Source organism: Lathyrus oleraceus, chromosome 4, assembly GCF_024323335.1.
Source record: "Lathyrus oleraceus cultivar Zhongwan6 chromosome 4, CAAS_Psat_ZW6_1.0, whole genome shotgun sequence".
NCBI lineage: Eukaryota > Viridiplantae > Streptophyta > Magnoliopsida > Fabales > Fabaceae > Lathyrus > Lathyrus oleraceus.
Window position 1 is genome coordinate 67,626,131 of NC_066582.1, and position 72,089 is coordinate 67,698,219.

The following is a 72,089-nucleotide window of genomic DNA, read 5'->3' on the forward strand; positions in this document are numbered from 1 at the left end:
ATTAAATAAATTAATCGAATTTGGGGTATTACTACTCTCCTCCAATTATATAATTTTCTCCCTAAAAAATTACCTGAAGGAAACAGAGTCGGATATAACTCTCACATATGGCTTTCCAGCTCCCAAGTTATGCTTCCATCAGCTTGCCCTCCCCACACTACCTTCACCAAGGCAATATCCTTACCATACAACATCTAGGTTCTCTCTCACTTGTATATCATCCACTTGGATCACATGAGATGGATCCGGAAAGTATCTCCTCAACCGAGACACATGAAACACATCATGAAGATTAGCAAGTGGCGGTAGTAAGGAAACCTGATAGGTCACCCCTCTTAGAACTCGAGTTCTTTCCTCCTCTTATCATGGTAACTCTTCTCGCGACTCTGTGAAGCTTTCATCTTCTCTTGAATCATCTTGATATTCTCATAAGTTTGCTGCATAATCTCCGGTCTAATCACCATACTCTCACCTGATTCATACCAACAAAAAGGTGTCCTACACCTTTTATTATACAACACCTTAAACATTTTCATTCAAATACTCGAATAGAAACTATTATTGTAAGTAAACTCAATCAATGGCAAGTAGCTATCCTAAGCACCTCCTTTTTCTAGCACATAAGCCCTCAACAGATCCTCCAAGGATTGCATGGTTCTCTCCGTCTGACCATTTGTCTGCGGATGATAAGCAGAACTAAACTTTAGCTTACTACCCAACTCCTCTTGCAAACTCTTCCAGAACCTCAACATAAATCTTGGATCTCTATCTGACATAATGCTCGACGGAATACCATGCAGGCTAACAACCTTCTCAATATATAACTCGGCTAACTTCTATAATAAATAACTTATCTTGATTGGTATGAAATTAGCCGATTTAGTCAGTTTATCAACAATAACCCAAATGGAATCACATCCTTTTTTCGTCTCTGGCAAACTCGTCACAAAAATCATGGAAATACTATACCATTTCCACTCCAGAATACTCAACGGTTGCATCAGACCCAACGACTTCTGATGTTCAATCTTCGACTTTTGACAAGTCAAACAGGCATAAACAAACTCAACTACTTCATTCTTCATTCTTGGCCACCAAAACAATTTCTTCAAGTCTTGATACATTTTAGTTGCATCGGGATGAATACTCAAACCACTCATGCGACCTTAATCAAGAATAATCTTCTTAAGTTCTGGCGTATCGGGTACACAAACTCTACCTCTAAATCTCATCACACCATACTCATCGATTCTGAAGTCACCTCCCTTACCTTGATTAGTTAACACAACGATTAACCAATTCCACATTGATATTCTAACCTTTTTTTATCTCTTCAAGAACACCAATGGTTAGCTTCAACATACCCAACTTCACGTTATTAGGTGTCTCTACATAATACCAATATCATGTCTCTGAATTGATCAATCAATTCCAATTATCAAACCATAAACATTGGCATATGCAATGACTTCCTTCTCAATGCATTAACTACGACATTAGCTTTACTAGGATGGTAACTCAAGACAAAATCACAATCCTTCATAAACTAAAGCCATCTCATTTGCCTCATATTCAACTCCTTCTAATCAAATAGATACTTCAAACTCTTGTGATCACTGAGCACTTCAAATCTGGATCCGAATAGATAATGCCTCCAAATCTTCAACAGGAATACCACTACTGCCAACTCTAGATCATACGTAGGATAGTTCCTTTCATGAACCCTTAATTGTCTAGAAGTGTAAGCCACCACTTAACTATTCTGCATCAACACACCTCATAGACCCATCTTCGAAGCATCATAATACACAACAAAGGATTTTATTGGATTCAAAAAATTCAAAATTGGAGCAGATGTCAACTTCTCCTTGAGTTCTTGAAAAACTCTCTTCAAAATTCACATCCCAATATATAGGTCTGACCCTTTCGAGTTAACTAGTCAAAGGCAATGCTAACTTCGAAAATCCTTCAATAAACTTCCCGTAGTAACAGCCAGCCCAAGAAAACTTATAATCTCTATAATAGAATTCAGGGTCTCCCATTGCAACGCCACATATATCTCCGATGGATCAATAACAATACCACCACCTGAAATCATGTGACCAAGGAAACTCACTTCTTGCAACCAAAACTCGCACTTGGACAACTTTTCATACAACTTCTTCTTTTCCAAAGTCTGCAAGACAACCCTAAGATGTTCCACATGCTCCTCATCAGACTTCAAATATATCAAGATGTCGTCAATGAATACAACCACAAAATGGTATAAGTACGAATGGAATATTCTATTCATGTAATCCATGAACACTCCAGGTGCATTAAACACTCCAAAATACTCATAATGAACATACCTTGTCCTGAACGCAGTCTTCAGAATATCTTCTGACTTCACACGAATCTGATGATAACCTGAACATAGATCAATCTTACTAAACACACAAGCACCTACCAACTGATCGATCAAATCATCAATGCTCGAAAGTGGATACTTGTTCTTGATTGTAATCTTATTCAGTTGCCGATAATCAACATACAGTCTCATGCTACCATCCTTCTTCTTCACCAACAATACAGAGGCTCCCCATGGTGAAACACTCGGTCGAATAAAATTCTTCTCAATCAACTCTTCTAATTTCTTCTTTAAGTCGCTCAACTCTGAAGCAGACATCCTATAAGGAGCCATCGATATTGGGCTAGTACCAAGTACTAAGTCTATAGCAAACTCAACCTCACATTCTAGCGACAAATCACTGATATCATCTGGAAACACTTCTGGAAAGTCACACTCCACGGGTAATTCACCAATCCCATATTTTCTTTTAGCCTTCATAGAAGCTAATATCATAAACACTAAAGCATCTTCCTTCATAAACTCATTCACTTGCTTAGCAAACACGAACAACTCATCACTTGCATCAAACTCTTGAAATGAACATGGTTGAACTCCAACCAATTAATTCTAAGGATAACATCAAGATTTCTCAAAAGTAAACCTATTAAATCCATCCCAAAACTCTTACCAAAAATAGTAAGTGGACAATTCAAACAAACCTACGAAGTGGTTACTGGACCTAGAGCCGGCGTATTAACAATCATATCCCAATCATAGAACACAATTTAAAACCCAACCTCTCAGCACAATCAAGCAAAACAAACGAATGTGTTACACCCGTGTTAATAATAGCAATCATCATAATACTATTAATAAAACACGTACCTCAAATAAACCTCTATGAGCTAGTAGTCTTTGTCTCAGTCAAAGCAAAAACTTTCCCTTCAAAATGAACTTTCTTCAACTTCTGACAATTAGTACTGATGTGACCCTATTTGTTGTTGTTATAACAAGTATGCCTAACACTCTTGTATTCTGAAATATGGTGACCCATCTTTCCATATTTGAAGCACCTCAGGACATTATTCTTGCACTCAATAGCACGATGACCCAACTAACTACACTTTAAGTACTTGACAAAAGCGGGAGTCTCTTCCCCACTAGGCTTTTTCTCATTTGAAGCTCTCTAATTCCCTTTGTTAGCTAGAGCACTATACAACTTCCCCCGATACTGATTATTTCCCTTCCTCTCACTAATGCTCTTATAGTGAGCGGAATGAGCCTTACAGTCCTCATCATAAATCATACACTTATTCACCATCATAGGAAGCCTACAAATCTCCTGATAGCCGACGCCCTACTAAATATCAAGAAGAAATCCATTTTCAAACTTAATTCACTTCGACCCTTCTACATCCCGACCATTATAATGAGGACAAAACTTCACAAGTTCCTCAAACTTGACAGCATACTCCACAACTATCATGTTTCCTTTCTTAAGCTCAAGGAATTCAATTTCCTTCTTGCTAAGCACATCCTCAGGAAATTATTTCTCTAGGAATTGCACCCTAAACACAACCCAAGTGATCTGAGCACTAACAACCTCTAGTCTCTAGTGCGCATTATCCCATTAGTCTTCATCTTCCTCGTATAACATGTGAGTACCAAACAATACTTTAAGTTCCTTAGTACAGGCTATCACTAAAAAAAGATCATGATCTCTCTGAGCCATACTTGAGCACCCTCCGGATCATACTTTCCCTTGAACATCAGCAGATTATTCCTCTAAAATTTCCCCAAACCATGAAACTCATCACCAGCCTGATTCTGCTGGCCCTGAAACACTTGGGGCCTTAATTCTAAAGCTTCAATAATAACACGATCGTTTCTTCTAGCCATTATGCACACCAACAAACAAACATTAGAAGAAACAGTACATCCTTAGTGTACACACATGTCACATACTAGGGAATAGACAACATTATAAAACTTGGCCGGTTGGACCAATTTGCTTTGATACCACTATGAAACACCATAAACCTGGAATCCTATAAATAATGCATTACTCAACAATTTAAGGTTCCACCAACAACAACCCCTTGAAAACACATAAAATCATTTAAAACTACACAGTGGAAAAAGATTTCATAACAACTTCATAGATAAATTTATAAACTTCAAACAAACGAAAACATCAACAACTTAAAAAACATAATAACTCCCATCCCCAATGTTACACGAGCAGAGCACTAAAAACATATAATGTATTATAAAGATGATAAATAAAAGAGAAGAGTAGCTCCAACAAGCCACCTTCCAACACACATAAAAACGTATCACTCCTGAGTATCTGCAAGATGTCCATGGTGGACAACATAAAGCAAAGGGGGTGAGAAATAACATTCAATATAAACAATGTAAATAATGCTCAGGTAGAGAATATACAATAAGCACACCAAATTTCTACCATCAGTATAGGTAACGCTTAATCGATTCCCATCTGAAACCATCTATTCGCTCCTGAATCCCCATCATAGGACCAGAGCACACCAAAACTAGACCTAAGTTCGTACACCATGATGCATGACTCTCAATAACATGCATTATCACCAAAAGGTTCACCAAAATTATCACCATGCATATCTCAACATCATGCACAACATCATTCACTATAAATAACAATTAATCAATGTTACGACAATTAACAAACAACACCAAACAACATCAACTCAACAAATTTATATTCACAAGAATTCAATCATGTTAATTCATTATAACATCAACACATCATTAGGTAAACACAATGATTCTCTAATCGATCATACATGTCATCACATACATCCCTTCAATATACACATGACTACGAATCAAATATTTCACCAAACACTACCATGAGATAGTCATGCGCTTTAGCTTTTTAGCGCTTCAAACGACACCTTATTTAGACCTATTGAACAAAAGTTACAGCCAAAATTGTCGGACAATGCAACACAAAGCAAAACATTTTTTTTTACAATTTGGCCTAAGACAATAAATTGTCATAGGGTTACAATCGAATTTCATCAAAGATGATTAGCTACTGACTCTAAAAAAACACGTTTTCTAGGCAATTAATCGATTGAGTCCCTCGTGTGATCGATTGTCATATCAATTTTTTCCAAAAATACACCTAAGCAATCGATTGTTCCACAATGACAATCGATTCTCATAGGAATTTTTTTCCATAAATAGAGCATGCAATCGATTACCTTAAGATATCAATTGATTGCCATTATGAATTTTTCCAGAATCCCCAATTTTCACACACGTTCTTCATCTCCTTCATCCCTACACCTCCATATATGACTCCACCCAATTTTCCCAAAAATCAAGTGACCAAAAATACGAATTTAATAGTGGATCGTTTTATCACAAGCATAAACATATTACAACACTTATATTTATCATGATTCATAGCAATTCCTCAACAGTTTCATACACAAGGTGATCAACAAGTTCATTAACATTCATGAACCCAACTCAAGCACTCAAACATTCATCAATGGCCGAATTTTGTACATGCATATTCATGATAATTCAAACATAATTTTGGTCATAAAAACATATGAATAAACACAATCAATCATCAAATTCCAGATTTCTAACACAACAATAATTCATCAAAGCAAATCACGGAATCCTAATGAGAGCAAGGACCTCCCTTCTGTACCCCATCATGCAATACTCTTAAATTGAGATCCATTTCTCCACCTTTACCTTAGATTTTCCAACAACAATAGCAATTCAAGTAGCTCATATGGATTCTCCCTTTAAAATCTAAGTCTCCTTCCAATTGCTCTTGTTTTCTCCATACCTCCCTGTTTTCACGTACAAACAAATGGTTCACTAGAAACCTAATTTTCTCAAACTTTTAGAATATATAATATTCTAATTACTTTTTCCTAATTATTATTATTGCCCAATTAATTTTGAGATTGTCTCCTCTTACCACACACTTCCCTAAATTCCGCAATTGATCCAATTCTTTCTAGTTACCAATTTTCTCAATTTATTTCTAATATTAACAAAAAAAATCTAATTGGGCAATTACACCCATTAGATCTAAATTATTCTTCCAAGCTACCACATTCTCACCATACCCTTCCATAACCATTACACCCCAACAACACATATAATCACATAATTTTATTTAAAGGAACATCAAACACCAAATAATTAAATAAAATTATAAATAATTCAATTAAATAAATTAATCAAATTTGGGGTGTTACAACATCTCCTGAGGTAGGGACCCTTATGTCATCCTTATTTAGGACTTTCACAAATATAACACTATGCACCAAAACCAAAGAAAATTTGGATACCAAAGGTGAAATTCTAGAATGTTTTACAGGATGCTTTATAGCTTTAATAATGCCTTAAATCCTACAAAATGAAGTTAGGAAAATAAAAGTGTATATCTTAAAATATACATCAGTGCTTGTCTGATATAATGATCCAAGGAAGTTCGTTGATGGTGGATAACAATGTTTGTAATCAAACCAAATGCTCGTTTAAGACGGTCTTGGCATATATGGTCTATGATGATAAGCTAACCTCTTAGTAGGTTGAGATGATTAGTTTGTAGTGGACATATTTATCTTGTGTTTAACCAAATCTCGTATACAGAGATCTAGCATAAATATAAGTGTTTTTATTATTTGCTCATAAATATAAAATTATTTGCTCAAACAAAATTTATGAGCTTCTAGCATTTTGCAGAAAAAAATGGTGCATACATAATGAGCAAGGGTGTAAAAAGTATGAGTGCCAAGGAAAATTCAACCAAAAGCCCAAAAAGTCCAAAAATCCTAAAAATGCACTGAATAATCAATTAGGCTCAGGATCTAACCTATTAGATGAGTTTAAATTTCAAATTTCAAATTTTGGCGCACCAAATAATCGATTAAGGGCATGAGCTAATCTATTAGAGCTTTGAAAATCAACGCAACAATGTCGTACCCCAATTTCGTCAGGGCATTTTAAACTTTCATGCATCCTACTTCATTTTATTTTGCTTAGAATAAAATTTCAGTGTTACAGACAAACTAGTTGAATCGATTCTCAATCACGCCTAGAATTAGTGTCGAAAAATTTCAAGTTCGGGCCTATAGTTGACTGTTTTATTGTTCTATGATCCGTGTAGTTTAACCCGACATGCTCATTTAATTTTTTTGATTCCGTTTGCGGACACATTTTGATCAGTCTGCACCTTTTCCATAGGGAACTCCTTACTGAAAAAATTTGATCTTTATCTGTCTGTTTTACAAAAGTATATTTCACATAGATTATTTAAATGCATTCATTTTACTTTTTCGGGTATTTTCGCACCCGATTTTTATTCATTTTAATTCCTTTTATTTTTGTTTTTTGGTCAAAATATTGAAAATAAATAAATAGAGATAAACGAAACAATTAATTAATTTTATTTGTTTTTATTGAAAAAATATTTGAATTTTATTTTATTAAGCCAAAACTCATTTTTACCATCCAAAACTATTTAAAGGAAACTTTATACTTAATTGATAAAAAATGAAAATCCTAGAAAGAAGCCCTAGTATATAAACTAACACATGACATTAGAAGAAGTCAACAGTCAAATTCACAAAACGACGCCCCACTTGATGATGAGCTCTCTCTCTCTCTCTCTCTCTCTCTCTCTCTCTCTCTCTCTCTCACACACACACACACACACACACACACAACAATGTAAAAAATGATAGAAAAAACAGGTGAAAAAATGGTTTTTCTCTGAAGTGTCATAGCCAAACAAACCCTCATACACCTACATATGATCTTCTGAATTTTTCATTTTTGAAGACTCTCAACTAACCTCCTCACTTTTGGCTTCCTTCTTTTTCCTCTCACCTTGCATCCATCCACCCCCGTTCTACCACCCAAGCCCTCACTGTTCATCTTCATCAACCTTCACCTCCACTAACTTGCATCCATCCACCCCCGTTCTACCACCCAAACCCTCATTGTTCATCTTCATCAACCTTCACCTCCACTAACACACGCATACACACATTTCCACTCTCCATTGCTTCGACTTCATAACATAACCTTACCACTTTTCTTATAAAACCTTAACATGTCTTCTCCCTCCACATTCAACATAACTCCAAACCACCTCTCCTTCACACCACAAATATGAGAACCACCGTGAACCTCCTCAAACCACATGTAGACCATCAACATAACACTCCCTCTTCTCTCAACTCCATCTTCCTTCACACATTATTCACCGCCTCCATTTTCTTCACCAGTTACGATCTCTATAAGTCAACCATACCTTTGTCCGACCACCATCCAACTTTATTCAACACCCCAATAAACCATTTCAAACTCACCATCAATGCAGAAAAAAATAGCTCATAAAACCACCAATTAACACCACATTTTTCGACGAGCGAACGCAACGACACCACCTGTTAAACCAACAAACAACTTCACACCATCCCACATTCAACCTTCAAAATATACACTGCAGATCCACGATTCCTTCATATTGCTCACGTTCACCACCTGCAAATAGAGGACAACATCCCTCAATACCTCCGATCTTCATCTGGTAACATGTCACTTTCGAGTCCGTTGTTGTATTGTATTATATTCTGTTTGCATTTCATTTTATGTTGAGTATGTGTTGCTGCTGCGATTTTAATTTCAAATTTGGCATATATTCTGTTGTGATATCGTTTGATTAAATTTCGATTGGATTATGTGTCTTTTTTGCTGGTTTTTTATTTCTCTAGATGCATCAAATATTCTGTACGCATTGTAACGATGTAAATATTCTTATTTGCTACATTATTGTTATGATTAAATTTGATTTGAATAATTCGTACGTTAGACGCGATTCGGTTATGGAATTTGCGTTGTATTTTATTTCTTAAGTTTTTAATCATTGTAAATAAGTTGTAATATTATAAATACTATTCATAATGTGATTTTGGATTTGTATTGTAGCATGTGTTTTATGTATTTTTTTTTCAATTCGATTGCGATGATCGCGCTGTGTGTTAGCAACATTGTTGTATTTTCTTCTAATTACGTGTGACATGTGTAATTTATTGTCCTTACATTGCTTATACCAATTGGATGCGTCTCACACAATCCATTATGTTATGATATTCCTTTGCGTATGTTAAAATTTAATTGTGTTACGATCTCGTTTCTTTGCGTAGTGATCTTTTGCATTTCGATTTATTTACGATGATCGTGCTTATGCATTAGCAACTTGTGATTCGATTTGTGTTGACATACAACAATTCAATTTTGTTACATTTAAATAAAATTTAAATTCTACTTTGGTAGCTTTGGATCGCACATTTTTTAGTTACGCAACATCGATTCACGTCCTCGTGTTGTGATATTTTGATATGTGCACTTCAATTTTCTTTTTCGTTTCGATTTGATTGGATGATTGCATGTTGTACTTTTTTTTGTATGTGCTTCTATACTCTTATTCTGTTGTGTTAGTTTATATTCAATTTGCAATTTGTTTTTATTTGTGGTGTTAGGTTACGCCTCGCGCTAGATTTTGCGACCTCACGCTTGAATTCGCGCCCCTTGCGATGCAATTTGCAACCATTTTACGATTTTCACCTTTAATTTATTCTTCAAACACATTCAAAATAGAATCATACCATTTTCATAATTCATTTAGCAACTTAAGTCAAACCTCGATCTTTATCGAGTGAATTTTCTTAATCAAATTAAATACCTATTATCTTATATTCAAAATAATATATGAAAATAGGCTAATTGGGTGTATACCTCTTTTTTTCTTGAGTGTTTGGACACTGCTGTAGAGCTTATTGTTTGAATACTCGTATTCCATGTTAAAACATAATAATTAACCAAATTTAGTTGGTTCTCCTATAGAAGAAAACAAATTGATTGGGTGTACACCTTATCCTTCCCTGGTTTTTTGGATAATGGTTGTAGAGCTCGATGTGAGAATAATCGTCTTCCGTTAATGAACCTTGACTTAATTTGCCACACATATTTTTTCAAAATAAATTAGAAGAAAAAGGATCGATTGAGTGTAGACTTTATCCTTCCCAAAATGTTTGGACACTGCAGTAGAGATCACTATTTAAATACTTGTCTTCCATCTAAAATAATTTCAACACATCAAACCTATTTTCTCGCCCCCGCGCGATTAAAAACCTTTTCAAAAATAACATTGTTTATTTTGTTCTACTGCAATACAAACAAACGCTTTAAGCCTCCAATTTCAATCACAAGCAACATTTAACCGCTAGATCGTGATTGAAACATTCGTTCAATAAAATTAACTAACCTCTACGTAGTTTTCTACGAAGAACTATGTACACTTGAATTCCTCATTGTACCTGAGGATACATAGGAGCGAGACCCACAATCTCATCAAGCACCCTATTAAAAACCATATTTGTGACTCTTTTTATTTTTTTCTTTTCCTTTTTCAATCTCTTATCACTTGAAGAAAACCATTAACATACGCTAACATTCTAATCATAAATTTGACTAAATGGTTCCCGTTGAGTACAATGGACATGAGGGGTGTTAAACCTTCCCCTTGCGTAATCGACTCTCGAACCCGAATATGATTGTGACGACCATTTTTTTTCTTTTAAGGGTTTTATCAATATTTTCCATTTCCTTATTTGGAATAAATAAATATCGGAAGAGACTATGTTCAATCATTTGGCAAGCGCGCGAACGCTCGTGAGGTCATATTTTTCGAGGTGTGACAGTTTGCGACTCTGTTTGGAACACACTTCATCTAGAAAGTTAAGCCTAATTTATTTTTATTTGCGAAAAATTTTGGCTTTGTTTGTTTGGCGTTCCTCTATCTTTTGCCTTTGTTATCTCTTATGTGTTATATTATTGTTATTATATATTTCTTATATGGTTTCCATGTGTTATTGGTATGGATACTCTGATTACTTCAAACACATTATGGGAAAGACTTTATACTTGAGTCTAGAGAAGAAACGTAAGATAGGATGATGTTTGTGTAGTGCGGTCCTGCGAGATCTATTTCTCGTGGGATCGGCATGAAAACCTAACTTAGAGTAGATCCTCTTGAGGACTTTGTTGCCCGACAAGTAATATGATGTAAGCTTCAATGTTTTCATAAGGGCCTGTGACTCTAAGAACCTTTTGTAGAACATTTAACCCATTTCGTCTACTAGGAATGATGGTTGCGTGGTATGGGCCCACGAGATTTATTTCTCATGGGGTCGATACAAGAACCTCACCCAGAATAGATTCCCTTGAAGGAATTGACGTCCGAAAAGTAATTTTCCGTAAGCGGCAATATATTCTTGGTGAATTCATGGGAACCATGTCTAGAATCTTGGAGTCGGTGGTTGCATAGTACGGGTCTGCGAGATGTATTTCTCATGGGGTCGATACGAGAACCCCACCTATAAGAGATCCTCGTGAGGAATTGACACATGGTAAGTAATTTGTTGTAAGCGGAAATATTTTCATGTTGGATCCATGACTCTGGGAGCCTTTACAAACCCTAGATTATACCTAGTGATAATCCTATGTGACAAAAGCAATCAGATTTTTTCGCCATCTGTATCCCGGACCTTTGAAACCATATTGATTAAAAACCAAAAAAAATTGCATGAACATTACATTGCATTTTCCTTGCATATCAAAAAAAAAGTTAATGCATTCACATTTCATCAGCATGCATGCATATCATTTCACTAAGGAAATCTCGTTCTAGCCTTTTGTGAATAACCAGTAGGCTAACTTCCTGACACCCATAACGAATTAGTGGTAGCTACTGAAGCATAATGGATCATTTGGAACATAATCAAGTTGAGCTGAGAAAACATATGAACCACGTGAAAGGCAAGATGAACCAGATGTTGAAAGCTCTGCTAGCTCAGTCGAAGAACAATCTACATCATGATGTTACGGAGAATGTCAGTCCTACATCAGGTTTTACCATAATGACCAACCCAATGTACGATCTTCCACCTGACTATGCTCCTCCATAAGTGAACATTCCTACTCATCCTCAGCTTGAGCATATCACAATATCTAATGAGGACCTCTTTAGGCGGGAGAACCCTATTGTGCATATTGACGAAGAAGACCCTTGGTATGCGTTATTCATATTGATGAAGAAAACCCTTGTTAAATCAGCATTGCGTTTGGACTCATGGTCCACTCGTTACACACTACCACATCATTTCAATAATTATTATTTTTTTCAAAACCTTCATGAGCATCATCTTAAAATTACCATTTTTAATGAACAATTTTAATTACAAGTAAGTACTTCGCATCAAGGAAATTCCAAGAAGCAGTCAGAGGGAAACTTGACCGTTCGTCAGTGCTGATTAGGGGGCAAGTCATTCAAGAATCAGTTGATAAAGGGAAAACCACCTCATGACCCTATCAACCACGGGGATATCACATAGAGGTTCTGTTGATTAAGGGAAATCCCTCCAAAGCTTAGTATTTTAGAGTTAAATCATTTAAACACTCAATCAATATATGAAAAATCTCAAAGCTCAGACTGGGTAAGCCACCTCAAGGGCACAATAAAACCCAAATTCCAAATATCAGTTGATCTGAAGTAAGCCATTTCAAGAATCGGTTAATCAGGGGCATAACACTATAAGATTTGGACAGTAGGGCAAATTAGTTCAGGCCATGGTATGGAATAGATGTTCTGAAACTCCCATTCGAGGCGAGTTCCTTTACAGACCCAACAGACTAGGGCAAGATGAGTTACAGAGGGGTATGCCCTCTCCATACCTTCAAGTTGCTCAAGAAAACTCGGTCACACGTTACTAACCATCGAGTTCGAAGTGAGTGTCGGGGAATCATGTTTTTCCTTCTCTAATACAAGAAGCCTGGCTGCAAAAGAACTTTCCCATCCATTACCCACCATAGGGGAACTTTGGAAACCTTCAAGTTATTGCATAAATCATTCTCGTGCATTACTCATGTCTCTTCGCTCTAGCATCAAGCCATGCATCTCATCTCATTCGTCGGGCATATGTCTCATATCATAAATCTGACATCATCAAAGATCCTTATAACACAGGTATGAACGATCAAGCATTAGAAGCCCAATCTTACTTGGCATCTCAGAAAAGCCCAACCTTCAATGGCATAACCCAAAATGAACATTACATACATTGATCGTTCATCATGTCATGTATCATCGCATACTACATGCATAAAAGTAAACCTCATGCATAGCACAACTCGTGAGTGTGCTCACCTTCTTTCCCAAAGAACATTTCCCATCTGGTAGTTCATTTTAAAACCAGTTCCTATCTGGTAACCTAATCTCTTTCACCAGTTCCTGTCTGGTAGCATATTTAAAAACCAGATCTTGTTTGACGGCAAACCAAAAAATAGTTCTCGTCTGGTATACTAATCCCAAATACAGTTCATGTCCGACATGAAATAAAAAATCGGTTCTCATCCGATAGGATGTAGTAAAGTCAATCCCCGTCTAACACTTAAATTTCAAAGTAAGTTCTCGTCTAACAAGCAAACTAAAACCAATTCCCGTATGGTAGTCATTTTTTTAAAAAAGTGTGTTCCTGTTTGACAAACAAAGAAAAATCACAGTTCTTGTTTGAAAGTTAACTTTAAAGTCAGTTCCCATATGAAAAACCAAAAACAACACTAGTTCTCGCATGACAAACAAAAAACAACACTAGTTCTCGTCTGGTAGTCTAAATCAAAACCAGTTGCCGTCTGGTAGTTAGTTTTTCAAATCCAGTTTTTGTCTGGTGGCCTATTTTAAAATCAGTTCATGTTTGACAAACAAAAAACAAAACACCATTTCTTGTGTGGTAACTTATCCTCCCAATCCAGTTCCTGTATGGCAGATTAATTTTTTTCATTAGTTCTCGTCTGGAAATCTATCCTTCAAATCCAGTTCTCATCTAGAGGTTCACCTTAAAAGTCCAATTTTTATTGGCATCTTCAAAATAAAAGTTTAATCTCTCATTGGCAACCAAGAATCAAGCCTCTCAAAAATATCAAATCATTCATTTGCATTCATATGCATTAGTCATTACATTTTATGCATCGTGCATAGCATTTTCACCGAGGTGAAGCATTATGCCATAAAAATCATATACGCATCATGCATAACATTTTCACCGAGGAGGAGCATTATGCCTTTTAAAGGTCAAAACATGTACACATAGCATAAGCCATGATCCGGGATCAATCATGAGAGTTTAGGTCAACCCTCATCTAAGTCAGTGGTATTTCTTTGAGTGAGTTCCTACCTTGCATGCTTTTCTGTCGGGCTATGCCCCAGCGAGTTTTGTTCTTCAACCTTTTGTTGATGAGGATGATATCCTCCACCGAATTAGTGGTATCTCTCTGAGTTAGTTCGTACCCTGCATCTTTTTCTCATCGGGCTATGCCCTAATAAGTTTTTCTTCAACCTTTTATTGATGAGGATGTTATCCTCATCCGAGTCAGTGATATTTCTCTGAGTGAGTTCCTAACCTGCGTGCTTTCTCATTGGGAGTTCCCGAGTGAGTCGTTTCCTTCATCCTTTTGTTGATATGAATTATATCTCTTGGTGAATCTTTCCCTTCGACCTTTTATTGATAAGTATAGTGTTCCTCAATGAATATTTTTCTACAACCTTTTGTTGATGATATCCCCCAAGCAAGTCTTACCTATTGATGTTCCAATATTCCCCAGTAAGTTTGTTGTATTAACCTTTTATTAATAGTCTTATTACCCAACAAGTTTTTTAATATCATCCTTTTAGTGATGGCAATCCTCTAATTATTGATGTTAACCATCATCCTTTTGATGACAGAAATATGTGCATTTATGGTCTTATCATCATCCTTTTAATGATGACAAGCTTTATTGTGATAACCATCATCCTTTAAGTGATGGCAACTTTTAAAAACATGATGTAACCATCATCCTTTTGGTGATGGTGATCTGTGAAATTGTGAATTAACTATCATCCTTTTGGTGATGGAAATCTCTATTGTTGATCTTACCTTCATCCTTTTGATGCCGACGATCTTTTCAGTTATGGTCTCACCATCTTCCTTTTGTCAATGGAGGTCTTTGCAAACTAGTGATCTAACCATCATCATTTTGGTGATGGTAATATTTTGAAATGTAATCTTACCATCATCTTTTGGTGATGACAATCTTTTGCAATTGTGACTTAATCATCATCCTTTTGGTGATGTAAAGCTTTGTTGTTGATGTTACTATCATCCTTTTGATGCCAATAATCATTGAAACCATGATATAACCATCATCCTTTTGGTGATGGTAACCTTTTTTGTGATAGATATCATCCTTTTGGTGAGGGTAACCTATGAAATTATGATATAACCTTCATCCTTTTGGTGATGGTAATCTTTGAAATTATGGTCTAACCATCATCCTTTTGGTGATGGCGATCTTTGTGATTTGATTTAACCATCATCCTTTTGGTGATAGTGATCATTTAAAATCATTGGTTTTACCATATTCTTTTGGTGATAGATGTAAGACCCTAATTTTGACCCTAAGATCCCTCATGATATTTCATCATATGCATTGGTTTTAGGATCACACATTGGCATCCTCCTTACCCCTCATTCATTGGGTTTGCATTGGGAGAGGTCACCAAGCACATTTGATTATATCATACTTGATTTCTCTTTGTTTAATAACCAAAATTCCAAAAATATATCTATATATAGCTTTACTTCTTTTGTAGGTAGTGTGTGCATCTACCAAGGCCTCATCAAGCTCATATCTAGGGTTTGAGACCCTCAATGCAAGGAGATTAATTAAGAGATAGTTCACATTGGCTCTAGACATAACATATGTATCCCCATGCTCTTAATTTATCATTTTTATCAAGAATTCATCAAGAGTTTGAAGCTTGTTTGCCTTAGAAACCCTAATTCATCTCGGTATCTTGTGTGACTTCCTCAGCAAGTTTCCTCAACATTTGATCAAATATTTCAAGGTATACTTCATATTACATCATTTTATGTATATATGATCCTCCATGAGTTCAAGAGATAAAGATAATTTCAAGTTTGTAAGATGGTTCATGGTGGTTGACCAGAGAAAGTCAACTGGTCAAAACTGGGGTTCACTAGACCCTATCTCCTAACCTTTTTGTTATATGAACATTATTCCAAGATAAAAGTTACTCATTATTACACTCCAAACAACTTTAGTGTTGATGTCAAGAGCTATGTTTCCTTGGAAAGTCATTTTTTATGGTGAAATATTATAGGTCATTTTGTTTGAACCCTAGTTAGGAGGTCAACTTCCAAGGACCATAACTTGCTCAATTTTTATGAGATGAAATCCATTCAAGTTTCATGATAAAATTAAATATATCCTCTCCAACTTTTATACTTTGAATAAGTTAAAATTCAACTTGAAAATTCATGTGCCAAGAGGAAACATTATAGGTCACTTTGGGTCATTACCATTGAACAAGAGATTTTCCTCAACTTCTAAAATGCATAACGTCTTCATGCCAAATCCAAATGAGGTCAAATTTGTGACCATGTTGAATAGGTTTGAAATATATACAACTTTTATAAATGAGCTTTTTCCATTTAAAGCCCATAGCAAAAGTTATTCAAGGTGGAAGAAGTGAACATTTGACTTGGTACTTAGAAGAATTTCATTTATGTTTGATTTTCCAAACTTCCAGATCAGAATTCATCATAATCCAAGCTTCAAATGGAAATATTTTCAACATGAAAGTTGTTCCCCTTGATCTTAACTTTCCAAAAAGTCCAAGATAGTCTCATTTGGCCAAGAATTGAGGGACTTGAGCATGTGTTCTTCACAAGGTTCCATTTCGTAAGATTTATGGTTAACATTCATTTCCTTTATGCATGGTAATGTGACATCATTTCAGGTTGAATAACACATAATTGTGGATCATTTGGCATCACTGGATAGGCCTATCACACACCCATGCATCCATGCAAGATGGAATTTCTATTTTTGGCATTTTGAATGAAGTGTGTGAAAAGCAAATGCATAGCCTATAAATACAACCCCTTCTGCTCAGAATGGGGGACACCTTGCCCAAGCTTTGAACCTATAATCCTAACCCTCACCATTAGAGGACAGACTTGAAGGTTTTTAATTGAAAATCGAGTTTCAATTTCACTTCAGTTTTGAAGTTGAAACTCCAAGAATCCAAACCTTTCCTTGATCCAATTCCACTTCTGCAAGCTTTTGAAGTCGAGCCAAGGTCAATTGGAAGCAAGATCAAGCAAGATCCAAGCTCCCTCGAAGGTGAATTTTCAGAAACTTCATCTCTTCGATCCTCTCTCAATTCTTTACCATTCTCTTTGATTTTTTGTTAGCTGAAGTCCTACCAATGTAGGCAATAAGATTGAGTTGCTTTGAGGTCAAGTCGAAGCAACTCAGTTCATGATCCTCAAAATTCAAATCCCTGTATCTTTTTATATACTTGGAATTGGTGAAAATTGAGGCCACATTCGAAATCCTGAGCATTTTCTCTTTGAAATAGTGTCCTTGTTTTTCATTTTCCATTGAGATGAAGTTGGACTAGTCCGGTGAAGGTCACCGGAGCCCTAGCTCCGGGGGGGTGTTGGCACACCTCCTGGCCATCTGATCATGTTGAAACGTCTTAATCTGAGTCATTCTTCCTTATTAGCACGTGTGTACACGCGTTGACTGCAGAAAATGATGGAAGCGCACGCTTGGCCATCAGATCTTCCACCTCAATTAATAAGGGAGATCTGATGGCCCTTGTTTTTTCTAATTTCTTTTTATTTTCTGATTTTTCATTTAATCTTTTTATTTTATTTTATTCATATTAATTTCATTTTTAATCCAAAAAATATGGGACTTTCACCAAAAATATTTAAATATTTTTCTCTTCCATATTCCGAATTAAAATTATTTTTTTGGATTAATTTTGATATTTTCCATGAATTAAATGTTTTTATGCATATTTTTAATTGTTTAAAAATACTTCTGACTTTTCAAAAATAGTGAAATTTTTTGTCTAAGGTCCTTTGACCTTGTTTGACCTAGGATAAATCCCTTGGCCATTTATTTGGTGTTTTGAAGAGATTTTAGGTTTTGACCAAACAAAAATGTATTTTAATTCACTTTTAATTGGATTTTTAATTGAGTCATTTTCATGGTATTGTGATGTTTGACTTTCTGTTTGGGCCTTGGTTAATGTTGATTTGACTTTTGTTGGATCAAAACCATTGGATTTAGGGGATTGATGAAATGTACATCCCATCTCCCAAAATGAATGAATGGTTTTGATTTGATGAAAGTCTTCCCTTGGTTAATTTGTGTTTCTACCTTCCTCTCCCTCTTCATTTTCATCCCTATTCTTTCACATTCCCTCATTTGACCAATAAAATCTCTAATGTCTTAAGGCTAATTGGTTCATCAATGACCTTGTGTCAGATGAACCAATACAAGTATGATTGAGATATGTCCCTCCCTCTTGATCTTTTCTTTTAGTGTGTGGTATGTTTTAGGAGTTTGGTCCTTCATACCAAATATCTAACATGCATTAACACCTAAATTTTTATTGCCCAACCTCATATAGTTGTGACTTCTATATAAGTCCAATTACGATTGCTTAACATAGAGCTAAATTTTACCCTAATGGCATGGCATTCTAGTAAGTGAGATTGTAAGTCTCCCATTATTCATGGTATTGTATGGAGACTTGACCTTTTTTCCTTTCATGAGAGCTAGTGGCATACTTGTTGAATTATCCAAGTTGGAGCCCTTCTTATGGAAGATGTCTTGGTTTAAGGATTCATACTTGTGAATGAATGGTTGAGTGTTCTCCAAAGAATGACTTAATCAATTAAAAATCACCACTAACACTTAACTAACATTTGACTAATTCTTGTTAATATCGCTATACTTTCAAGTAATTTACTTTCTGTAGTTTAAATTTTAGTAATTTATCATTCATTGTCATTTACATTTCATTTAACTTGTTTATGTTTATGTCATTTTCACTTTGCTCATTTAAGCCGTATCTTGTGATTATATATATTGTTTGTGTATTTTTGTTTTAGTTTTTTGTCTTAGGACCTTAAAATACTTAATAACAAAAAAAAATCCTAAAAAATATGTGGTGGACTGTTGATATTGATCTGAACTCTTGGACTTAGAACTAGGCAACATTCCCTGTGCAAACAGGACTTGGTAAATGCCAACATTTTGAGACCGAGCTATTATGAACTGAGCTTTCATCTGATGCAAGCCTTGGATATTGTTTAAATTCATCTGTTACTCTGTCTTTGTGCTAATTGTTATTTTGACCTTGTGTCTGATGCTTTGCTTTGAGTTGATCAAGGAATATTTCATCTGATACAAGAGAAGGCAAAGAAGACTACTAGCTATGGGAATTGCTTGCTTGGATGTAGCTATCTTTATTTGATACCTTGAGCTTCATGATGTCTGGTATTGTTCATTTCTTATTGATGATTGCTTGATTAAAATCCAAAGGGAAAGTGGGTTTCCTATATGACATTCTTGTCTATTGGATTGCATCCCATTCGTCAGATCTTTTTCAACTCTTAACTTTTAATTTGTGCTTAGGATAGCCTCTTCATCTCCTCCCACTTCTTAAATTTTAAATCTCTCCCTCTTTTCAAAAACCCTCTTTGCTTGTGATTTCAAACTTAGACTTTGTTTTAATGATTAGAAACTTTGGCCTTATGCCAATGAATTTTCAAACATTTTTTCTTAAATAAAATTTGTAAATAAACTTAATCATATTGACTTAACATTTCAAAAAGACAAAAAGAACTAACAACTTCATTCAAACTTTTGGACCTTTGTGCCTTTTCATTTAAACTTTTGTTAAAAGCAATTCACCAACTTTGAATTTTTATCACGGACTACGAGGTTTTGATCCCTCATTTTTATGTTGGTACGTAGGCACAAGACCGAAGGTTGTCAAACACAAAAATATAATCAATAAATTCTTTTCTCATCCCCACACTCTATTTTTTTTCAAACATCTTTTATACCAAAAACACATACACACATGAAAAAGGGCTCCCTAGGAGTACCTAAGACACTTTGAGTGCTAACACCTTCCCTCTGTGTAACCAACCCCCTTAACTGTAATCTCTGACATTTTATTAGTTTTGATTTGACAACTTCTTATCTTTGGGTTTTGTTCGTACTTTTCCCTTTTCCTTTGGAAATAATAAAAGCGTGGTGGCGACTCTGGTTTTATTGAAGTTAAGCTTATCCGTAGCTTGATGGTCATGAATTTACCGCTACAAAAATTAAGTAGCGACTCTGCTGGGGAGTAGTCCTAAATGGGTTTAGCCTACTTTCTTATGTCTATATATTTGTATATTAGATGTTTGAATATTGTTTGTGTGATATAATTTGTCTGTTGTGCTTGGTGATCTCTGAGTGGTGAGATAAGTTCTAACCCGCACTTGAGTGCAATTAAGATAGGAGGATGGTATAGTCATGTTCAACTTGTGTGGAGTAGTCCTGAACAAGTTGGCTCGAGATCCATCTGCTCAGTGGAGAGCCTTTTGGAGTTACTAATGTCACACAAGTTATTTGTGGTTAGGCATTACTTTCTCTGATTTGGGGTCCGAGAAGCTGAGGACCGTAGTGTTGGTGTAAGCCCTAGAGGCCAATACTTTTGGTACTTGTAGAATTATTTATTAATAATAAAAGGATTTTTCTTTATTATGTTTGTTTAATAAAGTCCCTAGAATAGTTAGTCCGTTTAATGTATCAAGTGTGACTTAATCATGAGATCTGATTAAACATAAGGATACTATTCTTAAAGTATTTGTAGTCGAGCTTTGTTATAAAGTGAGATAACATTAAAGCATTAAGACTATTATGTATATAGACTGATGGTCGCATCTCATGGATCATGGATAAGGATTTATCAAGTCTTAAACATAGGTATAAATATTAAGAGTAATATTTATACTAGATTGACCCGTTATGAGAATACTATATAGAATGTTATGAAAAGTGACATAAGTTATTCTCATGGTGACAGTGGTGTATACCACCTTTCGACCTGAAACCACTATGGACCCTTGATGTAGAGTCGAGTGCCTTATTGCTGATCAAACATTGTTCGTAACTGGATGACCATAAAGACAATTGATGTGTACTCCACGAAGCATGATGAGGGACATGAGTGACCTAAACGGAATTTGCCCATCCTGCGTAACAGGATAAATGTCTACGGGCCCAATATTGAACTGGACAAGGATGACACGGTCTATGCCTTGTGTTCAATATAAACATAAGGGCAAAAGGGTAATCATACACATAAGTATTATCACAAAAGGATTTATCAGATCACATGACATTTTCGTGTCTTGGGTAGCAGTGATGTGTTGATAGATACCGCTCACTGTTTATTATGTTAAATACGTGATTTAATATAATTGCCAATGCCGCGAAAACGTACAGGGTCACACACAAAAGGACGGATTGATGAGAGATAGAGTAACTAAGGAACACTGTAAGGTACGGTGCACTTAAGTGAATTGTAGAACATCGTAAGGTATGGTGTACTTAAGTAGAATACGAAATATGGTAAGGTACCACGCGCTTAAGTGATTTTGGCATATTATAAGATATGGGCCACATACACTTAAGTGGGCTTTTTAGCTTGCAGCCCACACGAGTGGTTCTATAAATAGAACCCTTGTGCAGAAGAATTACTACAGTTGTAATTTCGTTTCTCTCTCTCTCTCTCTCTCTCTCTCTCTCTCTCTCACTCACTCAAAGCCTTCATTCGTAGCAGCTAGCACTGAGATTGAAGGAATCTGTTCGTGTGGACTGAGTAGAGGCGTTGTCACCATTCAACATTCCTGATCGCTCCAAAGATCTGCATCAAAGGTTTCAATCGCCACAAGAGGTAACGATTATATCACTGATCATGCCCATTAGTAAGGATCACTAAAGGAGAAATTTTTAAATTCCATTGTGTTTTGGATCGTTATTCTCCTTCACGTAGAACATTTAACCCAACTTGGCCTATTTAAGACGTAATGCGGAGGCTGTTAAGGTGTAGACCTGATAACAGTTGTTACACGATACTACACTTAGACGAGTTTCTCTTGAGAATATTATGGGTTGATGAGTCAGTCATCCTAACCTATAATATCTGATAGACTGGATTAAGACTCTGGGAACTTTTTAGAACATGATCTACAGGTTTATCCTTAGTACACTCCTTTGGGATGGTTCTTAACCTGACTCCATGCCCGTGACTCGCAACAAACCCTTTGATTCTTGGTGGATCCGATCAAGTCTTGTCAATATCAATGGAACTTAGGTGTTGATAAGGTGAAAACCATAATCCACCAAAATGGATGATTGATATTGATGATGACTTGATCCATCCCTTGACCTTTGCTTGTGTTTTCCTTGTGTGTGATCCCTTGTGTGTGATTGTTGCATTCATGCATACATGTGAATCATAACATTCATCATACAAAAAAATAATTCAAGGAACTGAGGTCTTGTTTGCAAATATTTTAAGACCATGGATTGTGGACGAAGGAACACCAAGAAGTACAGTTTCAGATGTCCTGATTTGAAAGAATTAAGGAAGTTGTCATCCTTTGTACTAGATCCCTTGGACTTCAAGCTACATCATGGGAAGCTTTTGTCTGTGTTATCTGCTGATGTGGTTGAGGGATTTCTAAGTGTTTTGGTTCAGTTCTATGATCCTCTTTATCGGTGCTTCACTTTTCCTGACTATCAGCTTGTGCCTATGTTAGAGGAGTATACCCATCTATTGGGAATACACGTATCTGACAAAGTACCTTTTAATGGATTGAAGGAGATTCCCAGATCTCATGTCATAGTCGAAGTTCTTCATCTAAAGAAATCTGAGATTGATGCTCATTTGGTGAAGAAAGGAGGTATTCTTGGGTTGACTTCTGAGTTCCTCATTGGTAAAGCTACTGTTTTTGCTCAAGCCGGTATTATGGATGCTTTTGAGGCCATCTTTGTATTGCTCATCTATGGTTTAACCTTGTTCCCTAACATTAACGGTTTTGTTGATGTTAACGTCACTAGAATCTTCTTAGTTGGAAATCTTGTTCCTAATCTGTTGGGTGACATATATTTCTCTTTGCATTTAAGGAATTCTAAAGGTGGTGGTACTATTATGTGTTGTTTTCCTCTTCTGTACAAGTGGTTTATTTTGCACTTGCTTCAGACGCCTGCTTTCTTGGAGAACAAGCAATGTCTACGGTGGTGTCAGAGGCTTATGTCTCTCACTAATGATGATATTGTTTTGTATGATTCTGCATTGAGTAGCTTGGATATTATTGACAGTTGTGGTGAGTTCTCTAATGTGCCTCTCATTGGTACACAAGGAGGAATAAACTACAACCCTGCTTTGGCTCGTCATCAACTTGGGTTCCCCTTGAGAGATAAACCTAATAACACTTAGTTAGAAGGTCTTTTCTATCAAGAGGGTAAAGATCCCCAACATTTGAAGCAAGGGATTATACATGCTTTGCATAATGTGCATAGGAAGGGAAGATCTGAGCTTGGTCTGTGCAACTGTGTAGCTTTGGAAGCTTACACTATTTGAGTGAAGAAGAGAGCTTTAGAGCTGAAGATGTCGTATGCTTGTGAAAGACCTATGTCTTTGGTTGTGGTTGATCCATTAACTCTCCCTAACCAAGATGTAGAGGAGTCGAAAGATGCACTCACCAAGATGAAGCAAGAGAGAGACATGTGGGAAGAGCGGTTCCATGCTTTGAGCCGAAAGCATGAAGAGTTGCAACTTGAGTCGAAAGACAAGGATGAGTTTATTGATGACTGAAGTCCATGAAGGTTACTTTGGTACCCATTCCAATGGACATGTTATGGCGAATAAGATGTTGAGAGTAGGTTACTATTGGCTGACAATGGAATCTGACTGTTGCAAGTTTGTGAAGAAATGCCACAAGTGTCAAATCTATGCAGATAAGATTCATGTTCCTCCGACATTGTTGAATGTCATTTCCTCTCCATGGCCCTTCTCCATGTGGGGAATTGATATGATTGGTATGATTGAGCCTAAAGCTTCGAACGAATATCGTTTCATTATGGTGGCTATTGACTACTTAAGAAAGTGGGTTGAAGGGGCATCGTATGCAAATGTGACCAAACAAGTAGTTGTGACGTTTATCAAGAATCAGATTATATATCGGTATGGTATGCCAAGCTAGATTGTTACCGATAATGGATCGAACTTGAACAATGATAAGGTGGAAGCTCTTTACAAAGACTTCAAGATTGCACATCATAATTCTTCTCCCTACAGACCCAAGATGAATGGGGTTGTTGAAGTTGCAAATAAGAACATCAAAAAGATCATTCAGAAGATGGTTGTGACATATAAAGATTGGCATGAAATGCTCCCATTTGCTTTGCATGGGTACCGTACATCCATCCGCACTTCAACAGGGGAAACCCCTTTCTCACTTGTTTATGGCATGGAAGTTATGCTCCCAACAGAGGTTGAGATCCTGTCACCGCGTGTGCTAATGGAAGCCAAGTTGACAGAAGTTGAATGGTGCCAGACCAGATATGATCAGTTGAATTTGATTGAAGAAAAGAGATTGACTGCCATGTGTCATGGTCAGTTGTATCAGTAGAGAATAAAGAAAGCTTTTGATAAGAAGGTCAAGCCTCGTGTGTTTATAGAAGGTGACCTCATGCTCAAGAAAATTTTATCATTCAAACCTGACGCTAGAAGAAAATGGACACCTAATTATGAAGGATCATATGTTGTAAAGAGAGCATTCATAGGCGGTGCTTTGATTCTTACAACTATGGATGGTGATGAGTTCACTCGTCCTGTGAATGTCGATGCAGTCAAGAAATACTTCGCCTAAAAAAATAAAAGAACAACTTAATTCGAAAACCCGAAAGGGCGGCTTAGGCAAAAATGAGCGTCTCGGTGGATTGAAAGCCTGAAAGGGCGATCCAGGAAAAAGTTAGAGACATAAAGCAGAAAATTATCTCGGTTGATTGAGTTCCCCACCTTGGGGCAATCTAGGCAAAAATTAGGGATTATGGCAAGTAACCGCATCCGGTTGGTCCTAATCTCTGAGGCAGTTTTGAGCAGGTCGTTTGGTTCTGATTCATTATTCTCAACTGAAGCCAAAAGCATGATGGATATTGAAGTTGGTAGGAAGAGTAGTGATCATTATATTCAATGTAGCCCTTTTCCATGTAAATTACCATTTTCAACTTGGTAAAGGTCTATGGAGTATTTTCATTTACAGACTACCATTCTATTAAATAAAGTTGAGCCTTTTATCCAATTGTTTGAACTCACCATTAACGCATACAAAAACTACTCCAGAAACCACCTACAAACACCATATTTTTTTGGCGAGCGAACATAGCAACACCACCTGTTAACCCAACAAACAACTTCACACCATCCCACCTTGAACCTTCAAAACATAAACTGTAGATCCGTGATTCCTTCATATTGCTCACGTCCACCACCTCAAAATAGTGGACGACATCACTTAACATATTTGATCTGCATTCGGTAACATGTCTCTTTCGAGTCTGTTGTGGCGTTGTATTATATTCTGTTTGCATTTCATTTCATGTTGAGTATGTGTTACTGCTACGATTTAACTTTCGAAGTTCGCGTATATTTTGTTGTAATATCGGTTGATTAAGTTTTGACTCGATTATGTGGCATTCCTACTAGATTTGTTATTTCTCTAGATGCATCAAATATTTTGTAATGCAATGTAATGATTTAAATATTATGCTTTGCTGCATTATTGTTATGATTAAATCGGATATGAATAATCTGTACATTTGACACGATTCGGTTATACACTTTACACTGGATTTTTTTATTAACTTTGTAATCATTATAAATAAGTTGTAATGTTGTAAATACCATTCATATTGTGATGTTGTATTTGTATTGTATCATGCATTATATGTATTTTTTTCCGATTCGATTGCGATGATCGTGTTGGGTGTTAGTAACATTGCTAGATTTTCTTGTAATTACGTGCGACATATGCAATTTATTGTTATTATGTTTTTTATATCAATTGGTTGTGCCTTGAACAATCCATTGTGTTATGGTATGCCTTTGGGTATGTTAAAATTTTATTTTGTTTAGATCTCGTTTCTTCGCGTAGTGATCTTTTGCGTTTCAATTTATTTGCGACGACCGTGCTTATCTGTTAGAAACTTGTGATTCAGTTTATGTTGACATACAACGATTCAATTTTGATATAATTAAATAGAATTTAAATTCTACTTTGGCAGCTTTGCATCGCACGTCTTCATATTACGCGACATTGATTCGCGTCCTCGTGTTGTGATGTTTTGATATGTGTACTTCGATTTTCTTTTTCCTTTCGATTCGATTGGATGATGGTCTATTGTAATTATTTTGTATGCACTTCTTTCCTCTTATTCCTTTGAGTTTTTTATATGCAATTTGCGATTTCTTTTTGTTTGTGGCGTTAGGCTATGCCTTGCGCTAGAGTTGGCTACCTCACCCTAGAATTCACGCCCCTTGCGATGCAATTCGCAATCGTGTTACAGTTCTCACCTTTCATTTATTCTTCACCCATTTTCAAAATCGAATCAAACCATTTTCATAATTCATTTTGAAACGTAAATCAAACCTCGATCTTTATCGAGTGTATTTTCTTAATCAAATTAAATACCTATTATATTTTTTCCATGATAAATCAGATGAAAAAGGACTAATTAGGTGTAGATCTCTTTTTTCCTCGAGTGTTTGGACATTGCTATAGAGCTTACTATTTGAATACTCGTCTTCTGGTTAAAAAGACAATAATTAACCGAATTTAGTTGGTTCTCCTATAGAAGAAAAAGGATTGATTGGGTGTAGACATTTTCCTTCCCCGGTGTAAGACCCCAATTTTGGCCCTAAGGATCCCTCATGGCCCATATCATGGCCTCAAGGATCATTGCATACCTTTGCTTCCCTCCTAGTGGGTGGGTCACCTTGTGAGTGTGGTTCTTGATCACCAAGCATGTATTGCATTTGTATATCATTGCTTTTCATATGTTTACTAACCAAAAGTACAAAAATATTGTCATCTAACCATGTTACTTGCAGATGAAGCAATCAACAGTCAAAACAGTCAAATCATTCATTGAGCAATGAATGGTGGCCATTCTTGAAGAATTTGGGCACCATGATCATTCATCAAGAGTTCATATGAGTTGTGACATCATTTTGGATCAAGATATCAAGTGGTAGAGGCTTGGAATTCATCAGAACATGGTTCAGTCAAGCAAAACCCTAGCAAAGTCAACTGAAGTCAACATTGGTCAATTGTGCATTTAATCAGTGATTTGATGGTGGGAATTGGTTTGAGAGGTCTCATTCATGTCTATATAAGCCTCATATAACATGTCAAACATCCACAGTGAAGAATTTGAAGTCAGTCAAGAAATTTCCAAAAATAGAAAGTTGACCTGTAATTGGAATTTGCCAAAAATGGAAACTTCTTCTCCTCAAAATTACATCATCATACAAGCTTCAAATGAATTTTTGCCCAACATGAAAGTTGAAGATCTTGTTCTCCCATTTCCAAAAAGTCCAAGAACACTCAATTCCCATTTATGGTTGGCAAGTGATGATCAAATCATTCTCAAAACTTTTTGAACTTCAAAGTGGCATATCTTCCAAACCATTTGGCCAAATTGGGTGGGGTTTTTTTTGCTACAAGTCATATTTGATGTGCTCTATCCAAATCTTTCATCACATTTTACCAAAACTCAACCAAGAAAAATGGCATTTTTAAAGTGGTTTGAATTAAAATGAGTGAGGTGAAAAAGTTTACTTTCAAAATAACCAATTCCAACACATTCTACCACTTGCCAAAGTTCAGAAATCATGTTTGGAGATTGTCTAAAGGCCCAATTCGCAGCTGTAAGCCATGCCCATGCAGTTTTGAGTGAAATCCACAAATTAACCAAAAACACTTCATTTTAAGCTAACCTTAATTACCACTCAAATTAACCAAAACTTAGCTTCATTAATCACAGTATATATGCTCAATTTTCTGCTGAAAAACCCTAGTAGCCACTTTTACCAAAACAGATCAAAACTCTCTTGCTCTCAAAAAGAATCAATTCTTCATCTTGAATTTTTTTCTAAAAGTCTCCAAAAGAACTCGAGCTGGGCTTGTTTGTTTCATCACATACCAACCATTAGCTGTTGCAAGTGTGATTTCTCAACTGTAAGCAAGGATACTACCACTGTTGCATCAAGAGCATTTCCATGGCAGATTTGGTTTTGAGCTAGAATCAACATTGCTGAGCTAAAATTCATTGACCATTCATCATCTAAAGCAACTTTGGTCATCTGTTTCAGCCTTACACGACCAAACAACCATTGCATCACCACTGCACTTCAAATCAAGTGAGTTTTAGAATCTCTCTATTTCTAAAATCATGCCATGCTTTAGATAGATCTTGCTTTGCTGGTCACAATGAGCTTTGAATCGATGAAAATGGTTGAGTAATTTGAAAGTTATGTTGTCATGAAGTTTGATACTTGAATATGTTTTTGCATGATTCTTCTTTGCTAGCATGATTCGATGAAAATGGATGTTGTAATGTTGATGTGCATTGTTTGTTGAGTTGATTGATGTATTTGTTTTCCATTTCTGGGAGAAATTTTTTTTCACGATTGTTGATGATGATGAACAGTAACGCACAAACCCCAATTTCAAACCCAGATCGTGTTTTGGCTGTAGCATTTTGTTTTGCATGAATTTTTTACTATTCCATTGCCATGACCAATAGGAACGCAGCATTCCCTTAAGTGAAACGCTGCGTTTCACTTAAGGGACGAGTTAATTACACAATTGCCATTTCCGTGTTTTAATTTTAATTAATCAATTTCATTTGCAATATTTATTTCATTTTGGCATGGCATCTTCCAAAAATCATAGCACACTCATTTTTGATCCAAATTTCATGGGATTTTTTGCAAAATGTTCATCTTGATCTCTAGTTTTTTATCATGTTTTTTCCAGATTTTTTGCATGAGTGGATTTTAAATTGTGCTAGGGTTTGTCATATGTGTCCATTTTATGTATGTCTTGCCAAATCCATTGTGAAATGATGATACATTATCCAATGCCTCCCAAATTTTTTGTGCTTAAACTAGACACATTCATGGTGATTTTGGTGTAGAGTTTGTGAATTTATCATTGCTGGTTTGTGAGTTATGATTTTTTGGAATAGGGGTGTGACAATTTGTGTCACACCATTCATGTCCAACTTCATGATTTTAATTACCATGCTTCTTGAACTCAAATTGGTTTGAATTTTTGCATGAATGTACTTGTGGATGTCTAGTTTACATGTGATTTTTCCTGGAATTATTGATGGCATTTCCTATTTGTTTGGGATTTTCTCCCCTATTTGGTCATATGTTGACTTTTTGTGACACATGTTCTCATTTGCTTTGTGAAATCCTCATGCTTAAGTGGATGGACTTGAAATTTTACATGTGATTTTTAGACATCTTAAGCTTTGTCATGGTTTTGGTCCCATTCATTTCTCATATGTTGGAACTGATTTATGATTTATTGAAGTTGGTGCATGTTTGGTTGACTTCTTTGAGCTTGCTTGAACTTGCCTTGCCTTTCTGATTTTCATTGACCAACTTTACTTTATCCAAATGAGCTGAAATTTGATATGCTTATCATGTTATGGATTATGATTGATCATGAATTATTTGAGAATTTATTGAAATGTTTGAGATTGGTTTTGAGCTAAGTCATTCTGTTGACTTCTTTGAGCTTCTATATGCCATACTTTGACCTAATTTGCTTATGAAATGATGATGATGATTGATATGAACATGAAACCACTTGGGTTTGCTTCTTAATTGTTTGAACTTGATGTTGGATATCTTTCACTTGCTATTTGGGCTTTCTTATCTCTTTTTGACCCTAGGCTTGTCCTAGTGGTCATGTTGCTCATGTTTAAGTTTGTTGTTTCAGGTTAAGCAACAAATGTCCCAAAGAGATCCTTACAAATTGAATGAGCTTGATTGATTATCATGACTAACTTGTTTGTTTTGTAGGTTGCTTGGCTCACATGCTTTGAGCCTTGTGCATTGCACATTTAACTGATTGTGTTGACTGTTGATCCCTATCTTATTTTGGTTTGACTTTGAGTTGTATACTAATGTTGTCTGACTGGTTTCAGGTACCTTTAGTTGCTCAGTTCTTTTAAGAACTTGCTTTGCTTTGCTTAAATAGCAATTTGCATTGAGGTATAACTTCTTATCTTCATGTAGTCTGGAAGACCTGGCCTGTTATTTGGCCAGGCAACTGTCTGAAGTCCTCCTTAAGAGGCAATGCTTGTGTGTGTTTACATTTGTCCCAAGCAGGAAAAGTCCTTCAAATAAGGCAATTGGTAGAATCCAAGAGATATGCAACCTATCTCCTACTATTCTGTGAGTCACTCACCTTGCTCACACTACTTGTGTTGATGCATAGTGAGTAAAAACCCAAGATCTATAGAGTCTAACTTGTGGAGAGAGTTCCATCTTTCTGAACTCCCACACCTTCTGATATTTAAAGCTCTCCCTGACCAGGGATAAGAGCAATGAGGCACACTCCTCATATCTTTTCATCTGCTTCACCTTAGCCCCTCAATGGCAAGGTTAAGAGCACCATTAACCCATTCCAGTTGGCTTCAATGCCTAACCTTTTGTGTGAGCCTAATTGTTTGGTTATAGTGTGTGCTGAATGCCTTTGATTGATTGATTACTTACTTCACATGCATATGTTTGCTTGTTTGCTCTATGCATTTATCATCATTAATTGCTCATTAGTGCATGATCATTTCATCTGTCTCTGTGACATATCTTTGTTGATTGCCCATTGAGGACAATTGTAAGACCATCCATTGGCCATTGTTCCTATGATATGGAAGTGAGTATAAGACCATCTCATTGGCCACTCATCTTCTCTTTGCTTGATGCATTTGTTTGTTGTATGTGAGGATGCAATTGTAAGTCCCTGCAAGTTGGCATTTGCTTTTCTATGATCATATGTTGGATATTGGTATAAGCCCAGACAGATTGGCATCCGGTATCCAAGTTTCATTTTGTTTTAGGAGATTGGAATAAGTCCATCTATTGGCTTCCGACATCCTTGTGTCTTTGTTTAGGAGATTGGTGTAAATCCATCTATTGGTATCCGGTATCCGCTTTGTTTGTGAGATTGGAGTAAGACCATTGAGTGGCATCCGGTATCATTTGTTTGCCTATTTTGTTATTGTTCATTGCCTATTCCAAAGGACACACTTGAGTCATTTTCAATATGATTTCAAGAGGTGAACCTTCTAGGAAGTTTTACACTCCATCCTCATCCATTCATCCCATTATGTCCTAAACCTTTTCACACCTTACTTTCAAACTTGAGATAGATATTGTGCAAACATCTTCATGTTTTCAAATCAAAAACCTGGACCCCAAGTCCTTGACTTTTTTCAAACTCCATTTCATAATACTTCTTTTGAATCAATCTTAATCATACTTTGACCCTACTTTCATAATCACAATCAATTAACTTCACCCATTCAATTGTTTTGGCTTTGTCCATTGTTAATCTTTTCACACATTAGCCATAGGTTTCAATTATCATTGTGGTTGATGTAAACCTCACCTTATCCCTAGTGAGTCGACTATAAGACTTCCGTACTGAAAACAGGGTTAACCCCTCTAGTACGTCGAAGCTATCCTCGCATGGTGGATGTTGGTCTTGGTCGAGTTTTCTCCCATTGATAATGAAAAGCCTCAAGTGCTATTGTTTAAAATTAAACTCACTAACTTTTGGAAATCTTTTAGCCGAACTACGGCGTTTTGATCCTTACCTTTGATGGAGGGTACGTAGGCAGCGGGTTCATCCGTTCAAACCCAATAATAAATTGTATATTCTTTTCTCATCATCCCAATCATGTTTGCACAGTACTTATGTCATAACAAATAACAATTTTATACAACAAGTGTGAAAAGGGCTCCCTAGGAGTACCTAGGACGTAGTGGGTGCCTAACACCTTCCCATTGCGTAATTTACCCCTTACCCAGACTCTCTGATCTTTTCATTAGTTTTCTATGTGTAAAACTTCTTAGGATTTTGTTCGCTTTTTAGCCAGTCCTTTGGATAAATAAAAGTGCGGTGGCGACTCGAATTCATTGTATGCTTTGCTTATGGTTTAATCAATAAATCATATGGCGACGAATACACCGCTACAGAAAAGTGGCGACTCTGCTGGGGAAAGATCGATCCTTGGTGGTATTGCCTACTTTTCACCCTTGTTGTGTGCTATATTGTTATTTGTTATATGACATATTTTTGTACCATTTGGGATAACTGTATTGATTGTAATGTTTGAATTGCTTGATATACAATTGCTGTTTGCTTTGGTGATCTGTGAGATGAGTTCTATACCCGAACTCGAGTGCACTCTAGGATAGGAGAATGGCATAGTCTTGTTGATTGGCGTGGAGTATTCCTTAGCCAGTTGACTTGCGAGTCCATTCACTTGGTGGAGGTCATGTTGGATTAATAATGTCACACAAGTTATTTGTGGTTAGGCATTATTCTTTCAATCATGTGCCGCAGAAGCCAAGGACCGTAGTTTACCAAACCCATCTTGGCCTATTTTTAGGAACGTAGTGCGGAGGTCGTTCAGATGTAAGTTCTGATGCGATTGTTACGCGATACTACACTCATAAGAGCTTCTCTTGAGAATATTTTTGGAATACGAGTATTCGTTCCTCCGATAATATTCGAAAGATGGAACGATGATTATGGGAACCTATGATAGAACATGTCTGGCAGGTTTAAACCCTAGTACACTCCCTTTGGGTGGTTCTTAACCGAGACTCCATGCTCGTGACTCTCAACAAACCCGTGATTCGTGGTTGAGTCGTTCAGACAACCTTAATATCAATGGAACCTGGGTGTTGATCAGGTATAAAACCTAAATCCCCCAAAACGGATGATTGATATTAAGGATGTCTGAGCCGGTTCATGTACCGTTAATATCAATGGAACTTGGGTGTCGATAAGGTGAAAACCTAAATCCACCAAAATGGATGATTGATATTAGGGATACAATGAGCTTTCCCATGACCTTTGTTTGGTGTGACTTGCTTGATCCTTGAGTGTGATTGTTGCATTCATGCATTCACGCATTCATCCGCATTCATGTCATCAAAAAAGAAAATTTTCAAGGAACTTAAAAAGGGTTTATTTGCAAAATTTTCAGACATGGAAAGACCAAAAAGGCATACAAAGAAGTACAGCTTTAGACAACCCGATGTAAAAGAGTTAAGGAATCTGACATCGTATGTATTAGATCCCTTGGGTTTCAAAGCTCGCTATGGGAAGCTTCTACCTCTGCTCACTACTCAGGTTGACGAAGGGTTGATGAGTACTCTGGCTCATTTTTATGATCCCCTGTATCATTGCTTCTCATTTCCAGACTTCCAGCTATTGCCTACCTTGGAGGAGTATTCTCATCTCATTGGGATTCCGATTCTGGATCAAGTGTCGTTCAGTGGCCTAGAGAGTATTCCAACTGCTCGAGAGATTTCCAGCTTATTGCACATAGATGAAGAGTTGATTAGGGCTAATCTGACTACCAAAGGCGGAATTCAGGGTTTTCCTTCCGAGTTCCTCATTGATCAAGCTACCTTTAATGGGAAGGCCATGAGTGAGGATGCCTTTGAGGCTTTGTTTGTGCTGCTCATCTATGGATTAGTGTTGTTTCCCAACTTCGACAAGTTCGTGGACATGAATGCCATTAGGATCTTCTCAGTCCTTAATCCAGTTCCGACTTTGTTGGGCGATGCCTATGTCTCTTTGCATCTGAGGAATGCGAAGGGCGGAGGAGTTATTGTCTGCTGTCTACCTTTGCTGTACAAGTGGTTTATTTCGCACTTGCCGCAGACAGTTGCTTTCAAGGAGAACAAGGGATGTCTACGGTGGTCTCAGAGACTCATGTCTCTCACCAATGATGATATCACCTAGTATGATCGCGTGTACGATACCGTCCAGATTATCGACTATTGTGGTGAATTCCCTAATGTGCCTCTTCTTGGCACATGTGGTGGGATCAGCTACAATCCTATTCTCGCACGACGTCAGCTTGGGTTCCCCCTAAAGGATAAACCTAATAACATTCTGTTAGAAGGTGTATTCTTTCAGGAGGGTAAAGATCCCCAAGGCCTGAAAGCCAGATTTGTCCGTGCTTGGCGCAGTATTCGCAAGAAGAGTAGGAATGAGTTGGGTCCAAAGAACTGCATTGCTTTGGAACCCTACACCTCTTGGGTCAGACAGAGAGCTGCCACTTACTTAATGCCATATGATCATCCGAGACCTACACCGTTGGATGTGGCTGGGCCTTCAACCCTCCCTACCCAACGTGTAGAGGAGTTGAGAGAAGAAGACCTTTCACGTGCTTGGATCCGTGAAAGAGAAGAATTGTTGCAGCAGCTCAAGGAGAAGGACGCTATGATTGAGTTCCTCGAGCATCGAGTGATCGACGATCCAAACGACACTTGGACTTCTCTGCTTCCTCAGTCTTCCAAATTCTGGAAGAGGAATTATGATCGACTTGCAAAGGAGAAAGCAGACATGGAGGCGGCCTATGAGAGAGAGATCAAGAAGTTGTGCACTTCCCGTCTTCCAGCATCCCGAGCTTCTAGGGATCCATAGGATGTTATTTGCCTTTTCTCTTTGTAATAATCAAAAATGCTGTACTTCTTTGTCTTGTTATATTGAATGAAATATTTTCCACGAGAATTTAAAATGCTATAATCATTCAAAATATTGCAAATAATACCCTAAGGGTTCCTTGAAAACACAGCATCTGCACAAGCATTTCATGCATCATTTTTGCATAAGCAGGTACCCTTTGTTTCTGGTCTTCTTGTCCTAACTGTGTTCTTCATTTATTTTGAAGACAAGCTGACTCACCGATATTATACGCGAGTCAATTCTGCAAGAGTCAAGGAGCAGTTAGAACAAGAGAACAGAGAATTGAAGGAAGAGGTCGCCAGACTTGGCGCTTTGATGGAGCAACTCCTCGCTGCTCAAAATCAACCTTCTCCACCTCCTGCAACTCCTCCCCAGAGGACGGTCATTTCAGATGTCTCCACTTCGACTGTGCCAGTCAGTGCTCAAGTGCCCAATGCTATGCCAGCCGGGTTCCCTTGGGGAATGCCTCCAGGTTTTATGCCTGATCGGCCTGCGCCAACTTTTGCTCACATGCCGACATCTAGCCCGGTCCCTGTCGCCGCTCCTCCTGTCGTGCATACCATGCCAAGGGTAGACGACACCATCTATCACTCCGAGCCATTTGAGGGCCCGGACGTTTATGAAAAGATGGACGCCATGAACGACCAATTCCTTGAGCTGAGGAAGGAATTGAAGACCCTCCGTGGTAAAGATCTATTCGGCAAGTCTGCAGCCGAGCTCTGCCTTGTTCCCGGTGTGAAGATACCGATCAAATTCAAAGTGCCTGACTTTGAAAAGTACAAAGGGAACACCTGTCCACTCGCACACCTGGTCATGTACGCCAGGAAGATGTCTACTCAGACAGATAATGATCAGCTTCTGATTCATTATTTTCAAGATAGCTTGTCCGGTGCAGCGCTCAGATGGTACATGAGCTTGGACAGTGCCAATATCAGATCCTTCAACGACCTTGGCGAAGCTTTCGTCAAGCAGTATAAGTACAACGTCGATATGGCGCCTGACCGAGATCAACTCAGGTCCATGTCGCAGAAGGACAAGGAATCTTTCAAGGAGTACGCCCAGAGGTGGCGAGAGCTGGCAGCTCAAATCACTCCACCGCTTGAAGAGAAGGAAATGACCAAGATCTTTCTGAAGACTCTTGGCTCATTCTATTATGAGCGGATGGTAGCAAGCGCTCCCTCTGATTTCACCGAGATGGTGAACATGGGGATGCGTCTCGAAGAAGGTGTCAGTGAAGGACGGTTGGCGAAAGATGATGGCTCTTCTTCTAAACGATATGGGGCATTTAAGAGGAAAGAAGGGGAAGCCCATGCTGTGCAATCTCAGCCCAAACATAGAAGACCCTCTGTTCAGAGGAAGCCCGCATGTCGTGCCGGTCATCAGCACCAGGTGGCTCATATAGCACCTGTCTTCAAAGACAATGCTCAGCAACATCAGCAGTACCAACATCAGCAATATCAGCATCAGCAACAGTATCAACAACCTCAGTACCAGCAACAGTCTCGTCCACAGCAACAGGCTTACCATCCTCGTGGTAGTACAAGTAATCAAGCGAATATGAATTTGTAAGACCCCAATTTTGGCCCTAAGATCCCTCATGGCCCATATCATATCATATCATGGCCTCAAGGATCATTGCATGCCCTAGCTTCCCTCCTGGTGGGTGGGTTGCCTTGTGAGTGTGGTTCTTGATCACCAAGCATGCATTACCTTTGTATATCATTGCTTTTCATATGTTTACTAACCAAAAGTGCAAAAATATTGTCATCTAACCATGTTACTTGCAGTTGAAGCAATCAACAGTCAAACAGTCAAACCAGTCATTGAGCAATGGATGGTGGCCATTCTTGAAGAATTTGGGCACCATGATCATTCATCAAGAGTTCATATGAATTGTGACATTATTTGGAATCAAGATATCAAGGGATTAGGGCTTGGAATTCATCAGAACATGGTTCAGTCAAGCAAAACCCTAGAAAAGTCAACCTTGGTCAACTGTGCATTTAATCAGTGATTTGATGGTGGGAATTGGTTTGAGAGGTCTCCTTCATGTCCATATAAGCCTCATATAACATGACAAACATCATCATGGAAGAATTTGAAGTCAAACAAGAATTTTCCAAAAATAGAAAGTTGACCTGTAATTGGAATTTGCCAAAAATAGAAAGTCTTGATCCTCAAAATTACATCATGATACAAGCTTCAAATGAATTTTTGCCCAACATGAAAGTTGAAGATCTTGTTCTCCCATTTCCAAAAAGTCCAAGAACACTCAATTCCCATGTATGGTTGGCAAGTTATGATCAAATCATTCTCCAAAATATTTGAACTTCAAAAGGCCATATCTTCCAAACCATTTGGCCAAATTGGGTGGGGTTTTTTTTGCTACAAGTCACATTTGATGCCCTCTTTCCAAATATGTCATCATAATTCACCAAAAGTTCACCAGTCAAAATGGCATTTTTTGAAGTAGCATGAATTAATTCAAGTGAGGTGGAAAAATGAGTTTTCAAAATAACCAATTCCAACCATTTTTACCACTTGCAATTGATCAGAAATCATGTTTTGAGTTTGTCCAAAGGCCCAATTCGCAGCTGTTAGCACATGGGCATGTCATTTGAGTGGAAATGCACAAATTAGAAAAAACACTCATTATGCAAATTGTGCTTAACATTTCCATTAACCAACTAAGACAAACCTTAAACAGCATATATATTCTCCATTTTCTGTTGGAAAACCCTAGCCACAACTTCCTAAAACAGAAAAAACTCTTTTTCTCTCAAACATCAATTTTCTTCATTTTGGAAACTTTGCTGAAAAACTCAAAAGAGCTCGAGCCTTGGTCCTTTGTTTCATGATCTACCATCATCTTGGAACCATTTTCAAGCCTCACATCTCAACTGTAAGCAAGGATTCAGCTCTGCTACATCAAAGCTCTTCCATGGCCATTTTCGATTTGAGCTGTCTTGAACATTCCTGAGCCAAACTCCTTCACTCATTCATCATTTGGAAGCTTGTTGAGCATCTGTTTCAGTCATTCACGACCAAACAACCACTGCATCACAACTGTTCTTCAACTTTGGTAAATTTTCGAATCTCTCTATTCACTAAACCATGCTATGCTTATGATAGGTCTTACTTTGCTGGTCATGTTAAACTTTAAATCACTGAAAATGGTTGAGTATTTACAAAGTAATGTTGATTTAAAGATTGATGTTCATTGTTGTTTTTGCATGATGCTTCCATATTAGCTCGATTCCATGAAATTGGTTGTTAGAATGTTGATGAGTGTTGTTTGATGAGTCGAATGCCATGCTTATTGTTCATTTCTGGAACAAAAATTTTTCACGATTTTTTGATGAAGATGATGATGTCCTGTAGCTTCACAAACCCTAAAAATGCCCAGAATTCTTGTAGTAAACGCGTTTGGTTGCTGTTTGCATGCTGTTGCACTATTCCATTGCCCATGACAAATCATTGCGTGCCACGCCTCTGTCCGCTACGCCGCGTTTCATTAACAGTTCCACATATTTACAGATATGCCACTCCGTGCCCAATTGTTCCATTAATCCATGTTATTCTTCACTATTTATTTCATTTTGATGCTCATCTTTGAAAAATCATATCACAATCATGTTTGATTCAAAATTCATGGGACTTTTTGCAAAATGTTCTGTATGATCTCTAGTTATTTATCATGATTTTTCCAGATTTTTTGCCTGAATGGATTTTTAATTGAGCTAGGGTTTTGTTCATGTGCTCATTTTATGTATGTTTTGCCAAATCAATTGTGAAATGATGATACTTTATCCAATGCCTTTGAAATTTTTTGTGCTTAAACTAGACACACTCATGGTGATTTTGGTTTAGAGTTTGTGAATTTATCATTGTTGGTTTGTGAGTTATGATTTTTTGAATTAGGGTGTGACAATTTGTGTCACACCATTGATGTCTAACTTCATAATTTTCATTACCATGTTTCTTGAACTCAAATGGGCTTGAATTTTTGCATGAATGTACTCTTGGATGTCTAGTTTACATGTGATTTTTTGTGGAATTATTGATGGCATTTCCTAATTGTTTGGGATTTTTCTCCCCTGTTTGGTCATATGTTGACTTTTTGTGACACATCATCTCATATTGTTTGTGAAATTCTCATACTTAATTGGATGAACTTGAAATTTTACATGTGATTAGTAGACATCTTAAGCTTTGTCATGGTTTTGATCCCATTCATTTCTCATATGTTGTTACTGATTTATGATTTATTGAAGTTGGTGTATGTTTGGTTGACTTCTTTGAGCATGCTTGAACTTGCTTTGACTTTCTGATTTTCATTGACCAACTTCCCTTGATCCAAATGAGCTGAAATTTGATATGCTTATCATGCTATGGATTATGTTTGATCATGAATTATTTGATGATTTATTGAATTGTTTATGATTGGTTTTGAATTGAGTCTTGCTGTTGACTTCTATGAGCTTCTATATGCCATGCCTTGACTTAATTTGCTTATGAAATCATGATGGTGAATGATATGAACATGAAACCAATTGGGTTTGTTTCTTGATTGTTTGAACTTGATTTTGGTTGGATGTCACTTTCTGTTTTGACTTTCTCATCTCTTTTTGACCCTAGGCTTGTCCTAATGGTCTTGTTGCTCATGTTTGAGTTCATGTTTTCAGGTTAAGCAACAAATACCCAAAGAGATCAATACAAATTGATTGAGTTTGATTTGATTATCATGACTAACTTGTTTTTTTTGTAGGTTGCGTGGCTCACATGCTTTGAGCCTTGTGCATTGCACACTTAACTGATTATGTTGACTGTTGATTTCTATCTCCTTTTGCTTTGACTTTGAGTTGTGTACTGATTCTGTTTGACTGTTTCAGGTACCTTTAGTTGCTTAGTTCTTTAAGAACTTGCTTTGCTTTGCTTTAATAGCAATTTGCATTGAGGTATAATCCCTTTTCTTCATGTAGTCTGGAAGACCTGGCCTGTTACTTGGCCAGGCAACTGTCTGAAGTCCTCCTTAAGAGGCAATGCTTGTGTGTGTTTACATTTGTCCCAAGCAGGAAAAGTCCTTTAAATAAGGCAATTGGTAGAATCCAAGAGATATGCAACCTATCTCCTACTATTCTGTGAGTCTTCTCCTTGCTCCCATTACATGGTTGTAGCATTGAGATTCAAACCCAAGATCTATCGAGTCAATAATCTGTGGAGAGAGTTCCTACTTTCTGAACTCCCACACCTTCTGATATTCAAATGCTCTCCCTGACCAGGGATAAGAGCAATGAGGCACACCCCTCATATCCTTTCATCTGCTTCACCTTAGCCCCTCAATGGCAAGGTTAAGAGCACCATTAACCCTATTCCAGTTGGCTTCAATGCCTAACCCTTTGTGTGAGCCTCATTGTTTGGTTATAGTGTGTGCTGAATGCCTTTGATTGATTGATTGCTTACTTCATATGCACATGTCTGCCTGTATGCTCTATGCATTTATCATCATTAATTACTCATTATTGCATGATCATTTCATTTGTCTCTGTGACATATCTTTGTTGTTTGCCCATTGAGGACAATTGTAAGACCATCCATTGGCCATTGTTCTTATGATATGGAAGTGAGTATAAGACCATCTCATTGGCCACTCATCTTCTCTTTGCTTGATGCATTTGCATTTGTTGTATGTGAGGATGCAATTGTAAGTCCCTGCAAGTTGGCATTTGCTTTCCCATGATCATATGTTGGATATTGGTATAAACCCAGACAGATTGGCATCCGGTATCCAAGTTCCTTTTTTGTTTTAGGAGATTGGAATAAGTCCATCTATTGGCTTCCGATATCCTTGTTTCTTTTTTTAGGAGATTGGTGTAAATCCATCTATTGGTATCTGGTATCCGCTTTGTTTGTGAGATTGGAGTAAGACCATTGAGTGGCATCCGGTATCATTTGTTTGCTTATTTTGTTACTGCTCATTGCCCATTCCAAAGGACACACTTGAATCATCTTCTATATGATCTCAAGAGGTGAACATTCTAGGAAGTTTTACACTCCATCCTCATCCATTCATCCCCATTATGTCCTAAACCTTTTCACACCTTACTTTCAAACTTGAGATAGATATTGTGCAAACATCTTCATGTTTTCAAATTAAAAACCTGGACCCCAAGTCCTTGACTTTTTCAAACTCCATTTCATAATACTTCATCTGAATCAATCTTAATCATACCTTGACCCTACTTTCATAATCACAATCAATTAACTTCACCCATTCACTTGTTTTGGCTTTGTCCATTGTTAATCTTTTCACACATTAGCCATAGGTTTCAATTATCATTGTGGTTGATGTAAACCTCACCTTATCCTTAGTGAGTCGACTATAAGACTTCCGTACTGAAAACAGGGTTAACCCCTCTAGTACGTCGAAGCTATCCTCACATGGTGGATGTTGGTCTTGGTCGAGTTTTCTCCCATTGATAATGAAGAGCCTCAGTGCTATTGTTTAAAATTGAACTCACAAACTTTTGGAAATCTTTTAGCCGAACTACGGCGTTTTGATTCTTACCTTTGATGGAAGTTACGTAGGCAGCGGGTTCATCCGTTCAAACCCAATAATAAAATTGTATATTCTTTTCTCATCATCACAATCATGTTTGCACAATACTTATGTCATAACAAATAACAATTTTATACAACAAGTGTGAAAAGGGCTCCCTAGGAGTACCTAGGACGTAGTGGGTGCCTAACACCTTCCCATTGCGTAATTTACCCCTTACCCAGACTCTCTGATCTTTTTATTAGTTTTCTACGCGTAAAACTTCTTAGGCTTTTGTTCGCTTTTTAGCCAGTCCTTTGGATAAATAAAAGTGCGGTGGCGACTCGAATTCATTGTATGCTTTGCTTATGGTTTAATCAATAGATCATATAGCGACGAATACACCGCTACAGAAAAATGGCGACTCTGCTGGGGAGACAAACACATCCCTGGTTGTATTGCCTACTTTTCACCCTTGTTGTGCTATATTGTTATGTGTTATTTGACATATTTTTTGTACAATTTGGGATAACTGTATTGATTGTAATGTTTGAATTGCTTGATATACAATTGCTGTTTGCTTTGGTGATCTGTGAGATGAGTTCTATACCCGAACTCGAGTGCACCCTAGGATAGGAGAATGGCATAGTCTTGTTGACTGGTGTGGAGTATTCCTTAGCCAGTTGACTTGCGAGCCCATTCACTTGGTGGAGGTCATGTTGGACTAATAATGTCACACAAGTTATTTGTGGTTAGGCATTATTCTTTCATTCATGTTCCGCAGAAGCCAAGGACCGTAGTTTACCAAACCCATCTTGGCCTATTTTTAGGAACGTAGTGCGGAGGTCGTTCCGATGTAAGTTCTGATGCGATTGTTACGCGATACTACACTCATAAGAGTTTCTCTTGAGAATATTCTTGGAATACGAGTATTCGTTCCTCCGATAATATTCGAAAGATGGAACGATGATTATGGGAACCTCTGGTAGAACATGTCTGGCAGGTTTAAACCCTAGTACACTCCCTTTGGGTGGTTCTTAACCGAGACTCCATGCTCGTGACTCTCAACAAACCCGTGATTCGTGGTTGAGTCGTTCAGACAACCTTAATATCAATGGAACCTGGGTGTTGATCAGGTATAAAACCTAAATTCCCCAAAAAGGATGGTTGATATTAAGGATGTTCGAGCCGGTTCATGTACCGTTAATATCAATGGAACTTGGGTGTCGATAAGGTGAAAACCTAAATCCACCAAAATGGATGATTGATATTAGGGATACAATGAGCTTTCCCATGACCTTTGTTTGGTGTGCCTTGCTTGATCCTTGAGTGTGTTTGTCGCATTCATGCATTCATGCATTCATCTGCACTTCATGTCATCAGAAAAAGAAAATTTTCAAGGAACTTAAAAAGGGTTATTTGCAAAATTTTCAGACATGGAAAGACCAAAAAGGCATACAAAGAAATACAGCTTTAGGCAGCCTGATGTAAAAGAGTTAAGGAATCTGACATCGTATGTATTAGATCCCTTGGGTTTCAAAGCTCGCTATGGGAAGCTTCTACCTCTGCTGACTACTCAGGTTGACGAAGGGTTGATGAGTACCTTAGCTCAGTTCTATGATCCGCTATATCATTGCTTCTCTTTTCCGGACTTCCAGCTGTTGCCAACCTTGGAGGAGTATTCTCATCTCATTGGGATTCCGATTCTGGATCAAGTGCCGTTCAGTGGCCTAGAGAGTATTCCGACTGCTCGAGAGATTTCCAGCTTGTTGCACATAGATGAAGATCTGATTAGGGCTAATCTGACTACCAAAGGCGGAATTCAGGGTTTTCCTTCCGAGTTCCTCATTGACCAAGCTACCTTTTATGGGGAGGCCATGAGTGAGGATGCCTTTGAGGCTCTGTTTGTGCTGCTCATCTATGGATTGGTGTTGTTCCCCAACTTCGATAAGTTCGTGGACATGAACGCTATTAGGATCTTTTCAGTTCTTAATCCTGTTCCGACTTTGTTGGGCGATGCTTATGTCTCTTAATTGCACTCCAGGAATGCGAAGGGTGGTGGAGTTATTGTCTGTTGTTTACCCCTGCTGTACAAGTGGTTTATTTCACACTTGTCACAGACAGTTGCTTTCAAGGAGAACAAGGGATGTCTACGGTGGTCTCAGAGACTCATGTCTCTCACCAATGATGATATCACCTGGTATGATCGCGTGTATGATACCGTCCAGATCATTCACTATTGTGGTGAATTCCCTAATGTGCCTCTTCTTGGCACATGTGGTGGGATCAGCTACAATCCTATTCTCGCACGTCGTCAGCTTGGGTTCCCCCTAAAGGATAAACCTAATAACATTCTGTTAGAAGGTGTGTTCTTTCTGGAGGGTAAAGATCCCCAAGGCCTGAAAGCCAGATTTGTCCGTGCTTGGCGCAGTATTCGCAAGAAGAGTAGGAACGAGTTGGGTCCAAAGAACTGCATTGCTTTGGAGCCATACACCTCTTGGGTCAGACAGAGAGCTGCCACCTACCTGATGCCGTACGATCATCCGAGACCTACACCGTTGGATGTGGCTGGGCCTTCAACCCTCCCTACCCAACGTGTAGAGGAGTTGAGAGAAGAGTACCTTTCACGTGCTTGGATCCGTGAAAGAGAAGAATTGCTGCAACAGCTCAAGGAGAAGGACGCTATGATTGAGTTCCTCGAGCACCGAGTGATCGACGATCCAGACGACGCTTGGACTTCTCTGCTTCCTCAGTCTTCCAAATTCTGGAAGAGGAAGTATGATCGACTTGCAAAGGAGAAAGCAGACATGGAGGCGGCCTATGAGAGAGAGATCAAGAAATTGTGCACTTCTCGTCTTCCAGCATCCCGAGCTTCTAGGGATCCATAGGATGTCATTTGCCTTTTCTCTTTGTAAATAATCAAGAACGCTGTACTTCTTTGTCTTGCTATATTGAATGAAATATTTTCCACAAGAATTTAAAATGCTATAATCATTCAAAATATTGCAAATAATACCCTAAGGGTTCCTGGAAAACAAAGCATCTGCACAGGCATTTCATGCATCATTTTTGCATAAGCAGGTACCCTTTGTTTCTGGTCTTCTTGTCCTAACCTCTGTTCTTCATTTATTTTGAAGACAAGCTGACTCACCGGTATTATACGCGAGTCAATTCTGCAAGAGTTATGGAGCAGCTAGAACAAGAGAACGGAGAATTGAAGGAAGAGGTCGCCAGACTTGGCGCTTTGATGGAGCAACTCCTCGCTGCTCAAAATCAACCTTCTCCACCTCCTGCAACTCCTCCCCAGAGGACAGTCATTTCAGAAGTCTCCACTTCTACTGTGCCAGTCAGCGCTCATGCGCCCAATGCTATGCCAGCCGGGTTCCCTTGGGGGATGCCTCCAGGTTTTATGCCAGATATTCCTGCGCCAACTTTTGCTCACATGCCGGCATCTAGCCCGGTCCCTGTTCCCGCTCCTCCTGTCGTGCATACCATGCCAAGGGTAGACGACACTATCTATCACTCTGAGCCATCTGAGGGCTCAGACGTTCATGAAAAGATGGATGCCATGAACGACCAATTCCTCGAGCTGAGAAAGGAATTGAGGACTCTCCGTGGTAAAGATCTATTCGGCAAGTCTGCAGCCGAGCTCTGCCTTGTTCCTGGTGTGAAGATACCAATCAAGTTCAAAGTACCTGACTTTGAAAAGTACAAGGGGAACACCTGTCCACTCGCTCACCTGGTCATGTACGCCAGGAAGATGTCCACTCAGACAGATAATGATCAGCTTCTGATTCATTATTTTCAAGACAGCTTGTCCGGTGCAGCGCTCAGATGGTACATGAGCTTGGACAGTGCCAATATCAGATCCTTCAATGACCTTGGCGAAGCTTTCGTCAAGCAATATAAGTACAACGTCGATATGGCGCCTGACCGAGATCAACTCAGGTCCATGTCACAGAAGGACAAGGAATCTTTCAAGGAGTACGCCCAGAGATGGCGAGAGCTGGCAGCTCAAATCATTCCACCGCTAGAAGAGAAGGAAATGACCAAGATCTTTCTGAAGACTCTTGGCTCATTCTATTATGAGCGGATGGTAGCAAGCGCTCCCTCTGATTTCACCGAGATGGTGAACATGGGGATGCGTCTCGAGGAAGGTGTCCGCGAAGGACGGTTGGCAAAGGATGATGGCTCTTCTTCTAAATGGTATGGGGCGTTTAAGAGGAAAGAAGGCGAAGCCCATGCTGTGCAATCTCAGCCCAAACATAGAAGACCCTCTGTTCAGAGGAAGCCCGCACATCGTGCCGGTCTTCAGCACCAGGTGGCTCATATAGCACCTGTCTTCAAAGACAATGCTCAGCAATACCAACATCAACAATATCAACATCAGCAACAATATCAACAGCCGCAGTACCAACAACAACAGTCTCGTCCACAGCAACAGGCTTACCAGCCTCGTGGTAGTACAAGTAATCAAGCAAATACGAGTTATGATAGGAAGAAGATCAGTTTTGATCCGATTCCCATGTCTTACGCAGAATTGTATCCCTCTCTAATAGAGCGGAAACTGATTACTCCAAGAGATCCTCCTGGTATACCGGCCAACCCTCAGTGGTGGTATAAGCCTGACCTGCACTATGTCTATCATTCTGGCGCTCCGGGCCACGATATAGAAAACTGTTTTCAGCTGAAGACCAAGGTTCAGGACCTTGTGAGATGTGGTATTCTGAGTTTTGAGGACTCAAGCCCGAACGTCACCAAGAACCCATTGCCTTCGCATGGGAAGTCTGTCAATATGATTCAGGAATGCCTTGGGAAGTACAAGGTCAAATATGTGAGCCACATCAGGCAGTCGTTGGTTGAATTACACCGTTTGCTGTGTCAGTACAACTACTTGAAGCATAACCACGACAAGTGCCGCGTCTGTTCGGTTAATCGCTTGGGTTGCAACCAAATACGCAAAGAACTTCAGAAGATGTTGAATGAGGGTATCATTGAGATTCTGCAGAATCGCAATGTTGATCAAGTTGAGCCTGAAGTGAATGTCATCTCACCAGTGTTCAAGCTGCCTGAGCCCGTTGTTATTCGTTACAATAGCAACAAGCCGAAGGCTTCCCCTTCCTTGGTCATTAAACCCGCAGGCCCTGTGCCCTATTCCTCTGACCGAGCTGTGCCATTCCGATACAACCCTGTTGCTGTCCAAGATGGGGTCGAAGTACCTTTACCTTCCACTTCCGTAACCACTGTCGCTGATGTAAGTGGGTTGACCAGAAGTGGTCGTGTATTTTCTGCGCCTCCAAAGGTTGTTGCTTCTGATACTGTTGAGCGTCCTGTGGGGACCGCTGTTAATGTTCAAAACCCGGCACTTGATGTTGCCAAACCATCCTCCTCCGTACAAAAGACTCATGTTTCTTCAGTTGGCCCGAGTGGCATTGTTGATGAAGAATCTGATGAGATGCTGAGGCTCATCAGAAAGAGTGAGTACAACATTGTAGACCAGCTTCTACAAACACCATCCAAGATTTCCATTCTTTCTCTGCTGCTGAATTCAGAACCCCATAGGGAGGCTCTGCAGAAAGTCTTGGATCTGGCGTATGTTGATCACGACATCACCATCGAGCAATTTGATAGTATTGTTGCAAACATCACCGCTTGCAACACCTTGAGCTTTTGTGACGCTGATCTCCCTGAGGAGGGAAGAGACCACAACATGGCTTTACATATCTCCATGAATTGCCAATCTGATGCAATGTCCAATGTGCTGGTGGACACTGGATCTTCTCTTAATGTATTGCCAAAATCCACACTCTCTCGTCTGTCATATCAAGGTCCTCCTATGAGGCAGAGTGGGGTTGTTGTAAAAGCATTTGATGGGTCGCGCAAGACCGTGATTGGGGAAGTTGATCTCCCAATAAAAATAGGACCAAGTGATTTCCAAGTTACCTTCCAGGTAATGGATATCCACCCACTTATAGCTGTCTCTTAGGCAGACCATGGATTCACGAGGCTGGCACCGTGACATCCACCCTACACCAGAAGCTGAAATTTGTCAAAAACAAGAAACTGGTTGTAGTAGGGGGGGAAAAGGCTCTCCTGGTTAGCCATCTGTCTTCTTTCTCGTACATTGACGCTGAGGATGAAGTTGGAACGCCGTTCCAAGCTTTATCTATTGATGAACCAATCGAGAAGAAGTCTCCTTCATTCACTTCCTACCGTGATGCTAAGCTGGCCATTGAGTGTGGTGCAGTCGCTGGATTAGGGAAGGTGCTTGAACTTGAAGATAACAGATCCCGGGTTGGCATTGGCTACTGTTCTGGGGCATGTAATGAGCAAGGTTTGTTCACAAGCGGAGGATTCATCCATGACGATCTACCTGAAGAAGAGGAAGCTGCTGCTATCATTGAAGAGGATGCAGAAGACGTGAACAATTTTGTTATTCCTGGTGGTGTCTGCCACAATTGGGTCGATGTAGATGTTCCTACGGTCATCCATAGATCAGAGTAATTGTTCACTTTGTTTAAAACCCTTCTCCCATGCCAAAAGGAGAAGCGATGACATTGTTGGCAAAGCATATATACAATGATGTTTTCATTCAATTTTTGCATTATTAAACATTTGTTTTTCCTTTGTTTTCACTTTTTGCTTTTGCATGAAATCAGTGATCACAAAAAACCCATCAAAACAAACATTTTTCATCTGCATAATGATTTGCTTGTTTAAATTCTAAAAGCTTTTCATTAACCAAAATCATTATGCAGGTTGATCCTAAAACCCATTGAACATAATGATCCAACGCCATCTCCCAACTTTGAATTCCCTGTATTTGAGGCAGAAGAAGATGACGTTGAAGGGATTCCCGATGAGATTACCCGTCTCCTTGAGCACGAAGAGAAGATCATTCAGCCGCATCTCGAAGACTTGGAAACAGTAAACTTGGGGTCCGAAGATTGTGTTCGCCTGGTGAAGATTGGGGCACTTCTTGAAGGGTCTGTCAAGGAAGATTTGGTCAGCTTGCTACGGGAATATTCAGATATCTTTGCTTGGTCCTATGAAGACATGCCGGGTTTAGATACAGATATTGTGCAACATTTCCTGCCTTTGAAGCCTGAGTGCGTGCCTGTGAAGCAGAAGCTCAGAAGAACTCATCCAGACATGGCGGTGAAGATCAAAGAGGAAGTTCAGAAGCAAATTGATGCGGGGTTTCTGGTGACTTCTACATATCCTCAATGGGTGGCCAACATTGTGCCTGTTCCTAAGAAGGACGGAAAAGTCCGTATGTGCGTTGACTATAGAGATTTGAACAAAGCTAGCCCAAAAGATGATTTTCCTCTACCACACATCGACATGTTGGTAGACAATACAACTAAATTCAAAGTCTTTTCCTTTATGGACGGATTTTCCGGATATAATCAAATCAAGATGGCACCAGAGGATATGGAGAAGACAACATTCATCACACCTTGGGGAACATTCTGTTATCGAGTGATGCCCTTCGGTTTGAAGAACGTCGGAGCCACGTATCAACGAGCTATGACTACCTTGTTTCACGACATGATGCACAAGGAGATAGAAGTCTATGTTGATGATATGATTGCTAAGTCCCGAACGGAAGTTGAACATGTTGAGCATTTGTTGAAGCTTTTTCAGCGTTTGAGGAAGTTCAAACTCCGCCTGAATCCGAACAAATGTACATTTGGAGTCCGTTCCGGCAAGTTGTTGGGTTTTGTGGTAAGCGAAAGAGGTATTGAGGTTGATCCTGCAAATGTCAAAGCAATACAAGAGATGCCCGCACCCAAAACTGAGAAGCAAGTCCGAGGTTTTCTTGGCCGCTTGAATTACATTTCCAGATTTATATCCCACATGACTGCCACATGTGCGCCGATATTCAAGCTCCTCCGGAAAGATCAGTCTCATGATTGGACCGAGGATTGCCAGAAAGCTATCGACAGTATTAAAGAATATCTGTCTGAACCTCCGATATTGTCTCCGCCTGTGGAAGGAAGACCTCTGATTATGTACTTAACAGTTCTTGAAGACTCGATGGGTTGTGTACTCGGTCAACAAGATGAATCAGGGAAGAAGGAATTTGCTATATACTACCTCAGTAAGAAGTTTACTGATTGTGAGTCTCGGTACTCTACGCTTGAGAAGACGTGCTGTGCTTTGGCTTGGGCTGCTAAGCGTTTACGCCAGTACATGAAAAATCATACAACTTGGTTGATATCCAGAATGGATCCAATTAAGTATATCTTCGAGAAGCCTGCTTTAACTGGGAGGATTGCCCGTTGGCAGATGCTGTTGTCTGAGTATGATATTGAGTATCGAGCTCAGAAAGCTATCAAAGGTAGTATCTTGGCTGACCATTTAGCGCACCAGCCGATTGAAGATCATCAGTCTGTTCAGTATGACTTCCCTGACGAGGAAATTCTGTATTTGAAGATGAAAGATTGCGATGAGCCTACACTTGATGAAGGTCCAGAACCTGGTTCCAGATGGACGATGGTGTTTGATGGCGCTGTTAATCAATATGGAAATGGAATTGGGGCAGTGATCATTACTCCTCAAGGTTCACACATTCCGTTTACAGCAAGGCTAACTTTCAAATGCACGAATAATATGGCGGAGTATGAAGCCTGTATTATGGGACTTGAAGAATGCATTGACTTGAGAATCAAGTATCTTGATGTCTATGGTGATTCGGCATTGGTTGTCAATCAGATCAAGGGAGAATGGGAGACGAATCAGCCAGGTCTCATTCCGTACAGAGATTATGCAAGGAGAATTTCAACATTCTTCACAGAAGTTGAATTTTATCATATTCCTCGAGAGGATAATCGGATGGCAGACGCCCTTGCTACGCTTGCTTCCATGATTGTGGTCAGATGGTGGAATGATGTCCCCAACATTACTGTGATGCGCTTGGACAGACCCGCTCACATATTTTCAATTGAAGAAGTGAAAGATGACAAGCTTTGGTATTTTGATATCAAGAATTTCCTCCAGAACCAGGTATACCCGCCTGGGGCATCGGTGAAAGATAGGAAGACTTTGAGAAGGTTGTCAGGCAGTTTCTACCTCAGTGGTGAAGTGCTGTACAAGAGAAATTTCGATATGGTTTTGCTCAGATGCGTGGATAGACACGAAGAAAACCTACTGATGACTGAGGTCCATGAGGGTTCATTTGGTACTCATTCCAATGGACATGCCATGGCTAAGAAGATGTTGAGAGCAGGCTACTATTGGCTGACAATGGAGTCTGACTGTTGCAAGTATGTGAAGAAATGTCACAAGTGTCAAATTTATGCGGATAAGATTCATATTCCTCCGACACTTCTGAATGTGATTTCATCACCGTGGCCTTTCTCTATGTGGGGAATCGACATGATCGGCATGATTGAGCCGAAAGCGTCCAACGGACATCGGTTTATTCTCGTAGAAATTGATTACTTCACCAAATGGGTTGAAGCCGCTTCGTATGCGAATGTAACCAGGCAGGTGGTTGTGAAGTTTATCAAGAACCAGCTGATTTGCCGTTATGGTGTGCCAGAGAGGATCATTACTGATAATGGATCCAATCTAAATAACAAGATGATGGATGAGTTGTGCGCTGAATTCAAGATTGCACACCATAATTCCTCTCCCTACAGACCTAAGATGAATGGGGCTGTTGAAGCTGCTAATAAGAATATCAAGAAGATTATCCAGAAGATGACTGTCACGTACAAAGATTGGCACGAGATGCTGCCATTTGCTTTGCATGGATATCGTACGTCTGTATGCACTTCAACAGGGGCAACCCCTTTCTCTCTTGTTTATGGCATGGAAGCTGTTCTCCCAGTAGAGGTGGAGATCCCATCAATGAGAGTCTTGATGGAAGCCAAGTTGACTGATGCTGAATGGATTCAAAGTCGTTATGACCAACTGAATTTGATTGAAGAGAAGCGATTGACTGCCATGTGCCATGGTCAGTTATATCAGCAGAGAATAAAGAAAGCATTCGACAAGAAGGTCAAGCCTCGTGTGTTCCGAGAAGGTGACCTTGTGCTCAAGAAAGTTTTGTCTTTCGCGCCCGATTCCATGGGCAAGTGGACTCCGAACTACAAGGGTCCATATGTTGTTAAGAGAGCCTTCTCAGGCGGTGCTTTGATGCTTACAACAATGGATGGGGAGGATTTCACTCGTCCTGTGAATTCAGATGCAGTCAAGAAATACTTTGCCTAGAAAAAAGTATATGCAAATGAAAAAAACAGAATAGCTCGCTAAGTTGAAAACCCGAAAGGGCGGCTTAGGCAAAAATGAGCGTCTCGGTGGAGAACCCGCAAGGGTAATCCAGGCAAAAATTAGAGACTTGGAAAAAATGTATATTTGCATCCCGCTAGATTGAGTACCTCACCCTGGGGCAATCTAGGCAAAAATTAGGGATTTGGCAAGTAACTGCATCCTGACAAGACTTTCTGTTTACCAGTCGTCATTTCGTCAGAGGATTCTCGATTCGTCGTCAACTGAAGCTTCGAATACATCGAGATTCAAATTGGTAGAGAAAGGATCATTATGTTCAATGTAGCCCTCTTCCAAAATATATCACTGATTTCAAATTTGTACAGATCTATGGAGTCTTGCCATTTGCAGGCTACCATTCCATCAAATCAATTTGAGCTTTTTATCCAATTATTTGCACTCTTATTTGTTTCAATTCAACAAATGTTTTGCATGTTTTAATTGATAAAATGTCATTGTTTAAACAAAACAAATCTCTTCAAAATCATTTTTCGAACAAAGTGAACATTCACAAGACTGAAAGGATACTCAAGAATATCTCAGTGCTCTCCCGAGGGTGGCATGATCTCCAACAGAATTGTTGTTGGGGTCGTTCCCCAGTATAGTCGCAAGCAGAGTGTTGTTGAAGACTTCGTTTTCTCCAGCAGCAATCTTCCCCAGCATGGGTGATTTCCTTGTAGAGATTTCGGCGGTTGATGGTTTGTCATCTTGGTGCCCTGTCACTTTCTCCAGTAGGTCGACATTCTCAGACCTTATTTGTCTCCTCAGCACAGTCACGAGTAGAGCTGTTGTTGATATCCCCATCGGAGTCGCGAGCAGAGTTGTTGTCACTCTCCCCAGTGCAGGTGCCAGCAGAGTTGTCTGTCTCCTCAGCATGGTCGCTTTCTTTTTAAAAGACTCGGTAAGTCAGCGATTTGATACCCGGTACTTTACCCTTTCCCCGGCGAAGTCGTCCGTAGATGTTGCTTTCTCTCCATCAGAGTTTTTCTCCTTAGCAGAGCAGGATTTATTTTCCTGCTCAGTGGTTGATTTGGGTTGACATCCCAGTATTGCATCCATCTTTTCCTCAGCATAGTCTGCAGAGTGGTTGTTGAGGCAGTTTTGCCTGTTGAATACTCCTTCAATCCCCAGTATGATCGGATGACGGCTCTAGCATCCAGAGAACGGATTGATTTCCTGACTGTTGGTGATCCCCAGTAGAGTGGCTCCTATTGCAGAATCTACTTGTTGTAATCAGTTTGCTATGTGTGTTCTCCCCGAGTAGAGTGGTTTGTTGCAGAATCTACTTGTGTGATCTGTCTTCCCTCAGTGGGTTGTTCCCCAAGAGAGTAGCCGACAGTTTTCCCCAGTAGAGTTGCTTATGCAGTTGGATTCTATTTGGATGATATCATTCTCCCTCAGTGGGTTGTTCCTCAGCGGAATTATGTGGATTTGCTTCTACAGCAGTTCGTGCTTGTGCAATGCACCTTTTGTTTCTCAGTTGACACTGGGATCCCCTGCAGATACTTTGGGACTTCTCTTGTTCCCCTACAGATTTGTCTTGGTGGCTGTCTCTGCCCGTTGTGACTTTCTGTACCCTGATTGGGTTGTTTCCTGATATCTCTGATCCTCTGCTTCTCCAGCAGTACTCGCAGATCTTTGCTTCTCAGCATATAGATCTCCGCAGATTGGCTTTCCAGTTGGTTTTTCCTCTGGAAGTATAATACCGGGCGTTTGATTCCTGGACCTGTTTGTGTTAGAACTGTCTGTTTTGTCAGCATTCATCAAACATAAATCACGCATATTCATGCATGTTCATAAAACATTCAGATATTCATGTCGCATTTCTTGCCATATATCCTTTGTTTGTTGTTTCCTGTAACGGGTGATACAGATCTTCTTTATAGATCTTCCCTTAGCAGATGTCGGGTGTTATAAATCTCTCCATATAGTGTCAGCCCCATAAGCAGAAAATGTTTGTCTTTCCTTCTGCAGTTCCCCACTGAGATATATCCTCGTGGATGACGGTTTCTTCCGTTTCCTCCAAACACATATATTGGGATGGATTTTCCTACCTGAGTTACATTCTCATTAGGATGTGTCCTGATTCAGTCTGTCTTTTCGGATTATTCCCGAATTGGCTATTTGTCAAATGCCTTGCGCTTCCCAGTGGGTTGTTCCCCAGCGGAGTCTTTTCGGGCTTCTACCTAACAGTCGGTAGTTATAAGTCCTATTTTCCTGGCTTTCTTGGCAGAATTTGTGGTTATACACCTTGTATTCCCCAACCAGAGTTTTGGTCTCTACCCTAACAATCGGTAGCTGTAAATCCTATTTTTCCCGCTCTCCAGCGGTTTGTGGTTTGTTATAAACCCTATTTTGGTTTCCCGTGCGGATTTGTGATTTGTTCTATCCCCACACGGAGTTGTTGGTTTTCTACCCCGTATTCGGTAGATGTAAACCCTAATTTTGTGGTTATCCCCACCAGAACTTTTGGCCTTCTGCCTACAAACCAGCAGTCGTAAGTCCTATCTTTGCGGTTTTTCTACTTACAAACCGGTAGTTATAAACCCCGTTCTCTCCACTAGCAGAGTTAACTTTGTTGTTCATCCCAACCGATGACAATTCCCTCTTTGTGGTTATCTCCATCTAATTCTTGATGTTGATTTTCATTTGCTTGGATAAGTTGCTCAGATCAGCACTTATATCCCCAGCAAGTCTTTTGTGGATAATTGCCGTATGCTAGCAATTTTATCCCCAACGGGTCCTTTCACCTTTTGTCAGTGATTGTGTTCCCCGGATCATTGATTTTCATCAATGCATTCCCAGCGAGTCTTCTTTCATTTACCCCCTTTGTTGGTAATGTTTGTTGCTCCCTTTGGTTGGTCATCATTATATACCTAGTTTGGTATCCCGATGCCTTTCTTTTCGGATTTTATCCTATAAACAACCTACAACCCGGTTAAGGATAACTTTCCATGCGAGGTTATTATTCACGTTTTGACGGCTATGAATAATATATCTCATGCACTCTTCAGTCGAAGCCTTTCGTGTTTCCCTGGTCGAGTAAGATTCGTTTTTTCCCTCCGCGGAATCGAACATTTCTTTGTTGACGGATAATTGCCGGATGCTTGCAATTTATCCTTTGAGTTATCTTTCGTTTACCCGGATGCTTGGTATCGATTGTCTCTCTTTTTGCATAGTCACCTATTACATACTTCGGTATCTCTGGTGTCTTTTCCTTTCGAGTATATTATTCACGTTTTGATGGCTATGAATAATATGTCTCATGCGCTCTTTGGTTAGGAGTCCTTTGTTGATCTTCCCCAGTCGAGTAAGATTCGTATTCCTTGTGGAATCGAATATCCATCCTATAAACAAGTTTGTTGTTCTAGCTTTCTTCAGGATGATGAGTGTTTTGGAACACAAACCAATTCACGTCTTCGGATCTTATCCTATAAACAACCTACAACCCGGTTCAGGATAATCTTCCATGTGAGTATTCTATCCACGTTCTGACGACAATGGATATTATATCTCGTTCACTATTGGGTCAATCTCTTGATTGTTTTCTCCGCAGAGTAAGTTTCGTATTCCTTGTGGAATTGAATACCCATCCTATAAACAAGTCTGCTGTTCTAGCTTTCTTCAGGATGATGAGTGTTTTGGAACACAAACCAATTCACGATTTCGGATCTTATCCTATAAACAACCTACAACCCGGTTCAGGATAACTTTCCATGCGAGTACATTATCTACGTTTTGACGGCTATAGATAATATATCTCATGCACTCTCTTGTCGAACACTTTGTTTGTTTCCCCAACTGAGTAAGATTTGCATTCTTTACAGAATCAAATATCCATCCTATAAACAAGTTTGCTTTCGCTCTCTTCAGGATGATGAGTGTTTTGGAACACACACCAACTCACGCTTTGGTCGGTCACCTTTTACATACCTACAACCCGGTATCTTTGGTGTTCCTTCCTTTCTACTCCCTATTATGACCTCGGTCCCTGGTGGAGTCAGATTTTCCTGAGTTTATGTACCTTTTCCAGGTCTTTCTCAGATGTTTGGTTGATTGATATCTCTCACCTTATACCGGTCTTAGATATTCTTTCTTCCTGAGCTTGTTACCCTTATACCGGTAACACCTCATTCTTTGGTGCTTCCTCAATGGAGTTTCCTGTTGCTTCTCCCCAGGAGTCAGCTTGTGTCTTTCCAATGGATTTATTTTCCTTTGGAGTTCTTTTCCCCAGTGTGAGTCCTTCACTCCCCAGTGAGGCCTCCAGTCTGATTTCATTTCCTTAATCAGAGTCGTGTCTTGTTCACGCTGTGTCAGTTTTGTTTATCCCTAACAAAAGTCTTGTAAGAGTCTCTGTTCCTGGTGAGTATATTACTCCGATGGATCGTCTTTTCTTCTGTGTGAATCATATCCCCCACAGAGTTTGTGTCTTTTGCATGCATACATCTGCATCATGAAGTCTCTTAGGGACCAAAATTTGTCTCATTACTGTTATTTAAGCCCATTCTACCGCGTCAAGATGAAGATTTCTAAACTTCACTTCTCCGGCTAGAATGACCTTAAATAGGGGCATCTGTAAGACCCCAATTTTGGCCCTAAGATCCCTCATGGCCCATATCATATCATATCATGGCCTCAAGGATCATTGCATGCCCTAGCTTCCCTCCTGGTGGGTGGGTTGCCTTGTGAGTGTGGTTCTTGATCACCAAGCATGCATTACCTTTGTATATCATTGCTTTTCATATGTTTACTAACCAAAAGTACAAAAATATTGTCATCTAACCATGTTACTTGCAGTTGAAGCAATCAACAGTCAAACAGTCAAACCAGTCATTGAGCAATGGATGGTGGCCATTCTTGAAGAATTTGGGCACCATGATCATTCATCAAGAGTTCATATGAATTGTGACATTATTTGGAATCAAGATATCAAGGGATTAGGGCTTGGAATTCATCAGAACATGGTTCAGTCAAGCAAAACCCTAGAAAAGTCAACCTTGGTCAACTGTGCATTTAATCAGTGATTTGATGGTGGGAATTGGTTTGAGAGGTCTCCTTCATGTCCATATAAGCCTCATATAACATGACAAACATCATCATGGAAGAATTTGAAGTCAAACAAGAATTTTCCAAAAATAGAAAGTTGACCTGTAATTGGAATTTGCCAAAAATAGAAAGTCTTGATCCTCAAAATTACATCATGATACAAGCTTCAAATGAATTTTTGCCCAACATGAAAGTTGAAGATCTTGTTCTCCCATTTCCAAAAAGTCCAAGAACACTCGATTCCCATGTATGGTTGACAAGTTATGATCAAATCATTCTCCAAAATATTTGAACTTCAAAAGGCCATATCTTCCAAACCATTTGGCCAAATTGGGTGGGTTTTTTTGCTACAAGTCACATTTGATGCCCTCTTTCCAAATATGTCATCATAATTCACCAAAAGTTCACCAGTCAAAATGGCATTTTTTGAAGTAGCATGAATTAATTCAAGTGAGGTGGAAAAATGAGTTTTCAAAATAACCAATTCCAACCATTTTTACCACTTGCAATTGATCAGAAATCATGTTTTGAGTTTGTCCAAAGGCCCAATTCGCAGCTGTTAGCACATGGGCATGTCATTTGAGTGGAAATGCACAAATTAGAAAAAACACTCATTATGCAAATTGTGCTTAACATTTCCATTAACCAACTAAGACAAACCTTAAACAGCATATATATTCTCCATTTTCTGTTGGAAAACCCTAGCCACAACTTCCTAAAACATAAAAAACTCTTTTTCTCTCAAACATCAATTTTCTTCATTTTGGAAACTTTGCTGAAAAACTCAAAAGAGCTCGAGCCTTGGTCCTTTGTTTCATGATCTACCATCATCTTGGAACCATTTTCAAGCCTCACATCTCAACTGTAAGCAAGGATTCAGCTCTGCTACATCAAAGCTCTTCCATGGCCATTTTCGATTTGAGCTGTCTTGAACATTCCTGAGCCAAACTCCTTCACTCATTCATCATTTGGAAGCTTGTTGAGCATCTGTTTCAGTCATTCACGACCAAACAACCACTGCATCACAACTGTTCTTCAACTTTGGTAAATTTTCTAATCTCTCTATTCACTAAACCATGCTATGCTTATGATAGGTCTTACTTTGCTGGTCATGTTAAACTTTAAATCATTGAAAATGGTTGAGTATTTACAAAGTAATGTTGATTTAAAGATTGATGTTCATTGTTGTTTTTGCATGATGCTTCCATATTAGCTCGATTCCATGAAATTGGTTGTTAGAATGTTGATGAGTGTTGTTTGATGAGTCGAATGCCATGCTTATTATTCATTTCTGGAACAAAAAATTTTCACGATTTTTTGATGAAGATGATGATGTCCTGTAGCTTCACAAACCCTAAAAATGCCCAGAATTCTTGTAGTAAACGCGTTTGGTTGCTGTTTGCATGCTGTTGCACTATTCCATTGCCCATGACAAATCATTGCGTGCCACGCCTCTGTCCGCTACGCCGCGTTTCATTAACAGTTCCACATATTTACAGATATGCCACTCCGTGCCCAATTGTTCCATTAATCCATGTTATTCTTCAATATTTATTTCATTTTGATGCTCATCTTTGAAAAATCATATCATAATCATGTTTGATTCAAAATTCATGGGACTTTTTGCAAAATGTTCTGTATGATCTCTAGTTATTTATCATGATTTTTCCAGATTTTTTGCCTGAATGGATTTTTAATTGAGCTAGGGTTTTGTTCATGTGCTCATTTTATGTATGTTTTGCCAAATCAATTGTGAAATGATGATACTTTATCCAATGCCTTTGAAATTTTTTGTGCTTAAACTAGACACACTCATGGTGATTTTGGTGTAGAGTTTGTGAATTTATCATTGCTGGTTTGTGAGTTATGATTTTTTTAATTAGGGTGTGACAATTTGTGTCACACCATTGATGTCTAACTTCATAATTTTCATTACCATGTTTCTTGAACTCAAATGGGCTTGAATTTTTGCATGAATGTACTCTTGGATGTCTAGTTTACATGTGATTTTTTGTGGAATTATTGATGGCATTTCCTAATTGTTTGGGATTTTTCTCCCCTGTTTGGTCATATGTTGACTTTTTGTGACACATCATCTCATATTGTTTGTGAAATTCCCATACTTAATTGGATGAACTTGAAATTTGACATGTGATTAGTAGACATATTAAGCTTTGTCATGGTTTTAATCCCATTCATTTCTCATATGTTGTCACTGATTTATGATTTATTGAAGTTGGTGTATGTTTGGTTGACTTCTTTGAGCATGCTTGAACTTGCTTTGACTTTCTGATTTTCATTGACCAACTTCCCTTGATCCAAATGAGCTGAAATTTGATATGCTTATCATGCTATGGATTATGTTTGATCATGAATTATTTGATGAGTTATTGAATTGTTTATGATTGGTTTTGAATTGAGTCTTGCTGTTGACTTCTATGAGCTTCTATATGCCATGCCTTGACTTAATTTGCTTATGAAATCATGATGGTGAATGATATGAACATGAAACCAATTGGGTTTGTTTCTTGATTGTTTGAACTTGATTTTGGTTGGATGTCACTTGCTGTTTTGACTTTCTCATCTCTTTTTGACCCTAGGCTTGTCCTAATGGTCTTGTTGCTCATGTTTGAGTTCATGTTTTCAGGTTAAGCAACAAATACCCAAAGAGATCAATACAAATTGATTGAGTTTGATTTGATTATCATGACTAACTTGTTTGTTTTGTAGGTTGCTTGGCTCACATGCTTTGAGCCTTGTGCATTGCACACTTAACTGATTATGTTGACTGTTGATTTCTATCTCCTTTTGCTTTGACTTTGAGTTGTGTACTGATTCTGTTTGACTGTTTCAGGTACCTTTAGTTGCTTAGTTCTTTAAGAACTTGCTTTGCTTTGCTTTAATAGCAATTTGCATTGAGGTATAATCCCTTTTCTTCATGTAGTCTGGAAGACCTGGCCTGTTACTTGGCCAGGCAACTGTCTGAAGTCCTCCTTAAGAGGCAATGCTTGTGTGTGTTTACATTTGTCCCAAGCAGGAAAAGTCCTTTAAATAAGGCAATTGGTAGAATCCAAGAGATATGCAACCTATCTCCTACTATTCTGTGAGTCTTCTCCTTGCTCCCATTACATGGTTGTAGCATTGAGATTCAAACCCAAGATCTATCGAGTCAATAATCTGTGGAGAGAGTTCCTACTTTCTGAACTCCCACACCTTCTGATATTCAAATGCTCTCCCTGACCAGGGATAAGAGCAATGAGGCACACCCCTCATATCCTTTCATCTGCTTCACCTTAGCCCCTCAATGGCAAGGTTAAGAGCACCATTAACCCTATTCAAGTTGGCTTCAATGCCTAACCCTTTGTGTGAGCCTCATTGTTTGGTTATAGTGTGTGCTGAATGCCTTTGATTGATTGATTGCTTACTTCATATGCACATGTCTGCCTGTATGCTCTATGCATTTATCATCATTAATTACTCATTATTGCATGATCATTTCATTTGTCTCTGTGACATATCTTTTTTATTGCCCATTGAGGACAATTGTAAGACCATCCATTGGCCATTGTTCCTATGATATGGAAGTGAGTATAAGACCATCTCATTGGCCACTCATCTTCTCTTTGCTTGATGCATTTGCATTTGTTGTATGTGAGGATGCAATTGTAAGTCCCTGCAAGTTGGCATTTGCTTTCCCATGATCATATGTTGGATATTGGTATAAGCCCAGACAGATTGGCATCCGGTATCCAAGTTCCTTTTTTGTTTTAGGAGATTGGAATAAGTCCATCTATTGGCTTCCGATATCCTTGTTTCTTTGTTTAGGAGATTGGTGTAAATCCATCTATTGGTATCCGGTATCCGCTTTGTTTGTGAGATTGGAGTAAGACCATTGAGTGGCATCCGGTATCATTTGTTTGCTTATTTTGTTACTGCTCATTGCCCATTCCAAAGGACACACTTGAATCATCTTCTATATGATCTCAAGAGGTGAACATTCGTTTTACACTTCATCCTCATCCATTCATCCCCATTATGTCCTAAACCTTTTCACACCTTACTTTCAAACTTGAGATAGATATTGTGCAAACATCTTCATGTTTTCAAATTAAAAACCTGGACCCCAAGTCCTTGACTTTTTCAAACTCCATTTCATAATACTTCATCTGAATCAATCTTAATCATACCTTGACCCTACTTTCATAATCACAATCAATTAACTTCACCCATTCACTTGTTTTGGCTTTGTCCATTGTTAATCTTTTCACACATTAGCCATATGTTTCAATTATCATTGTGGTTGATGTAAACCTCACCTTATCCTTAGTGAGTCGACTATAAGACTTCCGTACTGAAAACAAGGTTAACCCCTCTAGTACGTCGAAGCTATCCTCACATGGTGGATGTTGGTCTTGGTCGAGTTTTCTCCCATTGATAATGAAGAGCCTCAGTGCTATTGTTTAAAATTGAACTCACAAACTTTTGGAAATCTTTTAGCCGAACTACGGCGTTTTGATCCTTACCTTTGATGGAAGGTACGTAGGCAGCGGGTTCATCCGTTCAAACCCAATAATAAAGTTGTATATTCTTTTCTCATCATCACAATCATGTTTGCACAATACTTATGTCATAACAAATAACAATTTTATACAACAAGTGTGAAAAGGTCTCCCTAGGAGTACCTAGGACGTAGTGGGTGCCTAACACCTTCCCATTGCGTAATTTACCCCTTACCCAAACTCTCTGATCTTTTTATTAGTTTTCTACGCGTAAAACTTCTTAGGCTTTTGTTCGCTTTTTAGCCAGTCCTTTGGATAAATAAAAGTGCGGTGGCGACTCGAATTCATTGTATGCTTTGCTTATGGTTTAATCAATAGATCATATAGCGACGAATACACCGCTACAGAATTATGATTGGAAGAAGATCAGTTTTGATCCGATTCCCATGTCTTACGCAGAATTGTATCCCTCTCTAATAGAGCGGAAGCTGATTACTCCAAGAGATCCTCCGGCTATACCGGCCAACCCTCTGTGGTGGTATAAGCCTGACCTGCACTGTGTCTATCATTCTGGCGCTCCGGGCCACGATATAGAGAATTGTTTTCAGCTGAAGACCAAGGTTCAGGACCTTGTGAGATGCGGTATTCTGAGTTTTGAGGATTCAAGCCCGAACGTCACCAAGAACCCATTGCCTGCGCATGGGAAATCAGTCAATATGGTTCAGGAATGCCTTGGGAAGTACAAGGTCAGATATGTGAGCCACATCAGGCAGTCGTTGGTTGAATTACACCGTTTGCTGTGTCAGTACAGCTGCTTGGAGCATAACCACGACAAGTGCCGCGTCTGCTCGATTAACCGCTTGGGTTGCGACCAAGTACGCAGAGAGCTTCAAAAGTTGTTGGATGAAGGTACCATTGAGATTCTGCAGAATCGCAATGTTGATAAAGCTGAGCCTGAAGTAAGCGTCATCTCACCAGTGTTCAAGCTGCCTGAGCCCGTTGTTATTCGTTACAATAGCAACAAGCCGAAGGCTTCCCCTTCCTTGGTCATTAAACCTGCCGGCCCTGTGCCCTATTCGTCTGATAAAGCTGTACCATTCAGATATAGCCCTGTTGCTGTCCAAGATGGGGTAGAAGTGCCTTTACCTTCCACTTCTGTAACCACTGTCGCTGATGTAAGTGGGTTGACCCGAAGTGGTCGTGTATTTTCTGCACCTGCTAAAGCCCCTGTTGTTTCTGAATCTGCTGAGCGTCCGATTGGGACCGTTGTTAATATTCAGAACCCGGCACTTGATGTTGCCAAACCATCCTCCTCCGTACAAAAAACTCATGTTTCTTCAGTTGGTCCAAGTGGCATTATAGATGAAGAATCTGATGAGATGCTGAAGCTCATCAGAAAGAGTGAGTACAACGTTGTAGACCAGCTTCTACACACGCCATCCAAGATTTCCATTCTTTCTCTGCTGCTGAATTCAGAACCCCATAGGGAGGCTCTGCAGAAAGTCTTGGACCTGGCGTATGTTGATCACGACGTCACCATTGAGCAATTTGATAGTATTGTTGCAAACATCACCGCTTGCAACACTTTGAGCTTTTGTGACGCTGATCTCCCTGAGGAGGGAAGAGACCACAACATGGCTTTACATATCTCCATGAATTGCCAATCTGATGCAATGTCCAATGTGCTGGTGGACACTGGATCTTCTTTAAATGTATTGCCAAAGACCACACTCTCCAGATTGTCATATCAAGGTCCTCCTATGAGGCAGAGTGGGGTTGTTGTGAAAGCATTCGATGGGTCGCGTAAGACCGTGATTGGGGAAGTTGATCTCCCTATCAAAATTGGACCAAGTGATTTCCAAGTTACCTTCCAGGTAATGGATATCCACCCATCTTATAGCTGTCTCTTAGGCAGACCATGGATTCATGAGGCTGGCGCCGTGACTTCCACCCTACACCAGAAGCTGAAATTTGTCAAAAACAAGAAATTGGTTGTAGTAGGGGGAGAAAAGGCTCTCCTGGTTAGCCATCTGTCTTCTTTCTCGTACATTGACGCTGAGGATGAAGTTGGAACTCCATTCCAAGCTTTATCTATTGATGAACCAATCGAGAAGAAGTCTCCTTCATTCACTTCCTACCGTGATGTAAAGTTGGCCATTGAATGTGGTGCAGTTGCTGGATTAGGGAAGGTGATTTAACTTGAAGATAATAGATCCCGGGCTGGCATTGGCTACTGTTCTGGGGCATGTAATGAGCAAGGTTTGTTCACAAGTGGATGTTTCATCCACGACGATCAACCTGAAGAAGAGGAAGTTGCTGCTATCTTGGAAGAAGACGTAGAGGATGTGAACAACTTCGTTATTCCTGGTGGTGTCTGCCACAATTGGGTCGCTGTAGATGTCCCTACGGTCATCCATAGATCAGAGTAATTGTTCACTTTGTTTGAAACCCTTCTCCCATGCCAAAAGGAGAAGTGATGACATTGTTGGAAAAGCATATATACAATGATGTTTTCATTCAATTTTTGCATTGTTAAACATTTGTTTTTCCTTTGTTTTCACTTTTTGCTTTTGCAAGAAATCAGTGATCACAAAAAAACCATAAAAACAAGAATAAAAGCAATTCTTTTTCATCTGCATAATGGTTTGTTTGTTTAAATGCTAAAATTTTTCATTAACCAAAATCATTATGCAGGTTGATCCTAAAACCCATTGAACATAATGATCCAACGCCATCTCCCAACTTTGATTTCCCTGTATTTGAGGCAGAAGAAGATGACGTTGAGGAGATTCCTGATGAGATTACCCGTCTCCTTGAGCAAGAAGAGAAGGTCATTCAACCACATCTCGAAGACTTGGAAACAGTCAACTTGGGGTCTGAGGATTGTGTTCGCCTGGTGAAGATTGGGGCACTTCTTGAAGGGTCTGTCAAGGAAGATTTGATCAGTTTGCTACGAGAATATTCAGATATCTTTGCTTGGTCCTATGAAGACATGTCGGGTTTAGATATAGACATTGTGCAACATTTCCTGCCTTTGAAGCCTGAGTGCGTGCCTGTGAAGCAGAAGCTCAGAAGAACTCATCCAGATATGGCAGTGAAGATCAAAGAGGAAGTTCAGAAGCAAATTGATGCGGGGTTTCTGGTGACTTCTACATATCCTCAATGGGTGGCCAATATTGTGCCTGTTCCTAAGAAGGACGGAAAAGTCCGTATGTGCGTTGATTATAGAGATTTGAATAAAGCTAGCCTAAAAGATGATTTTCCTCTACCACACATTGACATGTTGGTAGACAATACAGCTAAATTCAAAGTCTTTTCCTTTATGGACGGATTTTCCAGATATAATCAAATCAAGATGGCACCAGAGGATATGGAGAAGACAACATTCATCACACCTTGGGGAACATTCTGTTATCGAGTGATGCCCTTCGGTTTGAAGAACGCCGGAGCCACGTATCAACGAGCTATGACTACCTTGTTTCACGACATGATGCACAAGGAGATAGAGGTCTATGTTGATGATATGATTGCTAAGTCCCGAACGGAAGTTGAGCATATTGAGCATTTGTTGAAGCTTTTTCAGCGTTTGAGGAAGTTCAAACTTCGCCTGAATCCGAACAAGTGTACATTTGGAGTCCGTTCCGGCAAATTGTTGGGTTTCGTGGTAAGCGAAAGAGGTATTGAGGTTGATCCTGCAAAGGTCAAAGCAATACAAGAGATGCCTGCACCCAAAACTGAGAAGCAAGTCCGAGGTTTTCTTGGCCGCTTGAATTACATTTCCAGATTTATATCCCACATGACTACCACATGTGCGCTGATATTCAAGCTCCTCCGGAAAGATCAGTCTCATGATTGGACCGAGGATTGCCAGAAAGATTTCGACAGTATCAAAGAGTATCTGTCTGAACCCCCGATATTGTCTCCGCCTGTGGAAGGAAGACCTCTGATTATGTACTTAACAGTTCTTGGAGACTCGAAGGGTTGTGTACTCGGTCAACAAGATGAATCAGGGAAGAAGGAATTTGCTATATACTACCTCAGTAAGAAGTTTACTGATTGTGAGTCTCGGTACTCTATGCTTGAGAAGATGTGCTGTGCTTTGGCTTGGGCTGCCAAGCGTTTGCGCCAGTACATGATAAATCATACAACTTGGTTGATATCCAGAATGGATCCAATTAAGTATATCTTCGAGAAGCCTGCTTTAACTGGGAGGATTGCCCGTTGGCAGATGTTGTTATCTGAGTATGATATTGAGTATCGAGCTCAGAAAGCTATCAAAGGTAGTATCTTGGCTGACCATTTAGCGCACCAGCCGATTGAAGATCATCAGTCTGTTCAGTATGACTTCCCTGACGAGGAAATTCTATATTTGAAGATGAAAGATTGCGATGAACCTACACTTGATGAAGGTCCAGAACCTGGTTCTAGATGGACGATGGTGTTTGATGGCGCTGTTAATCAATATGGGAATGGAATTGGGGCAGTGATCATTACTCCTCAAGGTTCGCACATTCCGTTTACAGCAAGGCTAACTTTCAAATGCACGAATAATATGGCGGAGTATGAAGCCTGTATTATGGGACTTGAAGAATGCATTGACTTGAGAATCAAGTATCTTGATGTCTATGGTGATTCGGCCTTGGTTGTCAATTAGATCAAGGGTGAATGGGAGACGAATCAGCCAGGTCTCATTCCGTACAGAGATTACGCAAAGAGAATTTCAACATTCTTCACAGAAGTTGAATTTTATCATATTCCTCGAGAGGATAATCGGATGGCAGATGCTCTTGCTACGCTTCCTTCCATGATTGTGGTTAGATGGTGGAATGATGTTCCCAATATTAATGTGATGCGCTTGGACAGACCATCTCACATATTTGCAATCGAAGAAGTGAAAGATGACAAGCCTTGGTATTTTGATATCAAGAATTTCCTTCAGAACCAGGTCTACCCGCCTGGGGCATCTGTGAAAGATAGGAAAACTTTGAGAAGGTTGTCAGGAAGTTTCTACCTCAGTGGTGAAGTGCTGTATAAAAGAAATTTTGATATGGTTTTGCTCAGATGCGTGGATAGACACGAAGCAAACCTGTTGATGACTGAGGTCCATGAGGGTTCATTTGGTACTCATTCCAATGGACATGCCATGGCTAAGAAGATGTTGAGAGCAGGCTACTATTGGCTGACAATGGAGTCTGACTGTTGCAAGTATGTGAAGAAATGTCACAAGTGTCAAATTATGCGGATAAGATTCATATTCCTCCGACACTCCTGAATGTCATTTCATCACCATGGCCTTTCTCCATGTGGGGAATCGACATGATCGGCATGATTGAGCCGAAAGCGTCCAACGGACACAGGTTTATTCTCGTAGCAATTGATTACTTCACCAAATGGGTCGAAGCCGCTTCGTACGCGAATGTAACCAGACAGGTGGTTGTGAAGTTTATCAAGAATCAGCTGATTTGCCGTTATGGTGTGCCAGAGAGGATCATTACTGATAATGGATCTAATCTGAATAACAAGATGATGGATGAGTTGTGCGCTGAATTCAAGATTGCACACCATAATTCCTCTCCCTACAGACCTAAGATCAATGGGGATGTTGAAGCTGCTAATAAGAATATCAAGAAGATTATCCAGAAGATGACTGTTACATACAAAGATTGGCATGAGATGCTGCCATTTGCTTTGCATGGATATCGTACGTCTGTACGCACTTCAACAGGGGCAACCCCTTTCTCTCTTGTTTATGGCATGGAAGTTGTTCTCCCAGTAGAGGTGGAGATCCCATCAATGAGAGTCTTGATGGAAGCCAAGTTGACTGATGCTGAATGGATTCAGAGTCGTTATGACCAATTGAATTTGATTGAAGAGAAGCGATTGACTGCCATGTGCCATGGTCAGTTATATCAGCAGAGAATGAAGAAAGCATTCGATAAGAAGGTCAAGCCTCGTGTGTTCCGAGAAGGTGACCTCGTGCTCAAGAAAGTTTTGTCTTTCGCGCCCGATTCCAAGGGCAAGTGGACTCCAAAATACGAGGGTCCATATGTTGTTAAGAGAGCCTTCTCAGGCGGAGCTTTGATGCTTACAACAATGGATGGGGAAGATTTCACTCGTCCTGTGAATTCAGATGCAGTCAAGAGATACTTTGCCTAGAAAAAAAAGTATATGCAAATGAAAAATAGAATTGCTCGCTAAGTTGAAAACCCGAAAGGGCGGCTTAGGCAAAAATGAGCGTCTCGGTGGAGAACCCGCAAGGGTAATTCAGGCAAAAATTAGAGACTTGAAAAAAAAAGAATATTTGCATCCCGCTAGATTGAGTACCTCACCCTGGGGCAATCTAGGCAAAAATTAGGGATTTGGCAAGTAACTGCATCCTGACAAGACTTTCTATTCCACAGTCGTCATTTCGTCAGAAGATTCTCGATTCGTCGTCAACCGAAGCTTCGGATACATCGAGATTCAAATTGGTAGAGAAAGGATCATTATGTTCAATGTAGCCTTCTTCCAATATATATCACTGATTTCAAATTTGTACAGATCTATGGAGTCTTGCCATTTGCAGGCTACCATTCCATCAAATCAATTTGAGCTTTTTATCCAATTATTTGCACTCTTATTTGTTTCAATTCAACAAATGTTTTGCATGTTTTAAATTGATAAAATGTCATTGTTTTAAACAAATCAAATTTTTCAAAAAAACTTTGTCTTAAATGAAGTGAACATTCACAAGATTGAAAGGATACTCAAGAATATCTCAGTACTCTCCCGAGGGTGGTATGATCTCCAACAGGTAAGACATTTGTTCATATTCCTGGTTTGGTTGTATCTTCTTTCTTCAGATCTTTTGTTGAGGTTGTTCCTCAAACAGAGTTGTTGTTGGGGTTATTCCTCAAGCAGAGTGTTGTTGAAGGCTTCGTTTTCTCCAACAGCAGTTTTTCCTCAGCATGGGTGATTTCTTTGTAGAAGATTCGGCGGTTGATGGTTTGTCATCTTGGTGCCCCGTCACTTTCTCCAGTGGGTCGATATCCCCAGACTTTATTTGTCTCCTCAGCACATTCGCGAGCAGAGTTGTTGTCACTCTCCCCAGTGCAGGTGCCAGCAGAGTTGTCTGTTTTCTCAGCACGGTTGCTTTCTTTTTTAAAAGATTCGGTAAGTCAGCGGTTTGATACCCGGTACTTTACCTTTTCCCCGGCGAAGTCGTCTGCGGAATTGGTGCTATCTCTCCATCAGAGTGTTTGTTCTCTTCAGCAGAGCAGGATTTATTTTCCTACTCAGTGGTTGATTTGGGTTGACATCCCAGTATTGCATCCATCTTTTCCTAAGCGCAGTCTGCAGAGCGTTTGTTGAGGCAGTTTTGCCTGTTGAATACTCCTTCAATCCCCAGTATGGTCGGATGATGGCTCTAGCATCCAGAGAACGGATTGATTTCCTGACTGTTTGTGATCCCCAGTAGAGTGGCTCCTATTGCAGAATCTACTTGTTATGATCAGTTTGCTATGTGTATTCTCCCCAAGTAGAGTGGCTTGTTGCAGAATCTACTTGTGTGGTACATTCTCCTTCAGTGGGTTGTTCCCCAGCGGAGTTATGTGGAGTTGCTTCTACAACAGTTCGTGTTTGTGCAACGCACTTTTTGTTTCTCAGTTGACACTGGGATCCCCTGCAGATACTTCGAGATTTTCTCTTGTTCCCCTGCAGATTCGTCTTGGTGGCTGTCTCTGCCCGTTGTGACTTTCTGTACCCTGATTGGGTTGTTTCCTGTTATCTCTGACCCTCTGCTTCTCCAGCAGTACCCGCAGATCTTTGCTTTACAGCATATAGATCTCCGCAGGTTGGCTCTCCAGTTGGTTTTCCCCTGGAAGTATAATACCGGGCGTTCGATTCCTGGACTTGGTTGTGTTAGAATTGTCTGTTTTGTCAGCATTCATCAAACATAAATCACGCATATTCATGCATATTCATAAACATTCAGATACTCATGTTGCATTTCTTGCCATATATCCTTTGTTTGTTGTCCCCTGCAACGGGTGATACAGATCTTCTCTATAGATCTTCCCAAAGCAGATGTCGGGTGTTTAAAATCTCTCCATATAGAGTCAGCCCCATAAGCAGAAAATGTTTGTCTTTCCTTCTGCAGTTCCCCACTCAGATATATCCTCGTGGATGACGGTTTCTTCCGTTTCCTCCCAACACATATATTGGGACGGATTTTCCTATTTGAGTTACATCCTCATTAGGACATGTCTTGATTCAGTCTGTCTTTTCGGATTATTCCCGAACTGGCTATTTAGCAAATGTCTTGTGCTCCCCAGTGGGTTGTTCCACAGCGGAGTAGTTTTGATTTTCTACCTAACAGTCGGTAGTTGTAAATCCTTTTTTCCTGCTCTCCAGCAGTTTGTGGTTTGTTATAAGCCCTGTTTTGGTTTCCCGTGCGAATTTGTGATTTGTTCTATCCCCACGCGGAGTTGTTGGTCTTCTACCTCGTATTCGGTAGATGCAAACCCTAATTTTGTGGTCATCCCCACCAGAACTTTTGGCCTTCTGCCTACAAACCAGCAGTCGTAAGTCCTATCTTTGCGGTTTTTCTACCTACAAACCGGTAGTTATAAACCCCATTTTCTCCACTAGCAGAGTTAACTTTGTTGTTCATCCCAACCGATGACAATTCCCTCTTTATGGTTATCTCCATCTAGTTTTGGATGTTGATTTTCCTTTGCTTGGATAAGTTGCTCAGATCAGCACTTATATCCCCAGCAAGTCTTTTGTGGATAATTGCCGTATGATAGCAATTTTATCCCCAGCGGGTCCCTTCACCTTTTTGTCAGTGATTGTGTTCCCCGGATCATTGATTTACATCAATGCATTCCCAGCGAGCCTTATTTCATTTACCCTCTTGTTGGTAATGTCTGTTGCTCCCTCTGATTGTTCATCATTATATACCTAGTCTGGTATCCCGATGCCTTTCGTTTCGGATTTTATCCTATAAACAACCTACAACCCGGTTCAGGATAATCTTCCTTGCGAGGTTATTATTCACGTTTTGACGGCTATGAATAATATATCTCATGCACTCTTCAGTCGAAGCCTTTCGTGTTTCCCTGGTCGAGTAAGATTCACTTTTTCCCTTTGCGGAATCGAACATTTCTTTGTTGTCGGATAATTGCCGGATGCTTGCAATTTATCCTTTGAGATTGTCTTTCGTTTACCCGTATGCCTGGTATCGATTGTCTCTCTTTTTGGTTAGTCACCTATTATATACTTCGGTATCTCTGGTGTCTTTTCCTTCCGAGTATATTATTCACGGTCTGCCGGTAATGAATAATATGTCTCATGCGCTCTTTGGTCGGGATCCTTTGTTGATCTTCCCCAGTCGAGTAAGATTCGCATTCCTTGTGGAATCGAATATCCGTCCTATAAACAAGTCTGCTGTTCTAGCTTTCTTCAGGATGATGAGTGTCTTGGAACACAAACCAATTCACGTCTTCGGATTTTATCCTATAAACAATCTACAAACCGGTTCAGGATAATCTTCCCCTGTGAGTATACTATCCACGTTCTGACGACAATGGATATTATATCTCGTTCACTCTTGGGTCAATCTTTTGTTTGCTTTCTCCGCAGAGTAAGATTCGTATTCCTTGTGGAATCGAATGTCCATCCTATAAACAAGTTTGCTTTCGCTTTCTTCAGGATGATGAGTGTTTTGGGACACAAACCAATGCACGATTTCGGATCTTATCCTATAAACAACCTACAACCCGGTTCAGGATAACTTTCCATGCGAGTACATTATCTACGTTTTGACGGCTATAGATAATATATCTCATGCACTCTCTTGTCGAACACTTTGTTTGTCTCCCCAACTGAGTAAGATTTGCATTCTTTACAGAATCAAATATCCATCCTATAAACAAGTTTGCTTTCGCTCTCTTCAGGATGATGAGTGTTTTGGAACACACACCAACTCACGTCTTGGGTCGGTCACCTGTTACATACCTACAACCCGGTATCCCTGGTGTTCCTTCCCCTTCTGCTCCCTATTATGACCTCGGTCCCCCTGTGGAGTCAGATTTTCCTGAGTTTATGTACCTTTTTCAGGTCTTTCTCAGATGGTTGGTTGATTGATATCTCTCACCCTTATACCGGTCTTTGATATTCATTCTTCCTGAGTTTGTTACCCTTATACCGGTAACACCTCATTCTTTGTTGCTTCCTCAGTGAAGTTTCCTGTTGCTTCTCCCCAGGAGTCAGCTTGTGTCTTTCCAATGGATTTATTTTCTTTTGGAGTTCTTTTCCCCAGTGTGAGTCCTTCACTCCCCAGTGAGGCCTCCAGTCTGATTTCTGTTTCCCTAATCAGAGTCGTGCCTTGTTCACGCTGTGTCAGTTTTGTTTTTCTCCAACTTAAAGTCGTGCCCTGCTCACGCATTTCTTTTCCTTTTACTATCCCCAACAAGAGTCTCGTTTGAGTCTCTGTTCCTGGTGAGTGTGTTACTACCGATGGATCGTCTTTTCTTCTGTGTGAACCATAGTCC